This window comes from Macrosteles quadrilineatus, unplaced genomic scaffold (genome assembly GCF_028750875.1).
Source record: "Macrosteles quadrilineatus isolate MER2022 unplaced genomic scaffold, UCM_ALF_1.0 Scaffold_1__1_contigs__length_201487025, whole genome shotgun sequence".
Classification (NCBI taxonomy): Eukaryota; Metazoa; Arthropoda; class Insecta; order Hemiptera; family Cicadellidae; genus Macrosteles; species Macrosteles quadrilineatus.
In genome coordinates this window covers 49,431,925-49,504,013 of record NW_026542594.1, presented here as the reverse complement: position 1 = coordinate 49,504,013, position 72,089 = coordinate 49,431,925, and the positions used below count along the sequence as shown (strand labels likewise).

The window sequence follows — 72,089 nt, the reverse complement described above, 5'->3', positions numbered from 1 at the left end:
GTATCAAATATTACAACATTCTTCCCTCCTTAGGAATGAAAGTAGTCTTTCAAATAGACAGGAAGCTTCCGAGGTTTATTGCTTCTTCTAATGGGCTCGTTGTTATTTTTTAAACGTATCTCTACTATTTTATTCGGATAGTTGGACAGTAGGGCCAGAATCTTGTAAAATAGGAGCATCAGTAGTAGTTTCGTCAATCTCGTCCACATTTAGTAGGTCTTTATTTTCAATGTCTTGCTCATGAGCTTCACTCACCTCCCCGAAAGGAGCTAGATGGCGAGTTGAAACAGTAGTTTCTCTTCTATCTAGATATCTGATATGGGTGTATTCGGGATTTCCTTCTAAGAGTGTCACTTCTTCTACTAAAGGGTCAAATTTTGAAGTCCGGTTGAATTTACGTAGAAGAATAGTGCCTGGTGTTAAAAGCCAAGATGGAGTTGATAGGCCATTAGCAGAACGTCTTGAAAAACCAAACATTCTTTCATGAGGGGTGTTATTTGTAGCCGTAAACAACAATGATCGAATAGAGTGAAGAGCATTCGGTAAGACTTCTTCCCATTGAGTAATGGGTATACCAAGATCTTTGAGAGCTAGTTGAACAGTTTTCCAAATAGTACCATTATAGCAATCAACTTGTCCATTTCCTCTAGGATTGAATGGTGTCGTCCTGCTGGTTGCAATGCCCAAGGTCATGAGCCACGTTTTCAATTCTCGTGACATGAATCTAGACCCTCTATCAGAATTAATGAACGATGGAGCACCGAAAACACCAAACAGTTGTTGAAGACATGAAATAACTGAAGATGATGAAGTATCACGACAAGGAAAAACAAACGGGAAACGTGAATACTCATCTATCACAGTCAGCATATACTTATTTTGAGAACGAGATGGAAGTGGTCCTTTAAAATCAATATTAAGCCGCTCAAAAGGGGCTGAGGCTTTGATGAGAGAGCCATGGTCTTTATGGAATTTTGGCTTTACTTCAGCACAGGTACGACATGCAGATGTTATTCGACACACGTCTTCTACGGAGTAAGGAAGATTCTTGGTACGTATCCAGTGGCTAAGTCTTGAAACTCCAGGGTGACATAGTAACTTATGGAGAGAGATAAGTTTTGCATCAGTGGAAGTTACAGTAGATGATACAGAACTGACTCTAGATAGAACATCAGCTGCATGATTGTCTTTTCCCGGACGATACACGTCATATGAATTACACAATAGATCTAGTCTCCACCTTGTAATATTCTCATTCTTGATCTTACTCCCATGTTTTAAATCAAACATGAATGCAACCGATCGTTGGTCAGTGATGAGTCGAAAGTGTCTTCCTAACAAGAAGTGTTTCCAATGTCTCACAGCCTCAACTATGGCATAAGCCTCCTTTTCGACAGAGGAATGGCGTTTCTCTGAGTCTGGCAGAGTTCGGGAGAAGAATGCTACCGGTCGATTTTGTTGACTAAGAGTGGCGGCTATCGTAGTATCTGAGACATCTGTCTCCACGCAAAATGGAACCTCATTATCTATACAGTCCAGAGACGCTTTCTCTATATCATGTTTGAGATTCTGGAACGATGAAAGTGCTTCTTCAGATAACGGAAAAGAACCTGGTCTCAGGAGCTTAATCTTTTCGGAAAAGCAGGGTATGAACTTGGAGTAGTGAGAGAACATGCCTTTTCTTATAATGTGATCCAAGGTTCTTTGAAAAGCAGCAACACCGTTTGTTGTACCAAAAGAGATTCTGGTAAACTGGTAGAGTTCCCCAGCAGCCTCAAAAGCATTGTATAGTCGGTCTTTTTCAGGAATAGGGACTTGATGATAGGCACTTCTCAAATCTATCGTACTAAAGACTTTGTAACGAGCAACTTTAGAGATTATTTCATTAATGGAAGGGATTGGGTAGGCATCCAATTCTGTGAAGTGGTTTATTGTTCTAGGAGAATCTATAACCATCCTTTTCCTGTGATTTTGTGAAGAAGTAACAAGCACTTGGGCACGCCATCGTGAATTGCTCTTTTCAATGATTCCATCATTTAACAGCTTATTCACTTCTGCTTTAATGAACTGAGAATCGTTGAGTGAATGGCGAATCGATTTGATAGCTATAGGTTTACAATCAGAAGTTAGGTTGGTAAATAGATTAGCAGGTTCAACGTTTGCAGCAGTAAGAGCACTTTCAACTAGAGGATCCTTATCCCCTCCAAACTCAAAGTGAACTGATGAATGAAGTTGCAGTAAATCTCGTCCTACAATTATGTCTGAAGAGAGGTTAGACATAACAGAAAGTTTGGTATGAGGGTATTTATGACTAAGCATCTCAAAGAGTTACGTTGCAATTGCCAGTGATTTTTACTTTATGATTATTGGATGCTAATCCCACCTCTTTGTTCATCTTGTGAATTTTCATATTTAGTTGACGGGCTTACTTTGTCATCAATCAAGCTTAAGTCACTTCCAGAATCAAGCATACCTTTAACCTTGAAACCGTTAATAGTGACAATGGTTTTAACTTTGGACTGGTGTGAGATAGAACAAGAAATTTCACACACAGAGTTTTGAATAGCAGAAGTAGTTTTCTTTGATTATGACCGGTAAACTTTCTGAAAATGTCCGGTCTTTCCACAACTATTACAAGTTTGGTCCTTTGCTGGACAGTTTATGGGAGGATGTCTAAATCCACCACAAAAGTAGCATTTGGAACGCACAGCTCCTACAGCAGGGTCGTGACTAACACTAGTGGTTTTATCAGTAGCAGAGTCCTTAGTCAATAAGTCATTTGAAACAGCATTTATTGTTGCACAAGGTGTCATACTGCAAGGAATGTAGTTGAGCCATCTCCAAAGCACGAGCTTGAGCATGAGCATCCGCCAAAGTCAAATTTTCATTTTCGAGTAGGCGTTGTCGTATTACAGGACTTAGAAGACCTCTAATAAATGAGTCACGAATACAGTATCACGATTGCTTTCCGCTGTAACTGCTTTGAATTGGCAGTCGCGACTGTATTCATTGACTAAGTAGTCTTAATTATTCTAAATACCGGTCATTTGTTTCTTGACGGCGAGTAAAGAGTTTATGTCTAGCAAAAACCTCGTTTACAGGTTTAACAAATACATTTTTGAGGACAGTTAAAGCTTCATTGTAAGAATGGCATTGACTTACGTATTCATATATGGTAGGTGATATATAATTGATAAGAAGATGAAATTTCTCTTCCTCATTAGCATTTGTAATTCTAATAAAATTTTGGAATCTGTGTTGCCAGTGATTCCAAACTGTAGATGAATTGTTTGATTCTGGATTCAACTCTAGTATATTTGGACATAGAAGACGATTCATTCTTCTTGATCTAATTAATTTAAATTGTAATAGAAATGAAATTAGTTACCTGAACAGAACAAGGCTTTAATATACTTAGGAATGATACTTGAACATGTTAGAGGATTGTGTATAAACATCCAATTAACAAAAACATAAATAACATATGATTTAACAATTTAGACATAAAGTAAAGAAGGAAAGGCAGAGTACCTATCAAATATTACATAATAGACACGGTAAGAGCACAATAAAACTCTTCTGCAGATGAATTTTCTGTTGGAGAAATATAAGCCGAATTATAAATTTCACAATGCGTGTTAGAGCATTTTGTAATTGGGCAAGTTAAATACATTTTTTAGGCTAATGTTCAGTGCTCATCAACAATATATATTTTAGAGATAAATTAAATGGCATTTTGTTGCTGAGTAACGCTAGTAAACATACACAACCCTTTTCGTTACTCTAATAACATTCAAAGGCTCTCTAAGAGTTTAAGTTCTTATTTGTATACTTATCTATATTATGTTTTCACTAAGCTGAATGAATACATCGAAGTAACCTCTCTGAAAGGTCTGTGGTATATTGCAGTTTTCCAGCTTGATGACTTACTAAACCATGCACTTATTTCTACATAAATATTGTAAAAATTAATTTAACAAAATATGGACACAACTCAAATGGGCACCGTGCCTTTCTGCACTTGCATTTTTTTGTATTGTATTACACAATCGAAGATTTGTCCAATGATTGAAAACTCGTATGACAATAATCTTATGAACCGATGATGATTAGTCTAGAATAATATGATAAAATATAGGGAAAGGTGTGAAAAAGGCAGACGCTAACCCGTAAAATAGATATAAGATAGTTCTATAAGAAGTAATTGTAAGAGTTACTGTGAATAAAGGATTTTCCACTGAAATGTTTGTTGTTTAAAATACAATTTTAAAATCAACAGCTGTTTCATTAACAAGTATTATCCATATGGCAAAAATGTAAACAAATCTGTGGAGGGATCTTTAAAGGCTTCTTGGGCAGAGCTCTATAGGAATTTACTTCGTTTTTCTTTTGATAACTCATCTACAGACCAAGACCTTTCTTTGGACACCTCTACCAAGTTTTTACGCCAAGTCGTTCTCTTAAATTAGTGGTGACAAAGTTTCCAATTAAATATTTAGATTCCCCCATGTTAATCATATGGGAGAAAACCCAACTTTGATGGAAGATTTAGCCCGAACTGATCAGGGCCGTTCTTTTGACACTTTAATCATCAAAATCGGTCCAAAAATGAGGGAGGAGTTCTGTTCACAGAATTCGGCTTAGCGTATTATATACAGGGTGAGTTTTAAATGAGTCCCCCCCTTACTTTTTTCTACATTTCTTAAGATATCAACTCCGGACCACGTCAGATCATTGTAGAGTAGTAAGTACTTCATTTTGACTGGGCATACATTTTTGGCCGCCATCTTGGATTCACCATATTGGATACAAAGTTTTATTTTTTCAAATGTAAAGGTAGGGTTGTGACCCATTATTTCAAACTAGAATTTTACGATGATTACAATGTCACAATTAGTTTAAAAAATCTTTATCCGTTCTAAAGTGATAAGGACTTTTGATAACATTATCTTTAGCCCATTTTAACATTGTGCGTTTACACACTAAGACCAAAATCTCAAAATAGTATTAGATGAAGTAAGTATACACCACCATTCATTGTCGACCTATTTTTACTTGGTTATGACGGGTGTATTTTTTCGGCCACCATCTTGGATGTGCCATTTTGAAATGTGACAAATTAATTTAAATATGAAAGTGGTTTTGTGACCCATCATTTTTAACTACCTTTTTATGCTGAACTCAATGCCGCAATCCGTTTTTCATTTTCATATTTGGTTTTTGAAAAATTTAAATTTTAAATAAGATAATTTTAATATTTCATCAAGAAAGCTTGATAACAAAAAACGGATTGCGGCATTGAGTTCAACATAAAAAAGTAGTTAAAAATAATGGGTCACTAAACGTCGGACTTGTACATCTGTGCGTAATCAGGATCATGACCTTCCTTGAGGAATTATAAGACCTACTCAGTGGTAAACCTTGTCATGGATCTTTAAATTGTAGATCTCCTCTGTGTGATCCTGTTACCAAAATTAGCCTCAGAGCTGACCATGGCAAAGGCGAAATTGAATAGACGAATTTCATCCAAATAATTTCTGTAATTAAGTCTCACAGCCTCGTTTACAGGTTGGTTGTTTCCAATAGGTTTCTGAAAGTATGGCGAATTCCGCAAATGAGCTAAAACGAACCTTTCATTTATGTCAATAAAGAGTAAAAATTGAACTTTTTCGGCCAGTCTTTTCTTGCTTAAAATGTAAGCCATAAGCCACCTCAATGTAAACATTTAATGTTCATTTGTCTGAGGTTGGATGTACAGTACATCACCATGTACATCACCAATGCAGTACTGCCACTCTTTATTCGTCAAATGATCAATTGGGTGGTTGATGTCACGTTCACGTTCCCTCCAGCTACTCATAGTTCTTCGTTTTACTCACTGGTAATATTTAATTTTAAATTTAGATAAAATAGTAAATTTAGCCAAACAACAGAAAACACTACAAAGGCATTTTGATACACATTGTAAATTACATGATAATATGGCAATGTAACGGGTAAATGCACTGTGAATAATCACTTTCAAACATTTACATCATCACACTAAGCTGTAACCAAAACTACATGATAATTATTCGGTTAAATACGATGTAAGGTAAATAAATTCAAATATTCCAAACAATTTGTTGTCAAGTCTTGCTAGGAAACTCTTTATTTATGAACAAGAATTAGTTAACATATGTTTAAATGAAAATATAAATTACTGCTTAGCTCTGGAAGAATAAGTCCTGCAGTCTGTGGTTACTTAAAAACTATTTCAAACTACGTCCATATGTTTAGTTATAAACAAACGGAATTATACCTTCCGCAAAGATTCGTGGCGGCTGAGGGATTAGGACGTTCGGTCGGTGTCCCAACCCCTAAATTAGCCCTCGCTCGGCTGCTCTGGGTATAAGTTGTATCTAATGTTAACATATAGCGCCACAGTCCCCAAATGTTAAAGTGACGCCTTTTCTTTATATTCTGAGACGTATTTGCACATCTACGGGAAAATAACTTTAATTTGACACCTCAAACGTTAAAATCCGTCAAGCCGTTATCGAGTTATGACTGTGAAGAGAAAACTGCTTGCCTATTATTATATAGATTATTCAAATGTCATAAACAGCTGGTCTAGAAAATTATTATAAGGCATTTTGGACGAATAGTCAGGTAGATATAGGCACTTGAGATGGAACAAATTCTAACAAAAGGTTTTTCAACGGTTTTCGGTAGTACCAGGTGTAGTAAGTGCCAGAAAAAGGTCTACCATGATCGAACAACCGGAGGTCAGGGTTTTTCAAGATGGCCGCCGTGAGGCCCTCAAATCTATAAGATAACTGCAATTTCGTCAATTTATAGTTCAGCATTCGAAAATTATGTAAGGGTAAACAAACGTAAAACTATATTTCCAACCTTGAATATGAACACCAGACAGGCAACGTAACCCAAAGATGGATTTTTGGGGTGTTATGTGCAAAGAAAATGAGTTTTTTTCCTCAAATATATTATTATTTTTTTTTTTCAAATATGTTGTACAAAGTTGATTATGATTTCAAATTTAGTGTTTATCAATTTTCGTGCAAATCGGTGAATCCTGAACCATAAATCGACGAAATTGCAATTATCTTGTAGATTTCAGGACCTTACGGTGGCCATCTTGGACAAACCCGACCCAGTTTTCCTATTTTAGTAGACTTTTTTCTGGCACTCACTAGACCTGTTACTTCCAAAAACCGTCGAAAAGACTTTTTTTTATAATTTGTTCCATTTTAGAGGTTTTTAGGCTAAATCTACCCGTCTAAACGGAATGTGTCCAGCATATAAAACTCCATTGTTGGCCAACTGACTATGCCACAACACAAGTCACTGAGAAGAAAACATAGGTAACTTACAACCCCTGTAGGTGACCAACTAAAAGTATTGGCATACACTACACTACTTTATTTAGTTTCATTATATGCATTCCTATAAGATCGTATTGAAGTATGAAGTATATGTGTACTGAGATAAAATATTTGTAAAACCATATTAACCTTAGCATCAATATTGCATTTCTGAGCGTTACCAAACAATACATAGATTAAATAATAATCCTTTGTAGTTATTCTACTTTTGACAACTATATTGCTTCCCAAAATTTAATATAACGTGATTGTTTGATTATTAAATAATAGGCCTACAGAAGAGAAAAATCCTTCAGTACTTATCAATACGATAGCTAATCAATATTAAATTCATCGTTCATTAAGTTCACTTTATTGGATTTCCTCCAATGTGAGATAATACGATCTCTCAACAATCAGATATACGGTTGTATAAAAAATAGAAAGTATCAAGTCTATCAATGAACTACATTATTATATGGTCTTAATAAAATTTTATTTCCAATCGTTAAGGTAATACTCGAACTGATGTTACTTATGACAAGCGTAAAATAAATTACTCTATTGGTTCTAATAAATACCACCATTCATAAATATACAACAGTTCAGTTAAACTGTTATTCCTTTACATGATGTTTACAAGTTATTATCTCCACCCCCCGTACATATTATGGACAAAAATATTGTTTCGTCAAAATGTTAGAGTTCGTGTTTTGGATTGATATATCCTTGGTGTGGATTTGTTCGAAACTAACGTTTTTATGCAGATTTTCCCATACAAACCCATGAAATAACGGAAATACCCCTGCTGCAGCAAACATGCAGACTAAGCTAATTTCCATTTACCTTGCTGTATTCCTACTTAGTAGACTAAAAAGGCAAGTGCCAACCCCTACAATAAAAGCTAATCCCATAAGGAATGACAATCCATTCCTTTGATATTTATATGTTCTACTGATTTTATGATATAACATTTTTTTTTAATTCATTCAAGCATAGGCTTTTGAACAAAAAGTTTTTAATTGTATCATAAATTCATTATTTTGTTCAAACTATAAAAAAACCTACTCTGCAATGGAAAATCTATATATATAATACGCTAAGCCGATTTTTGTGAACAGAACTCCTCCCTCATTTTTGAACCGATTTTTATTAATAAAGTGTAAAAAAATTGCCCTGATCTGTAGTTTTGCAAAGTTTTTTTTTTTTTTTTTTTTTTTTTTTTTTTTCATATCTTTATTAGTTTGGGCAGGGTTGTATATGTTTACTAGCGCTATTTAGCAACAAAAACCATTTCATTTATGTCTAAAATATACATTCTTAAAGTGCACTGAGCAGCAGCCTAAACAAAATCTATGTTACTTACCCATATAGTTACAAAATGCTCAAACTCGCATTGTGACAGCGTAAAAGAATTACCGTGGAAATAAAATATGAATAAAATAATACAGTTAGAACTACAAAACGATTTGTCATTATAATATATATTTCAAACATTAATCAGTGATGCGACACCTCCTTAGTAAAAGTGGTTGTTAGTAATGGGAGAAATAATACCAAAAACTGCTGTAATTTGTGAATATTTTAACATATAGCCATAGTAACTATTTTCAATTTTCCATTCCAGGGAGCCATTGTGGGGTATCACACGAGAAAGGTTCTTTACTTTGGTGTAAAGAATAAGTACTGTTGTATGTGTGCTCGGTACACTGGGAAACTTATGGACCCACCGCCTCATGCCTGTTTCAAAAATTGGAACAAAAGTTCTAGTAGTATGGAGGCGGCAGCAATTGTGGAGGGCTTCCTTTGTAGTGTTGATATGCATGGCGTCAAGTATAAAAAAATAGTAGCGGATGGAGACAGCAGCGTTTACCAGCGGATTTTGGAAGTGCGACCTTATGACAACATGCAAGTCGAAAAGATCGAATGTAGGAATCATTTGCTGCGCAACTTTTGCAATAAGATAAAGGAAATAGCTACAACAACTGACAGAGATCAAAACACCGACAAAGCGACCCATTGCAAACAAAGGAAAACCATCAATTCATCAGTCATGAGATTAAGAACTGCTGTTACCAAAGCTATTGCATACAGGAAGAAAGGAATCTACACTATAGAAGAAAAGGCTAAACTGTTGAGAGAAGACATAATCAATGGGCCTAGCCATGTTTTTGGTGAACACCGTCGTTGTAGTGAACTCAATTACTTTTGCAAAAAGACTGTTCCTGATGAAATAAATCACGTTCCTGTTATGAGGCAGTGTGGACTATACCAGAAAGTAATGGCTGCCGTTGATGCGCTTGCCGATCAGAGCAGGCATCTTATTCAAGATATTGACAGCAATGTTGTAGAACACTATAATGCTGCGGTAGCCCGATCTGTAGGAGGGAAAAGGGTAAACTTTTGCTTGAAAGGTTCTTACCAAGCTAGATGTGCTGCAGCAGTGGTACGTCACAACTCAGGACGCTCCTACTATAGCCTATACAAAACCATGTTTAAGAAAAGCCCGGGAAAGTTTAGCAAACAATCTGAGGAACGAGCTAGAAGATGCGTTCTTTTGGCAAGATTAAGGAGAGCTCAAAAACCTAAAGCTCGGCGTTCTTTAATCACAAACACGCGTGATAACAAAGATGAACATTATGGACCCCTGTGTAAAAAGCCAGACTTAGATGCAGATGTGTATGAACGAAAGGTTGCAGATCATATGAAAAGCCTCCAGTTACCTGAAGAAGGTCGACGTAGACTAGAAGAAAACACGAGGGATCAGTGTAACAGTGAGCTGTGGCGAGAAGAGCGGAGAATCCGTCTTACAGCGTCCATCTTTGGAAAGGTGTGCAACAGGAAAGTGTACTCAAACTCTGCCCCTGTTGTGTCTGAGATTTTATACAATTTCCCCAAAGACTGCCCAGCCACTAGGTATGGCAGAGATATGGAACAGGAAGCCAGGAGGGAACTATCGCTTGAATTGGGAAAGCCCGTAGATCCTTGCGGGTTTTTCGTAGATGAAAATCTTCCCTTTTTAGGGGCAACGCCTGATGGCCTTATAGGTGATGATGGCATTGTTGAAATTAAGTGCCCTTATGCAGGAAAGGACCTATCACCCGATGATGTAATTAGTAAAAAAGTAGGGGAAGTAGGTAAAATGTTTGTAATGGACAAGCATTCCAAAAGCTTAGTGGTAAAACCAAAGCACAAATACCATTACCAAGTGCAAGGACAATTACATATTACGAAAAGAGATTTCTGCGTATTTGTGTTATGGACACCTGTAGGTATGAAAAGATTCATAATTAACCGGGATGACGACTTCTGGCGAGTTGAAATGGAATCTAAGTTGACAGATTTCTACATGAACTGCCTTTTACCCGAATTAGTGGACCCAAGAAAACGTAGGAGTATGCCCCTAAGAGAGCCTTTGTATATTTTGGAAGCGCAAAAGTCAAGGGAGGAAAAGAAAGAGCTCGCAAAACCACTGCCATGCCTGTAGAGTCTGTAGTATTTTGTAAATAACCCCACATGAACCATTTTACAGTATTGCAACGTTATTTGTGATTTTTGTATTGTAATAATGAGTTATTTGTTTTGTAAAACTTTGTATATCTGTATGAATAGGGGTTTTATACAGATGTTTTTCAATTTTTATACTTTATTTAATACTTGACTTGTTGTTTGTTGAGCGTCTGAAAATCACCCCATGATTATTGATGAAGTTTTAAGAGCGTTTCATATTTCTCATTCCACAATTTTGGTCACTTGAACTATTTTACATAATTATAGATTTCATTTTCCAACATGTATAGCCTCCGGATTACCAACATACAATATAAGTGGTTTAAATACTTGTACAGTAATCCAAATGTTAATTTGGTTAATGCAAGTAAGTTTACACTTACGTGAAGCTTCATTTATTTATGTAGCCCTTTTGTGTATAGTTGTTAATTATTTGACAGTAATTTTAAATATTATGTTTCCTGTAAATAATAGTGTAACGATCTATATTTCATTTTAATTTATTACAAAATGTCACAGTGTATATTAATATGCTTACCGCATTATAATAAACATAAAAGGCCAAACAATGTTTTTCAAATATACAAATTATTTAACCAACAGTTCGAAAAATAATGCTTTAAGCTGTAGAGCTGAAATAGGGTAGCCCTTACTGTATATCATGTTTCTGTAAGACTAAATGGGAAAATATATTATTTTGAAAACTTTTTGCTATGTATTGATTGATTTACATAATAGGCCCACATCATAATTATTTGTATCTTGTATTGTATTATTTACGCAAATATGATGACTAATAAAATGTAAATACAAAAGTTAGCTGTTCGTCAGACAGTAAACATGAGTGGAAAGTGAGCCATTATTACATAATATCATTGACTATATATACCTACAGTAGGTATATATAGTCAATGATAATATTTGAGACCATTTTATGTTTGAAGTATGAGCTTTATCGAGCACTTTAAATAAGGCCGAGAATATTTTTAGACCTTTTTTCACTCGCTCTTTGAACGTTACTTTTCGCTACAATACATAAATACTAAAGATTTTTAATAACAATACCCCCGCCGCAGCAAACCTGCCGACTAAGCGAATTTCCATTTGTCTGAATTGATTTTCAGTTAAATATATTTTAATAACATTAGGTTTAACAAGTACCTAGGTTTGCTGCTACAAGGAAACTAATAAAGTGTGTTTTTGAGTAAAATATTGATAGCTTAGTACAAAATAAATAAATTTGCCAAGTTTGATCAAAATATATTCATAAACAAGCAAACTACAACATTTGACAATATTCTCCATAAGAATAACATGGGAATTTTAAATTTACAATTTTTTTAATTTTCTCCGTTACTAATAATCGAACAAAAATACTTTTATATACTAAATTATTTGCTTTTTTAATCTCTTTAAAAAGGTCTAAAGAGAAATTGGGAAATTTTGTGTTTTGAGGGTCAAAAGTGAGAAAAACCAATTTTTACCCCATAAAACCCCCCGTAAAGCCCCGTTCCCATGGTCCGATCGTGCTGATTCGCGAACTCATTCAAGTTTATCCCGCTTTACACCTTTAAACCAAATTTCATCAAAATCGGACAAAAATTACTCAAGTTATCGCGTTCACGGACGTATATATATATATATATATATAAGTCTATATATATATATATATATACATATATAAAAATTTTAACGAATAGTGTTTTTGGCCTCTGGGGACATCAAAATGAAAAAGTAAATCGGTCCCGGGTCTAGGTCTTACCGTGCCACCTACGGTAATAGCTACTTCCCTATAGGGAAATTCGCTAAAAACCAGAGCACAAAAGAAAGAACTCAATTAAATAGCTGTTTATACAGTTAATAGGTACATTAAAAACCGCATTGAATTTTTTAGGTTATGACTTCAATTTGAAGTTGATATATTCTTTGGTTGTACAGTTTTGGTTGTTAAAAATTGAAATAGTTGACTAGTTGACAAAACAATAACAAGTTTTTGTTAGTTTACGTTCGAAAAAATCAAAAAAGGAATAACAATACTTTTGCATCGTACTAAATTTTGTTTGACTGCAGCTGGAACACCTAAACATAAGTGAGAGTTGAGAGAGGAACACAGCAACACAGCAACAGTTCAGTTACAAAGGTTGTACTGTTGCTGTACCGAGAATGTGTGAGTCACTACCATCAGTTTCCCTTCCCACAGGTTCCGCTCGACAACTATTCTGCGTTTAGCGCAATCGCCGCGCGTCTACGTAGTTCTCTAGACGGCTAAGAGAAAGCGCCACCGCCGCGTGTAGTTCTCTAGTTGACCGTGTGACAGCACCTAAGTCGATCTCGCTGGCTGGGCTAGGCTCCAACGACTCTTAATAATTAGCCTTATCTTTCTCCAACAGATAATTCGTCTGTAAAAGAATTTTATTATGCTCTACCGTGTCTAATAACATCCAAACACAAAAACCTTGCCTAAAATGGTACCTATCTTGACAATTTATTTGCAGTGGCCTTTATTACGGACCGTCGCCCACTGGGTTGGTAATATTATTTAAAATAACATGACATTTTGGCACAAAACATGGCCCAATGAGTAAATATTATTTAAGCAGCTACTGTCATGACAGAAAGGTCATATTCCTTTTAAACTAGATCACATCATCATACGTTGATTAACAATGCATATAAACGTCAATATTTACGTAACAGCCAATTTAAATATTTTTTTGCCTTTTAGAAATGCACATTGCTATGTCATTTGCATTATTTGTTGCCAATCAAGCCGCACAACCATATAAATGAGGAAGCCCCTAACAGTTCAAGAATGAACGCCAACTTCACTTCAAGTATATTCCACTACCCCTAACATTCCGTAGAGAGATTATATTGACAACTTTATGTAATTTATAAAGCTGAGACAACTAACTGACATCTCCCATATCAAGAAATTCCATCTTTAACAGTAACCCCACAACTAATTTCTCAAAACTGTGCTAGAGGCACAGAAGTACGATATGAACTGACGTGACGTGACGAAGGAAAAATCAAACTTACACTGTAACGGATATATACACCCCTACATATGACATACTTACAATGTAACCCTTTGAAGTTAGAACGTGTCTTCCCAACAGACATATATATATATTTATATATATATATTTATATATATATATTTATATATATATATTTATACATATATATATATATGTATATATATATATATATATATATATTAAATAAAATCATAGATTAATCTGCATTAACACTGATGAAATCACGGAAGTGTTTAACTAAAAAAGATCCACCTATACGATTTTAAAACTATTTAAAGGTTATTCCAAAGTAAGAGATACCAGATAACATACTAATAATAATTCAGATCACGTACAGTAGGGGATATATTTTATTCATTGAATGATCAACCATGTTTGGTAACTAACGCAATTAATGTAATTATTCTTTTTACGCTTATTACTGTTTAAACACTGCTAAATGCTCAAAATTCAACAACAAACTCCTTTAAGCTGGGTTTTTCTAGGCGCGGAAGCGAAGAGCGGAGAGAGGAACGCGGAGAGCGGAATTGAAATTAACATGGCATTCCGCTCCGCTTCTAGGATAACAGTAACAAGACAAAGTGGAGTCTGCTCTCCGCGTTCCTCTCTCCGCTGGCCGATTCCGCGCCTAGGAAAACCCAGCTTAAGATGATATTTGGGACAACTTAATTTTTAGGAACGTAGACTGATTTTATTCACAATAACTATCTTGCTAGGACACATTACTGAACTTTATTTCTCAACAGATATTGCGTATTTACTTCAGTGTAATTCATTACATGATGAGTCACTTTGATTGGTTAATTGTTCATGAGGTTTAAGCCATTTTACAGGTTTGATAGTTAAAACTAATAGTAATGTTGTAGTTTCAGTTCGTCACACTTTTTAAATTGATCGATTATTTTTATCAGAAATTTATTACAGTTTTTTAGAGGGTCAAAATGTAAACTTGAACTATAATGTCCAGTATATAAATATTATATATTCACATTGATTAACAACCATTTATAATAAAAAATTTATATACTATTTTATAATAGTTTTATAATAGATGTGTATAGAAGGGAGAAATTTTAAATTCTTAAATTATTGCAAGTATGTTGATATTTATTTTACCTGTTATACCCTTATGATGCCATATAGCCATACACTAATTAATATATAACGTAAGCCATAAGTAAGCGTAATACATAGCGATTCCCTATTTATTGCGAAGCAACGTGATGTGAAACAATATTCCTTGCCTTGAATGGGGTTTATTTGTGACAAATAAGTCTATCTTTGGTTTATTTATTTTATTTAACTAAGTTTGGCTGTAAACTATTACCATCACATATTGAGTATTCAATTCTTCATGTTGTTAACCTCCGAATCACTGGTATAGAAATAAATAATGGTTTAAATACCTTTATCTCTAGTAGTCTGTAGGCTACTGCAGTCACAAGCCTAGACTTGCCCTCCGTGCGTATCGTGTTTCCGGCGCTGGGCTTTTGTAATGTTTATTTATTGTGTTCATCCGTTTGTCTGTGATTTGTTTAAATGCGTCACAACAATGGGTTTAAGCTTTGACTTCTTCCTCTAGAAAGAAATTTGATGTCCCTCACAGCCTGTAGAAGTTCCCCTTTGGAACCTAACTGCAGTAGCCTACAGACTACTAAGGATCACTTTGACAGTATAAGGTATTTAAACCATTATTTATTACTTAATTCTGAACATCATACATATTCATTTTGAAAAATAAAATTAATTGTTCCTTACTTATATTACATACTTACAATGTAAAAGAAGGTATACAGTTTTTCCTGTAGTAAAAAGACTGCATGATATATTTCAATATAATAAAACAAACTAATGTACTCTTTATACCATATCCCCTTCACAAACATTTGTGAAAGAATACATTAGCAAACTTTGTATGGTACAGACACAGTTTCAAATTTAGACTAAAATAAAACATACCTCGTCTTGCAGTTCAAATAGTGTGTTTTTTAATCCACTTCATGTTTTGCCATGTTGGAATTTTCAAGTGGTACACAGAAACATTGAAACGTTATACTTGATTATACTATCCGAATTGGACTTGTCAAGTTGTAGAAATTTACATTTACACATAAAACTGTATATACATTTAACACGCACGAACAAAACATTTTCATGTAGGCTACATCACTTATTGCAACCCGATCACGGCACTGACAGAGACAGAACTGGCAGGAAAACTAAGAAATCTCGGCTCCTCTGTTATCCGGGGTACACAGGTTGACTTGCTTGTAGTCCAGGAGCTGGGGGGGGTTTGAGCATGCATGAAAGTAGTACGCAATGTTATTGCTGATTATTGTAATATGGACTGTGGTGATCAAAATTACGTATGTCGCCTATTTCAAAAGTGGTCGATAAGGTGGGGGGGAGGGGCAAACATGGCGGTTTGTGCTATGCGTTAAAACGCTGATATTTCGAAAACGGTAAAAGATAGAATATCGGTTAAAACGTCGTTGTAATTCTAAAAATGTGGACTACAATAATGGTTATCTAGTCCGAGGTCGTATCTCTATAAATAAACAAGTTATTGTATAAAATATGTAAAAATGGACTTTTCGTGTAGTTTTTTTTACCGAAAGTAGAATTAATTTGTGTGTGTCGCAAAAAAGTAATATGAAATATCTTTGCTGATAGTTGTAATATGGACTGTGGTGATAAAAATACGCATGTTGCCTACTTTTCAAGTGGTCGAGAACTTGGGGGGAGGGGGGCAAAGATGGTGGAACGTGCTATGCATTGAAACGGCTGTAGCTCGATAACGGCGGAGGTGGGACATCGGTTAAAACGTAGTTTTAATCCGAAGAATATGGCCAATAGAAGAGGTTATTGGGTAAAAAGTTGTATCTTAACTAATAAAAAAGTTATAACAATAATACGTTTAACAAAATCTACATTATACAGCTATTTTCTTCAAAAATCATATGGATTGTTACACTCAAGTTATTGAATTGTGATTTACATCTCAATAAAAAAGGCTAGGATCAGTAGTTATATTATAGGCCTACATGATGAAATTCCAATAACTTCATCAATGCCACCGTGACGAGGAACCTCCATTCAACTGAGACAGATGCCACTTATATTGAGCATTTCTTCAAATAAGCCCTCGGTGATTTTACTTTTTATTTTTGGCACACGTGTTTAAAATCAGCTGAATATGTGTTTTGTGTCTTTAGAATTCGATTTATTTCACATTATACTGTGTTTCTCTTTATAATCTTTGTTATATCATAATTCATAAGTAATTTATTTCGGTATAGAAGGGAACTAAAGCACACTGTAGAAATTTACCTGCAGTTTTTTTTGCATTAGTATCTTTTCAAAATCGTATTTATTTCTAACAGCTATGACACTAACAATAAACTTGGATGGAATTTCTCTGTTAAAGTAATATCTTCCTGATTTTCTTAGTTAAGTAGTAAGTTATACATTTGACTGCACAGGTCACTGTAGTATACCAATTGATTAATATTTTGATGTTTTGACTATCATACGGAATCGTATTAGCATATATTTCATAGTTATAATATTATTTTTAATTTTTGGTACACGTGTTTTATTTTAGCCATATATGCTGTATTGAGTCACTATAATGTACTTAAGTACATTACACACCTCAACTGTAGTAGCAGTTCTACTATAATCATTTCATATACATATCGTTTTGCACCCAGTTTATTTCGTTTAACTGACAATAACCTTGAAGATTTGACTTATGCCGATACATGAGCCCAATTATTTCATTGGCACATAGGTGTGCTTGGTTCATGAATTGGTTAAATGTAAATATTGTATAGTTTAATAGTTATTTTATTAAGACACTCTGTATTTTTTATGTATATTGACTCAGCCCTCATTAATGTAAATCTGGCAAAATAAATTACTTATGACTTGCAGGAAAATTTAGTATATTTGTTTATTCTGATCGCATGAATTCGTAGAATTTGTTTTATAGTTAGAATCATATTTCAATTGCATCGCAATTAGATTAGGCACTTAAAATAATTGAGAATATGCCGATGACATCATAGATGTCAAAATAAAGCAAAAACGACAATGATTATTTTTTTTTTAGAAATAGACAAGCATAAACTATTAAGCTATATGTAATAGTTTTTCAGGTCTTATTTTTTGGAATCATCGAGTAAATTGCATTAAAACCTAGTCATAAAATACAGTTGTTCAATATCAGGCATCTTGTTTAAGAGGAGTTGGTACTTTTTGAGGGCCAAAAAAGGCAATTTTTGTTATTATTCTCTATTTTGCTCTATTAGGGATATATATACCCCTCTATATGAAAGATACAATCTTCGACATAATAAAATAGCATAGGTGAAACAATATTTACGACACTATTTTGCAGTATGGATTTCGACATACCCATGATTTTAGAGCTAAATATTTTTGCAACAATACCCCCGCGACAGCAAACCTGCAGACTAAGCGAATTTCCATTTACGTGGTTGTATTTCTACAAAAATATCTCTTTAAAACTGTCAGATTTTTATTTTCTATCTAAACAATATTAGTTTTTGATGAGTACTTAGGTTTGCTTCTACAGGAAAAGTAATGAGATGTGTTTTTTTTTTTTTTTTTTTTTTTTTTTTTTTTGTATTGAAATGTTGATATAATAGTATAAAATAAACAAAATTGCCAAATTTAGTGAAATGTATACATAAACAAGCAAACTACAAAAGTTTGTTTATTCTACATAAGAACTAGTGTACCTGTTGCTCGAATTCGAGCAATTGCGAAGCATTACAGGCGTTATTTTAAAACGAATAACGGTCATAATTTCCGATGACTTTATAAAAGTCGACTCAAAAATTATGGAAATACTCACGATGTACACAACAGTTAGATATAATCAAAATTGTTTGTAAATATCTTATCTTTTTTCAAAAGCTGATCTTGTTTTTTAGAGTTTTCTACAAATGTTTCCCACTCATAGCCGCATTAGGTTCTCTATAATAACGATTATAAATAAAAAAAAAACATTATTTCTATTTCTTCTAATTCAGTTTTATTTTTAGTAGGCCTATATCAAATTGTCCAGGATTTCTTGCTTTTTTCCATTGTAATAATTACACCAACCCAAGTATCAACTACAGATACAATACACCAAAGAATATCATCTACGTGCAACATGCCTACCAACCAATAAGTGGTAAAAAAGGCAGAAGCCAACCCATACAATAGACATAAGTTAACTCCATAAGAAATAATTTTAAGGGTTACTGTGATATTAGGATTTTCCACTGATTTTGAACGCACATTATAACATTACTCTTCGGGTCGCTTTGGTCCTTGGTAGCGTGGTAGTGTTCACATGCTGGTGGCCTTGGGTCTTGAAGATAGCCGTGGGGTTGTTGTGTCCTCGTGGTCTCGAGTCTGTTCGGGATCTAAACAGGCGCTTCAGACTATCCCGTTAAGTCACTGTCCCTACTCGATCCGGGACTCCCGACGGTTTCTTCTTTGAAGTTCTACTTCTTCAGACCTCTCCAAGACTGATTAACACTTTTCGTCCCCAAGACCTCCTTTCCTCCTTCGATGTTTGGTTCTTCCCCCGATGTCTTCGGGAAACGCCTACCCTCCAATCATCGGTGGAATATCTCCAATCATCGTCCTCATTGGCTTCTCCCCTCATGTCCAGCCTCCAGAGGGCGTGGTGCTGACTGTAAGTAAAATTTATTTCTTTATGCATGTATAATTTCTTGGAATCGATGGGAACAATATTGTTTCTCGTCGATTGTTCCCATCGGTTTTAATTTCTTCTACGATGCATTCCAGATCGAAATTCAATCTATGCCTGGCTTGTTCTCAGCCAGGTCTTTGCCCATGAGAACGTGACTTGAACCTGAGATCTTGCGATCATCTTTACTTTTTATTTATATGAGGGGTCAGCGAACGTTTTCTATTGTTCATGAGTTCGTAAAGAAAAAAAAATTTAATATATTAATTTAAAATTTCCATATGTTAAAGTCTACAAAATGGCTCGGAAAGAATTGTAACATTTTATGTTTTTAGGGTCAAAAATAAGAAAAACCGATGTTTACCCTATAGCCTACAACCCCCCATAGACCCCCTTTCCCAAAGTTCGATCATACTGGTTCGCGAGCTCATTCAAGTTTAATCCTGCCCTACACCTTCAAGGCAAATTTCATCCAAATTAGACAAAAATTACTCAATTTATGCTACATGGAAACTAAAAAAGTGTGTTTTTTAGTAAAATATTAATACCGGAGTAGCTAAGTATAAAATAAATAAATTTGTCAAGTTTGATCAAAAAATATCCATAAACAAGCAAACTACTACATTAAACAATATTCTCCATTTGAATATGTGAATATTCAATTTAAAATATTTTGAATTTTCTCCGTTACCAAAAACCATACAAATACGCTTTGAAATGCTAAATTATTTGTTTTTTAAGTTCTTTAAAGAGGTCTAGAGAGAAAAAGAAGAAATTTTGTGTTTTGAGGGTCAAAATGAGAAAAACCATTTTTTACCCCATAAACCCCCCCCCACCCCCCCGTAAAACCCCGTTTCCATGGTCCGATCATGCTGGTTCGCAAACTCATTCACGTTTATCCCACCTTTAAACCAAATTTCATCCAAATCGGATAAAAATTACTCAAGTTATCACGTTCTCGGACGTACATATTTTAAAATTTGAACGAATTGTGTGTTTGGCCTCTGGGATCATCACAATAAAAAGTAAATCGGTACCGGGTTAGGTCTTACCATGCCGCCTACGGTAATAGCTACTATTTTTCTATAGGGAAATTCGCTAATTAAGACCGGTAGTTAAATTTATATTTTAGTTGTGAATGTTGTACGCATTGTTTATATGTAGCTGGACTAATATTTAGGCGTTTTTATTGGATGAAATCTACACCCTCCACTTTTATTATATTTAATGTATTTTGTATAAAATACATAATCAACCTAATCAGATGTTGAGCTATTATTTTAAAGGTTGATTATAATATGTTAAGAGGAGAAGTAGATTTCTTTCCCTAAAACCACCTAAATATTTTGAACGAAGTATAATCTTGATAGAAAATAATAATTTTATCCAAACAAACGTTTCGCATGTAACGCTCATAAAAAATTCTACAACGGAATCTTATCAAAGTTTTGTTTTATTATTCATGTACATTTTAATAGTTTTATCAATTCAGTCAAAGTTGGAAACCCAACAGATGTATGTGAACATTTCACTGTCAGTCTTATCAGAGAAATAAATCGTGATAGATATTGCCAACGTCGCTGATGCACCATTCTTTAATTCTTTGCAGCAAACACATGTCTTCATATGATCATGGATGAATTTAATTCACACACAAAATCTAATAATACACCTATATATATATATATATGTGTTTGTCCGTGAACGCGGTAACTTGAGTAATTTTTTCCCGATTTTGATGAAATTTGGTTTAAAGGTGTAAGGCGAGATAAACTTGAATGAGTTCGCGAACCAGCATGATCGGACCATTGGAACGGGGTTTCCCGGTGGGTTTTATGGGGTAAAAATTAGGTTTTCTCATTTTTGACTCCCAAAACACAAAATTTCCCAATTTATCTCTAGACCATATTAAAGAGCTTAAAAAAACAAATAATTTAGTATATCAAAGTGTTTTTGTACAGTTATTGGTAACGGAGAAAATTCAAAAAATTTTAAATTAAAAATTCCCATGTTATTTTTTTGGAGAATATTGAAAATGTTGTAGTTTGTTTGTTTATGGATATATTTTGATCAAACTAGGCAAATTTATTTATTTTATACTAAGCTATTAATATTTTACTAAAACATACTTTATTTGTTTCAGTTTCCTTGTAGCAGCAAACCTAGGTACTCGTTAAACCTAAATAGATTCAATTGAAAATCATTCAGAGAAATGGAAAGTTTGCTGCGGCGGGGGTATTTAATATTGTCAGTATAGTTTGTCGACGCCGTTTTTGAGGTTCGAGGTTTTTGGCCCAACTCCCCGCCCCATGCCTAATTGCTAGTACATCTAACATTCCCCTTTCCAGTTGTTTGATATGTTGATATATTATATTTCTGTCTTATCATTCTCAAAATCATGTGTGGTTTGCAAGTGAACTCGGACCCGCTCTCGGCTCATGGCGCGCTCCTGGTCGCGGGCAAGCTCCCAACCCATGGTCGGGCTTGACCTTCTCGTCTCTAGTGGCGGGACGGTGAAATGGCAGATGCAGAAATCCATGAATTCTGGCTACTTGGGAATCCAAGCCATTTGACATACAATAAGTCACTATTTCTCCTAATTACCTTTTTTACCAAATACATGTCTTTATACTTGGTCTTTAACAACTCCTCTGTATAGAATCCTCCCCTGATTATATTGCCATTTTCATCTTTCAAGATATAAGTCACAGGCTTTGTATTCTTAACTTCTGCTACTGTAAATAGCTCCCCTGTCCAATTTGGGGTATATCCTTTACTAAATACATGTTTATACTTGGAAATCCTTACACTATCACCCACCTTATATCTTGGCTTTTTAACTTGCACTACTTTAGAAGTCAACCTCTCAAGCACATATTTACTATTCTTAATACTCATTTGGTTAGGTTTCATTCCTATAGATCCTATAGATCTATGCACCTTATTATTATATTTCCGAATAAACTTTGGAAGTTAATCCAACCATTTATAACTCCCATGAGCACTAAATTCCCTATACAACCAATTCTTTAAAGTTCTCTGAAACCTCTCCACAATTGCAGCCTAAGTTGTAGAAAAAGTGTGATAGTGATTAATATTTAATTTTTTCGTTAGTTTACTAAAATATTGATTAAAACCCCATTGTCAGATTGAAGGTTATTAACCCCCTTTGGTAGTATGGTTTAATGGCTTCTGTAACCACCATCCCTGTCTTATTCTTTAGTGGAGCAGCATAAGCTTTTTTAGAAAATGTATCTATTAAAGTTAAAATATATTTATTGACGGATTTTTAACCATTTTGCCATATCTAAAATAGTTTTCGAGATATAAGTATTTTAAAACAATATTATGGACTTAAAAAATGTCAAGGTGTGCAAAAATGTCAAAAAGTCTGGACTTTGAAAATTTTCGTGATAACTGTTATTTGTACCCATATAAAATAATGTTAAATTTTTTGGGGAATTTTTGATTTTTTTATGTTGTAATATTGTTTATAATCAAAAGTTGACACCCAATATGTGTGCCTAATTCCAAAAACCTCGAACCTCAAAAACGGCGGCGACAAACTATACTGACAATATTAAACAACTCATACAACTAATGTATATAACAGAAATATAGACTACAACATATCAAACAACTGGAAAGGGGAATGGTAGATGTATTAGCAATTAGGCATGGGGCGGGGAGTTGGCCCAAAAACCCCGCTCCCCAAATACCCCCGCCGCAGCAAACCTGCAGACTAAGCGAATTTCCATTTGACTGATAGGATTTACACTGAAATGTCTACTTAAAAATATAACATTTATTCCCGATTTAAATAGAATTAGTTTAACAAGTACTTAGGTTTGCTGCATCAGGGAGGGTAAAACAGTTTTTTTTTTAATGTTAATGGTTAGTAAGAAATAAAAACATTTTCCAAATTTGATCAAAATATGTTCATAAACAAGCAAACTACAACAGTTTACTTATTCTCCATAAGAATAACATGGGAATTTTAAATTGACAGTTTTTTGAAATTTTCTCCGTAACCGTTAGGCGCATAATAACGCTTCAATATACTAAATTATTTGTTTTTTTTTAGCTCTACAAAATGGTTTGGAAATAAATTTCAAAATTTTAAGTTTTTTGGGTCAAAAATGGGAAAAACCTATTTTTACCCCATAAAACCCCCCGTAAACACCCGTTCCAATGGTCCGATCATGCTGGATCGCGAACTCGTTCGAATAAACGTAGGTTTACACGTTTGTACCAAATTTCATCAAAATCGGATCATTTTTGTTTGAGTTATCGTGCTGACGGACACATATATATATATAAATATATAAATATATATATATATATATATATATATATATGAATTTGAACGGATGGTGTTTTTGGCCTCTAGGGACCTCAAAACGAAAAAAAATCGGTCCCGCGCCCAGGTCTTACCATGAGTACTACGGTAATAGCTTATTCCCTATATGGGAAATTCGCTAAAAACGGCAGCGACAAACTATACTACTGACGTTCTTTTATAAATTAATATAACTCTCGAGCACAGCTTGAATAGTAGGCCTACTGTTTAGTTATTGACTACAGTAAAATGTTTTATGATTCGTGTAACTTCTCATTATCATCCCAGTGTTTGATATAGTGTTTTCAGTGATAACGCCTGGAGTTTGAAAGGGGGGGGGGGTGGCTTGTTTGATGTGAAAATAGAAAATGTATTGCTGTTTTCACAAATAGTTTTAAAAGGCTGAGCTAACTAACCTTTACAGTTGTTTAATTAAAGGTTTGTACATGTAATGCACTAGACAGAACTAAAGGGTAAATATTGTCTACAAGCCAGCTACATGCACCTATCCTCTTCCTACATGCAATATTTTAAAAGCCGTGATCAAAGTAGTTATATAATTCGTTGTCACCAATGACTATTTGTTCAACCAACCTCGATACCAATAATTAGGTAGGATTATTGGTATTTGGAGTTGTATAACCTGACAAATGGTTTAAACCTGCAGCGTCTGTCTGAGTGACTAGCTGACTGTCAACTCGCTCACTAGTGAAGACTGGTCCGTGGACTGCTGTATTTATACCCAATTTGGTTGCTATGGAGACCATGGAATGATCTAGAACTTTAAACCCAGATGTTTCCAACAAAAATTAACTTTCTTTTTCCGGCAGCCTGACGTCATCGCTGCCCACTTGATCGTCGTTGATCCATCAGCTGTTGTCGGCTGGAGCTCGAGCTGTCGGAGAAGCTATTGTAGACTAATAATAACCAAACATTTAAACAAATGCTATAAATAAATATGTTTTAATTATTTTGTTAGTTGTTATATTTACATGTTTATCCCTTTGTGAAATAAAATGGTAATGTTAAAACTGGTAATGTGTTGCTGAAATATTTACAATGGATAACCTAACCTAAATACGGTAAGTGGGTAAGCTAACCTAGGTACGGTAAGTGGGTAGAAATATTCTTGGTTACCACTATTTACAAAATAAACTATTAGAAACATTATTACACTAGTAATTTGTAGAACATTAAGCAATATTTAAAACATTAAAATGTTAAATAGGCCTTCTTTTATTACAATTTATCTAACAAAAACCTAACCTAGCCTATTAACAACAAATGGTTAAGCTAAATTGTAACATTACATAGTATTATTTTATATCATAAACCTATTACCAAACTTCAATAGGATTATTATATAAAATTATATACAAATAATAGGATTATTCGGTACCAATTACGACTTATGACTTGGTTGCTAATTAAAAACCAAACGAACTGTAATAAGTAAAATATGGTTCCGAAAAGTAAAATTATTACGGTACAATGAGTAGCCTACTGTCGATCCGGGCTTTAGTTGGCAGTACAGGCCAACTAAAGCCTGTAGTAGTTATTGGTTGTGCGCTGTGCCTCACCGCAGCAATAAGGTTAGGTTAGGTTAGGCTTACTATGCCCACGGTTGTAAGTCGCACGCATAGTTCCTCCTATGTGTAATCGGAACCAGCGTAGTTGAGCGTACGCTATAGTTATGTCTCACTTTTTGTGATCTTAATAGTTGAGTTTTGGTCGCTCATTATCGTAGCAGTAGGGTCACATTGCCCGGGCTCACTCAACTTTACAAATGGGACAGACAGGAGGCTAAATTAGGGTTTTACTAGCTTATATTAACGCTCCTTTTTTTCTTTTTGATCTCATTTATGGCATTGTTACACTTAGTGCAGAGTTTGCCTTTCATCGCCTTATAAGTCCTTCAGTCTAACAAAACATACCTTATTGTCAAACTACCGTACATTGGTCAAATCACAAGTACGTGTAATGTTAATTGCATGCATAAGCATAAGTTCATTATGTACTTCAAAGTTTAAATTTTGAATAAGCCCATGTTTTATCCCATGAGTCATAGGATAAACGATTTCTTGGTAAAACGTTTCTATAATGTAAATAACGGATGTGGTAATTGCCAGGAAAGCTTTTTGGTAATATACTCCTAAATTTTTCATAATTATTTGGATTTTTAGAGTATTAAATTGGTGCCATCTGATTATATCCTTTGAAACGTTTTTGAAATAGTATTCTAACTTAATATGTATGCATGATTAACCTACACAAAGAATGAATTGATTAGTAGCCTATAGTTGGATGTGTGAATGGTTAAAATGTTTTAGTCGGTGATTCAATGTTGTGTTACATTAACAATAAAATTCATCTACAAAAACATTTGTTTACTTAAATGTACACGCAAACACAGTAACAAGAGCGGATAGCCATAACTCACACCTCTGAATGTCGGTGTCAAACACGGCAATCTGGTAACGTGTTTTCGCCGCATCATAAATCTCAGTGATTGAGTCTGAAACATTTCACTCCCATGTAGTGCTCATAAAATAGTTAATGGATAAGTTGCTGCGTTATCTCCTTCCCTCCCCTACCTCGGACAACTTTGTTGGCCAAAGTCACAACACGAGATTTACTATGTAAGCCCAAATTTTTTATTTAATTAATTTGAGTTTCCAATTATCTAAAACCGAAAAAAATTAAATATGGCTGAATATTTTATGACGTCTCCAAAACATAAGTTTCTCCGAAGAGTTTAATTAGTAAACACAACATCTGCTCTAATGGTTTTACTTAGCATTGACGAGTGTTATAGCATTGATTACCTTACTCTACCATGAAGAATTAATATACCATTACCTATTGAGAACACGCTTGTTATTAGCTATTGATTTATGAAGTCTTCAAAGAACACAACCTTAGATAGCATCTATATGACCTTTTTACATATCAATCATAATATATATTAATAAATTTTTATAACTGTCTTAGCATTGCCTTCGTTATTTGTAAATAATTAGACTGAATAAAATCGGTAATTAAGACAGTTCGAATGAATTTAAACAATATTACCCCCGCCCCAGCAAACCTGCAGACTAAGCGAATTTCAACTTGTCCAATTAAATCTTTACTAAAATATTACCATAAATAAGATATATTTATTCCCAATTGAAATAACATTAGATTTAACGAGTGCTTAGTTTTGCTGCTACGGGAAGGGTAAAAAGTGTTTTTGACCATACGTCAATACTATAGAGACAGATTTGTTTCAAGACTTAATAAAACTGTAAGAAAGTTACAGTAATTTTTAGTTTGGCAATTCTCCATTCAGGTTTGAACTGGGTAACCTGGAAGGCCACTGGTTCCTGCCTTTGAGTTAAGGTTTGGAATGGTCTGGAGAAGCTGCTGGAACATTTCCCCCAGCTTTTAAGACCATTCCGAACAAATTCGGATCACAACTTTTGGAGAAATTAGCAAGAATACATGAGTTGTAGCGTTAGGCCTAAATTTTTTGTATGAAACGTTTTTTGTCATTTTTAAAGTAGTTTTCTGTGGTTAAGTGTTTTTTGTTCTCTGTTAACTTGTTCTTCTGGCCACTTTGGACCAGACTATTTACATTTTTTCTCTCTATTGGTAAAATTTACCACTGTCACATACCCGTCTGGCCTGCTGACACTTTTACCGCAAATATTAATGTTACCGATCTTGTACTGTTCACCTGTTAATTGTTTTATTTAAATTTTTATTACATTTTTATTTCTGTTTAAAATGTTATATATTGTTAAAGAGCTGTTAAAGAGAAACAAACCTTTTAAAAATTTAGAATTTTTATTGAAAAGATATGTTAGGCCTAATCTGTGGATTTTTGGAAGTCAGTGAGAGACAATTAAATGTGTGACAGTGAACCTTGCGGTAATGAACTCAGACTGTTACTACTGTTTCCTGGGTTTTGTCACTCAGGGTCCAGGAGGACTACCGTCAACCCAGGACGTGGAGCATCAACCTGAGGCGGAGACCATTTACCACCCTATGGCCTCCATTTGGATTCTGTATGGCCTCCTCTCCGCCCAGCTTCACCAGCCCTCTAGCGACCTGGATCTGTGCCGCCTAGTATAGAACTGTTACCGCCGTACCGCAAGTTACCTGTTTCTTGTTAATTAATGTTTAGATTTTTATGTACTGTTAAAGATTTTTAAAGCCTATTTATTGTTATTTTTTGAGAAAACTTTATTCTATAGTTTTTAGTAATTCATTTATAAAAAAAAGAAATTTTCAAGAGCATTTATTTTTGGGGCCCCCTAAATGTTAAATTGTTACCAGTTATTTAAAGGAAGAGATTTTTATATATTCATTGTTGCAATTTTACAAATTTTATTTTATTAAGGTTAAAACTGATTAAATTTACTTTGACTGAATTTAGCCTATTTTGAATTTTAAAAATTAACGTTTGTAAGTTAGTAGGCCAAATTGGTAACAAAAATTTATTTAAACTTTTATTGAGAGTATTTAATTCATGTATTGTTGTTGTGTTTATTCATATGGTTAATTACAGCTCGTTTCTCTCAAATGGCGTGTTGTTCTTGAACCTCCATCCATGGTTCTCATTTTGTTAAGTAAAGTTTTGTGAGCCGCCCCTCGGGCCTGCGCATGGATCACGCTTCCTTTTCGTTAGTCTGGGTGCAGGCACGAGGGCATGGTTCATCTAGTAGCAGAGCGTGGTTGAGCCGCTCAGTTTGGATGAGGAACTGGAGGCATGTAAAGAGAGGATGGAAGAGCTAAGTGGGGAAATTGCTAGTTGGAGTAGTTTGCCTATGGGCTCAGCTAAGGGTTCGGCCATCACACAGCTGACGCACTGGCGTAAGCGTCTACTCTTGGTTTCAGGGCAACCTGAAATCCAGGATGAAGACAAGAGTTGGGTGGAGGCCAGAATCCTTGAGCTGGAAGGTATTTTGGAGAGTATTAAGGCAGGAAAGTCTGTCAAAGAGAAAGTTGAAATTTTCGAAGACAACTGTTCTTCGGAAATTTCAAACGAAGTTCCGGCAAAGTCAGTTGATGATGTGGCTCCAGTGGGTACCCCCCTGGCTCCGCCTACGCCAAGTACACTGCTCCAGTTGCCTGCAAATGTTCAAATGTCAAATGCAAATGTCACACCATCCCCCTCTCATACGTCCACCTTGGCTGCGGCTACGCTGAATGTCCAGTCCCCATCTCCCTTTCCTTCTCAAGTCCATAGTTCCCCTTCCATCTCTAACTCCTTTGGCAAACTTCCCCATCCCCTTGCTTCTGTCCTGAGTGGTTTCCAGCCGGTGGACGGGTTACATGTGAATGGTCTTTGTTTTTTTTCTGGAGAGTGTTTTGCGCATGCGTGAATACCCTGGCATGTCAGACGCAACCTTGATGGAACTCATTGCTCCATACTGTCTGAAACCGTTGGGGGACAGATTGCTAACTAATCTGTTAGAGTACGAGATTCGTCTGACAGATACCCGTCCCGTTCGTTCTCACCCAATCACTCAATCAAACGCTCATCGTTCTCACTCAATCAAACGCAGAATGCAAATCGGGGAGAGGCACAGAGTCGATTTCAATTTGCGCATTCAATTTAAGATAGTCCAGAACCATTCGGGACTTGCCATTGGGTTTTGGGACGAGAAAAGCTGGACTAGCGTAGCTCGAACGGGAAGGTTCAATGACACCATTTTCCAGAAGTTCGTCAATGATTTTTCTGAGTGTTTCCATTTTGGGTGGAGCTAATTTGTATGGGTGAGAACGAACGGGACGGGTATCTGTCAGACGAATCTCGTACTCTAACAGGTTAGTGACTCCAAGCTTTGGCGTCAGCACATCTGGGAAACGAGAACACAAGGTTCTGATGGCTTCAGCCTCGCAAGTAGTCAGATGCCCTAACGGATCAATTGTTGGCTTGCTGGGTATCTCAGGCTCAACTACCGCAGTACCACCACCAATTTCATCAGCAAAAGATATCAATACCCGTCTCGCAAATCGGAAAAAACACTGACCTCTGCCTAAATCCAAAATTAGGCCAGTGTGCTTGATAAAATCCGCTCCCAAAATGACAGGGAAACAAAGGTCCTTTGCCACTCAAAAACTCCAAACCCAAGAAAAATGTTTAATTTTGAACTTGAAACGGGCTTCATAGATGATGGGAAGGGGTGAATTTGACGCAGTCCAGCAGATAGGGGTTTTTCGCTCAACTTGCTTGATAAGCCCAGACGATTCAAGTTTTTCAAAAAGGGACAGGGAAATGAGGCAACGGGCTGACCCAGAATCCACTAGGGCCTTCTGCACCGTGGAACCTATGAAGATGTTGAGACGTGGGCAAGTTGAGCGCGCCGCTTTCACGCCCATGGAAGCAAGGCCCGCAATCCCCCGCAGCAGAGGCTCAGTCACAGGCACAACACTCCCAGAAGGGGAGGCAACAGAAACATTAATAGGCTTTAACTTTGACTTACTTGAAAGAACTTTCAAATTATTGCCCTTTACTTTAACACCAACAACCTCACAGGAAGGATTGGGCAGAATTTTCCTCCTGTGAGCAAACTAGTTTTTTGGACCACGTCCAAAATTTCCACCTTGACGGCAATGCCGCCGAATGTGACCTGGTTGCCCACAACCAAAAAAAACAACGGGCTGCCTCTGCCACTGCGGCGGTTCGGGACCCAACCCCACGGGTGCTACGACAGCATGATGACCAGCTAGGGGAAGATGCAAGCAATCAAGCAATCTGTCCCCCAACGGTTTCAGACAGTATGGAGCAATGAGTTCCATCAAGGTTGCGTCTGACATGCCAGGGTATTCACGCATGCGCAAAACACTCTCCAGAAAAAAACAAAGACCATTCACATGTTACCCGTCCACCGGCTGGAAACCACTCAGGACAGAAGCAAGGGGATGGGGAAGTTTGCCAAAGGAGTTAGAGATGGAAGGGGAACTATGGACTTGAGAAGGAAAGGGAGATGGGGACTGGACATTCAGCGTAGCCGCAGCCAAGGTGGACGTATGAGAGGGGGATGGTGTGACATTTGCATTTGACATTTGAACATTTGCAGGCAACTGGAGCAGTGTACTTGGCGTAGGCGGAGCCAGGGGGGTACCCACTGGAGCCACATCATCAACTGACTTTGCCGGAACTTCGTTTGAAATTTCCGAAGAACGGTTGTCTTCGAAAATTTCAACTTTCTCTTTGACAGACTTTCCTGCCTTAATACTCTCCAAAATACCTTCCAGCTCAAGGATTCTGGCCTCCACCCAACTCTTGTCTTCATCCTGGATTTCAGGTTGCCCTGAAACCAAGAGTAGACGCTTACGCCAGTGCGTCAGCTGTGTGATGGCCGAACCCTTAGCTGAGCCCATAGGCAAACTACTCCAACTAGCAATTTCCCCACTTAGCTCTTCCATCCTCTCTTTACATGCCTCCAGTTCCTCATCCAAACTGAGCGACTCAACCCAAGCTTGAGGCATGCTAGCAATTTGTCTGAACTGAGTACGCAAAGTGCGTACATCAGTTCTAGGAGTCTCCCCCTGGGACCGCACCTCGTACACCAGCTCCGGCTTCCTCAAATATTCCGGCACAATTGACGCCATACCGAGTCTCAACCAGTACTTGACTCAAAACAACAGACAACAAAATTTTTTCACAAAACAAAACACAGAAATTTACTTTAAAAATTACAAAAAACGTTTCATACAAAAAATTTAGGCCTAACGCTACAACTCATGTATTCTTGCTAATTTCTCCAAAAGTTGTGATCCGAATTTGTTCGGAATGGTCTTAAAAGCTGGGGGAAATGTTCCAGCAGCTTCTCCAGACCATTCCAAACCTTAACTCAAAGGCAGGATCCAGTGGCCTTCCAGGTTACCCAGTTCAAACCTGAATGGAGAATTGCCAAACTAAAAATTACTGTAACTTTCTTAAAACTTGATTAAAATGACTCAAACTTTCTGGGGAGCTTTAAGAGCAGTTAATTCAAATTAATTTAACTAGTTTGGCAAGAACAAAGCAAAATAAAAGACTTTAACCTTACTTGACTGGGTAACACAAACTGAACATTTTACAAGAAAAACCACACTAAAAATTTTACGGGACACAGAACAAAGGGCTACAAAAAGTAGTAGCCTAAGACATTTACATTTAATGAGCAAAATTGTAGGCCTAGGCCTACCACAAACAGTCAAAAGGACAAAAAACTGACTTGGCAGTCTCTCTCAAATAGCGGCCTTCCAACAAACATTTCTCAGTCAATTCTAGGCCTAGCATTTCGGACAAAGCCCTGAATTATACAAAACAACAGGGAAAAGGGAAACTAACTATCAAAAGGGTTCCACGACCCCAAGACTAGGTTCCAAACCTAGTGCAACATGTGTCTAACCTAACTTTAGAAAAATGTGAAAAACTCACCCAAAAGGCGCGCAAGGCGTACTAAAATTTAATCCATGGTCGACGTTAATAACACCCTGAATAAAATAGAGGCAAACTGCAATTTACACATGCCACAAAATAAAGATGTAAAAGGATGAATTATCAACTAGTTGTCGACAGGAGCAATGTCTCGGAGCCTCTGACACTAGGCGGTCCGAGTAAGAATAACAAGACTCACAGCCTTGTTCGGGGTCGTGGAAGTAACAAACGAAACACACTAAACTAGCCTACTATAAAAAAAAAAAAAACACTTTGACCATTGATCATGAGTCGTGACATTCGCCCGGTGGAATTAGTCACGGCTCATTACACACTGTATATGAATTTGAACGGATGGTGTTTTTGGTCTCTAGGGACCTCAAAACGAAAAATTAAATTGGTCCAGGGTCCAGGTCTTACCATGAGTACTACTTTAATAGCTTTCCAATTCCTATATGGGAAATACGCTAATAAGAGTTTCGGCAATAATAATGAATGTTACTCGTCCTAGTTGTCCAAAGGTGTTTTACTTAAATGTTTGATATATTTATGCATATTCTACATAAATCAGTAATTTCTATCAGTGCACTCCAATACTGGCTCAATCCAAGTTCATCCATATTGATTCTAAAACCTTGCAACAACTTCAACATGGACATGATTTACCTATCTGGTTTTATCCATAGGCAAATATGCCACTTTACCAGTTCCACAGTAAAAAGCATCTACCACTATTACCATACGAGTAGATTAAAGAAACAAAATATAGGTTTCACATCCGCCATTGTTTTAGGAAACAAAAGTAAACCGAGAGTAACATAACATTCTCTTTGGGGGTTTTAAGTAGCAATGAAGAAAAAAAAAACTAAGTAATTGTATTAATTACAGAAAGTTGTGATCAAGTGTATTTTTAAGTTACGATTTAATATTTTTGCAATACCATCAGGACACTCAATCGTAACCATGCATGAAACACAGGTTAAAAAGGCTTTAGATTCGACAACAGGAAGTGTAGACCATTTCCTATTACTGTAGTTCCTATTTGTAGTATTTGAATAGTATTCAAGTCTATTTTAGTAAAACCACCAGGATTTGTGGTTTTATTTTAAAATTGCTATGTAATATATATATTGATATAACATAGGTAGAATACAATAGGTAGATCAAATCATTATCGTTTGAAGTAGTTTTACTTTTGATAGCTAAAATTACAGTACTTCCCTAATTCAATATGACTACATAGTTGAATTAATAAAAAAAAAATACAGAAGCGATCAATATTCCTGTCATTGCTGATGCGACAAACCAATATTCAATTCATCGCACCTACAAGTTCATACTATCGAATTGTCTCCAAAGAGAGATTACAATCGGTCACCCATGATGCAGTCGATTGTATATTGAAAATGGAAGTATCAAGTGTAAACAAATAAATCAATAAATCATTAGGTATTTTGTTTCAATTATGAAGTATTAATTCACTCCAACGATATAATATTTAAGGAATGGAACTTTCTAAAAAAACAACTTGATTAACAAAGTCGACATATATTTTCATAAACAAATTTATCGGTACGAAAAGTTAACTCCCGTGTTAGTGCGGTAGACAGTACGAGCCACGGCGGGGGCTGCCGAGAACTTGACTCCTAGTAGAGCCGCTGAGGAGGCAAGGCTCTCGGGCTGACGTAGCCTTTGTGATCCAGGCTGCTGTTGCTGCTGGTATTGTGGTTGTTGCTGGTACTGTTGTTCCTGCTGGTATTGTGGTTGCTGCTGGTACTGTTGTTCCTGCTGGTATTGTGTTTGCTGCTGGTACTGTTGTTTCTGCTGGTATTGTGGTTGCTGCTGGTACGGTTCTTGCTGCTGGTATTGTTGTTGCTCCTGGTACGGTTGGTGCTGCTGGTATTGTTGTTGCTGCTGGTAGGTTTGTAGCTGTTGCTGTTGTTGAGGGAACTGCACCCGTTGCTGCTGAACATTTCCCAAATACTGCTGTTTCTGGGCCAACAGTTGGGCGTACACCTGCTGCTGCTGTACAGCTGCTTGTTGCTGTTGCTGTTGATATTGTTGTTCGTCTGACGTTTCCTCAGTGACAGGTGTGGCTCCACGACCCTGCTGTCTGTAGCCTGTGTCTACCGGATATCCGGCTATCTGTCTAGGTCCTGCATCACCAGATTTTCCAACCACTCCGTTGATCGCAATAAAAACCAACATCAACACAATCATCTGTAACAGAAATTGATATATAAAATCTATAACAGAAAGCTACAGATAATTTGTGCGGTATGATATTTATTATTCTCGTATATCCACGCTATCTTAAAAGATAAGTATAATTGGCTACAACAATAATTTTAAGTTTCTGATAGAATGATCGACTATTTCTGGTCTAATGAAACCTGCTGATTAGTCTCACCTTGTATTATTTTATCGATATTATATAATTTAGTAAATAATGTTAACTCTAGAAGTTGTTGATACCATTAGCTCTAATTGTTTGAAAAATAGTTTCGATGTTTATTTTTAGGTTTTCACTATTACTACCGATTCCTAACATATTTCTGTGCTACAAGTATTCTTTTGGAAAAGACGGGAAATATTAATATGAGTTCAATCAAATTGAGTGGAAGCTGGCACGTGAACAAGGGAAACACAAAAGTTGAGTCGACCACGAGCTGTCAAAAGTTTGTCCATTAGCTCCTTCCTCACTCACTCCTCACTGGCCAAACTGATGTGAGGGCCAAGTAGTCGAGCCACAACTCGCATTTACCTGAAATGAGCTAGAAACCTCCCCAACAACTCTACTTCTACTACTGTAAGGTCATTATTTAAAGTTTTTATTTTTCAGTAATAAATTTAAAAAACTACCCAGCCTAAAACAAAGGTTATTTTTTAATCAGTACTATCATAAATAAAATGATACAGTATAGTTATTGCATATAAAAAGTGACCAAATGACTTAAACTTTAGTGGCTCTAAAACATAAGCAAAATATTGTTAACTTTCTCAGTGGTGATAACTATGTACGATCAGGTACATTATGCAACCTAGTATACCTTTGCACATATGACAAATTTTAAGTATTATCAACTCCGTTTTAATAATGATCCGCTGCAGCAACACTGCAGACTAAGGGAACTCCCATTTCCTTGTTGGATTTGTAAAAAAATGAATTCCCCAAACTTGTCAAATGTATTCCATTTTAATATAGCTTTAGGTTTAACGAGTACTGTTTGCTATTACAAGGAGGGTAAAAAAGTGCATTTTGTAGTGAAATTCAAAAGAGTGTAATCTATAATATTATAAAGAAAATGTGGTGTCTGTGTGTCTGTCCGTATGTCTGTTTGTACAAGGTACTGTAAACGTAAAAACTACTAAACCGATTGTACTTAAATTTCACAAATATACAGCTACAGTACCTAGGATCAGTTTAGAGCTATTACCGTTTCTATACTGACTTAGGGCTCTGACTTGTGGGCTTTTTAAAGTTCTGAGGTGAGGCTTTTAAAAGTAAATATTGATTAGTTTCCATGGAAACAACAAGCAAACTTGACAATTTCAACAAAATGTAAACAAGCAGAATCGTAAAATGCTTTAAATTTCACAATTCCACATAATAGCTGATTCAAATATATAAGCACTGTAATAATAAGTCAATTCAAAGGGAATAATTCATTGACAAAACAAATAATTCAATACCGGGTGATTGATATAAGTGTGCCAGCTGTTTTATTCGAAAACTATAAGAGATATCGAAAAAAGAAATTAAAACTTTAGTCCAGTCGAAAAAAATCTTTCAGCCTCCATTTTCCCAATATGGCCGCCAACTTTGATTTTTCTTAAGGAACACCCTGTATTTTATGATGTGTTCCGGTAGAAAATGTATTTTTAAGACAATTTCACTCTTGTGTTTTATTTTTCTTAAACCTAACCGTTTCAAAGATAATAATGGTTAAAGTTGTGAAATTTCAAAAATAGGTTTCGAATAAAACAGCTGGCATGCTTGCTCAGGCCTTTATCAAAACTCTTTCTCATGCCAAAATTTCAAAACTGTAACCATTATTATCTTCGAAACGGTTATGTTTATGAAAACAAAACACAAGAGTAAAATTGTCTTAAAATTACATTTTCTACCGGAATACATTATAAAATACAGGGTGTTCCATAAGAAAACTCATATTTTTAACATATTTTAAAAATACATTTAACATATTTTGATATCTCTTATAGTTTTCGAATAAAACAGCTGGCACACTTATATCAATCACCCTGTATAGGAAATGAAGAAAATTCTATAACCGTTGCCGTGTCATCCTAGGCTCTTATCCTGAGTTTTTTTAATGATTTTGGACTGCGACAGGCAGACGTCTTGTCTTAACAACTACACCTTTAAGGTTATGTGAAGTAATGTTTAGAGGAATCAGTAAAAATTAAAAAGTTTGTGCTGTAAAAGTATAAATTAAAATGCTAAAAAAATAATAAAAGCTTAAAAAGTATAGATAAAAAAGAACTATATCTTCTAAATAAATAAAATTAGAGTTTTGTCTGTACATTGCGTGGAATCATAAATGTTAATGTTATTTTTTCATTTCATACGGAAGGGAAGCCGAAACGCGTGTTATCTTAAATACTGTATGTCTGTCTGTCTGTATTTATGTCTGTCTGTAACACTCAAGATGGCATTTTACGCTCTCTTCTCCAGGAAAACGAAAAAATAGATTATGATGAAACTATTACGATGTACTCTCTACATGCATAAGAAGGTTTTTCTGGGGAGCGAGCTGGTGTAGTGGTTAGAGCGCGGGACTTCGGTTCCAGAGGTCCTCTGGACTTCGGTTCAAATCCCGCCAAATCACCAATAGATTTTATCTATGTGATAATGCCGCAACCCCTGGTCTAGCCTGAAGTAATATGAAAAACAATTCCGGGCTCGTGCCTAGCGTCCTTGGACAAAAAAGAAGGTTTTTTATTACTTGAAACATATCTACGTCAATTGGTAATAAAATAACGAACACTCAAAACCCCAACATGTTTTAAAATTATAATATATACAATTTTACATTTTATCCCACCATAATGGATTAACGTCCTTAAAGAAGTTGCTATTCTCAGTAAAGACAGGATTATTTCTAACAGAAAATATACAATTCGTATAGTATTTGACAATTTGAAGAGAATAAGCACAAAGCTATTTAAAGCTAAATAAAATGCAAATAATGCCATTGACTATAGAACGGGTCACGTGTTACGTAATGTAATGAAATAGAGTTTCGGGTGTTTGCGGTTTGTTATATACAAACATTGATGAAACTGATATTGTATTTCAAAATTGGGGTTATGTTAATGTTAAATTAATTATAAGTAGTGCGAGTTTTGATTTATTTGTCATACAGGGCACAACAAAACAAAAAACAATAAAAATATTGTTATTTATTATTTCAATTGTTATTTATTATTTTAACGCCTAAATTGAATGTACATTATAAGAAAAGAGGCCTGACTTATGTTTTAAGAGAAACGTGAAACATTTTGTTGGTATTGTAATTTCAATACTTTTTCATTTCAATATTTTTATTCAATAATTGTACATTTGCTATACCAGCTGATCATTATTTTAATATGACTGTTTATGTTTTGATTTTACAGTTTTGTTTTTCTGTTTACATCTTAATAAAATTAGTTCATTAAGTTATTCAAATCTATTCTTTATTTAAAACACAACAAATGGCGACGAGTGATGAAAGAAATGATATCAGAAGACTGAAACATAAAAGAGGAGCACTAAAAGGCCAGATTACAAGAACTCTACACCTATTAAAAAGCAAGGGTTCATCAGTCAATGATGCTCCTGGCAAATTAAATGTAGCAGAGGAAGCTTGGCATAAATTCATCTCACTACACGAAGATATTTTACAAATAGAAGATGAAGATGATTTTGAACAAGAAGAAGATTACAGGGCTGATGTAGAAGAGGTATATTTAGAGATAAGAGCATTGTTACAGCCATTCTTTATACCGAACAAATCTACAGATGAACACACAACTTCTATATCACTTGCACACGATAGCCATGTACCTAACATTAACTTTACACCTTACACAGAGAACGAGACATTTAAAAACTTTTTGATGAGACTTGAAAACTATTTTCAGTTATAGAAAATTACAGATGAAAAGACCAAGACATGTTTGTTTGTCAGTACACTTTCTCCAGAGATGCACCAAACATTGTGTGATACATTAGCTCCTGAGTTACCAGGTGACAAAACCTTCAATGAACTCACAGAATCTTTGAAAAATTGTCTTGAGCCTTCACCTAGCATACTAGCTAACCAACATAAATTTGTTTGCAAGGTTCAAGAACCTGGAGAGAACATAGCCGTATATGCCAGAGAACTTAAACGTTTAGCAACGGACTGTGATTTTTATTGTTATAACTGTGAAAGTACGGTAAGTGATATGTTCTTAAAAATGCAGTTCATACGGGGGTTACAAGACAATGAAATTAGAATTAGACTTCTTCAAGAAAAAGATGGTAAAATTTCTTACAACGAAGTGGTACAAACTGCGATTTCCATAGAACAATCTAAATCTGAAAGTTATGAGATTAACCGGAGAGATGGAAATACAATGCTAAAAGAAACTGCAAACATTAACCGCCTACAATCTGGATACAAAGACAAAGTCAATTTAAGGGAAACAAACCCATAGTTTCATTTGAAGATTTAAGAGGCAAGTGTTACAGGTGTGGCAGTGAACAGCACAAGGCTAATTTATGCAGATTTAAGAACGAATTCTGTAGGAAATGTAATAAGATTGGACATATTTCAAGGGTTTGCTTATCTAGAAGTGGAACTGATGTAAGAACTGGGAAAAACAAGGAATTGAAATCAAACTTAATTGATATTGAGGACAACCATTCATCGATCCACGAGGTTTATACAACGGGATCAACTTCATCTGGAAGTGATAAGTTTTTAATAGATGTGGACATTGAGGGAAAGAAGCTGAAGATGGAACTTGATACAGGAGCAGCTCAATATCTTACAGCGATTTTCAATCACTACATGTAAATAAACGTCTTTTCAAAACCGTTGTTGAAATGAAAACATATACTGGTGAAATCATCAAGCCTCTTGGAGTTTGTTTTGTCGATTGTAAATACAGAGATTTTAATTTCTATGGAAAGTTGTATGTCCTGAGACAAAAGGATGAGCCAATATTTGGAAGAGAGTGGCTGAGAGAAGTAAAAATGGATTGGGCAGATATCAAAGTGGTTGAAAGTGATTGTTCAGAAAAATTGGACAAACTATTGACAGAGTTTCAAGAAATTTTCACTCCCGGAATCGGAAAAATTACATCAGAACAAGGTCACATAGAGTTAAAAGAAGGAGCTAGACCTATTTTTATCAAACCTCGACAAGTTCCTTACGCATTGAAGAAATCAGTTGAAGAAGAACTAAATAGACTGGAGAGTAATGGAATAATATCAAAAGTTGAAAATTCAAAATGGGGAACTCCTATTGTTCCAGTAAGAAAGGCAAATGGAAACGTAAGAATTTGTGCTGACTACAAAGTGACGGCAAACAAACTTATATGTGACGACAAATACCCAATCCCGCGAATTGAAGATATTTTTTCTAACATGAATAAAGGTCGATATTTCTGCACATTAGACAAAAGTAATGCTTATCTACACCTTCCGATGGACGAAGAATCTAGAGAAATACAGACCATAAGTACACATCTGGGACTTTATAGAGTAAATCGAATGATGTTTGGCATAAAAGTTGCACCAAGTATTTGGCAACGGTTTATGGATAAGGTTCTCCACGGTCTGGAAGGTACAGTTTGTTTTTTTGACGATATTTTGATACAGGGGAGCACTATTTCAGAGACATTAGATCGCCTACAGAAAGTTTTTGGAAGAATCAAACAGTTTAACTTGCGCTTGAATCGTGACAAATGTAAATTTTTCCAGAAGAGTGTCAAATATTTAGGACATGTCATAGACGAAAATGGCTTACACAAATCTGCTGATAATATCGAAGCTATAATTAAAGCCAAACGACCAAGTGATGTACACCAGCTAAGAGTATTTTTGGGTCTTGCCAACTATTACACACGTTTTGTACCAAACATGTCCAGCTTACTGGAACCACTGAATGGTTTGTTACGGCAAGGAAAACAATTTACGTGGACTCAAGAATGTGAAGATGCATTTCTGAAAGTAAAAGCAGAAATAACAAGTGATCAAACTCTAGCTCACTATGACCCAAATGAAACGTTAATCCTAGCAACAGATGCAAGTCCTACAGGGCTAGGAGCTTGCTTATCACATAGATACAAGGATGGATCTGAGAGGCCCATTGCATTTGCATCAAGATCGCTTACGAAAACAGAACGCAAATACAGTCAGATAGATAAAGAAGCTGTGGGAATTTACTGGGGCTTAAAGAAATTCTTTGCATACTGTTATGGAAGGAAGTTTGTTTTAATAACTGATCACAAACCCCTTGTAGCCATCTTTAACCCGACAAAGACCTTACCATCTATGACTGCATCAAGGATTTTTAATTATGCTCATTTCTTATCGGGTTTTGACTATACGATTGAATACCGAAGTACGACACAACATGCTAATGTGGATTATTTATCAAGATTTCCTGTTACAGAAGTATCAAATGTATGTGACGACCATGAACGGTATCTAATAAATCAAGTAGAGATGATGCCTGTATCAAGAAGACAAATTGAAGAAGAAACACAAAAGGACGAGGAACTTAAAAAGGTATACGATCATCTTATATCAGGAAAAAGCTTAAAAGAACTCAGTTTGAATGATAATGAGTTTTGTCTACAAGACGGTTGCATATTCAGAGGGCATAGAATTTGTGTACCTTCCACTTTACACAAACAAGTCTTGGAAGAATTACATGCTGGTCATATGGGCATGACAAAAATGAAATTGCTAGCTAGAAGCTACTGTTATTGGAGGAATATGGATCAAGAAATTGAAGCTATGGTGAAACATTGTCATTCATGTCAACAAAAATTGAAAAATCCACCTAAGGAGACAACTCACCCATGGGAGCTCCCGAACGGACCTTGGGAACGCATACACATTGATTTTGCTGGTCCACTGCGGGGTTGGTGGTACTTAATCGTCGTTGACGCTTACAGTAAGTGGGTAGAAATTATACCTACAAAATCTACAACCACAGCTTGGTGTGTTAAGCAATTGGATAGATTATTTACAACCTTCGGGTTTCCTCATGTCCTGGTATCAGACAATGGAACTCAGCTAACTTCAAAACCTTTCAAAGATTTTCTCACAAGGTATGGAATAATACAAAAAACCATAGCTCCATTTTGTCCTAAGTCAAATGGACAAGCTGAAAGGGTGGTCCAAACTGTGAAGAGCCTTATAATTGCAAATGGATGTGTCAAGAGCAAGATTAACACTATACTAAAACAGTTGAGAAAAACACAGCATTCCACGACTGGGAAGTCTCCCTATAGCCTCATGTTTGGGAGGAATATAAGAACAGAACTTGATCTATTAGTAGAGAAGCCTAATTTGAAAGAGACAGAGATGCAAGTAACAAAGCGACACTTTAATATAGGAGAGGGAGTGCTGGTGAGGAACTACTCCCTTAACTCAAATGACAAATGGACAGTTGGAAAAATTGAAAAACAAATAGGAAATGTTATTTATCTTGTTAAAATGGAAGAAGGAATTGTGTGTAAAAGACATGTGGACCAAATAAGAAGATTGTAAGTATATGAAGAAAAATAAAGGAGGAGGATTGCTATACCAGCTGATCATTATTTTAATATGATTGTTTATGTTTTGATTTTACAGTTTTGTTTTTCTGTTTACATCTTAATAAAATGAGTTCATTAAGTTATTCAAATCTATTCTTTATTTAAAACACAACAACATTGTACATTGAATAGAGTGTCAAATTCCTAACCTAGTAAATGCAGTTATAAGCTAAAATTACAATTTATACAATACTAAGAAACAACCAATAAAATCAGGTTAATTGAGGAAACACCTCTTTAATGGAGTAATTTTTCTATAGTAGCGATTTCTATAAGATAATTTTTTTAAATTTGTTTTAAATTTGATGTTGCCAATGGTTTTTTAGCGAATTTCCCATATAGGGAATAAGCTATTACCGTAGTACTCATGGTAAGACCTGGACGCGGGACCGATTTTTTTTTCGTTTTGAGGTCCCTAGAGGCCAAAAACACCATCCGTTCAAATTCATATATATATATATATATTTATATATATATATATATATATGTGTCCATCAGCACGATAACTCGAGCAAAAATGATCCGATTTTGATGAAATTTGGTACAAACGTGTAAACGTACGTTTATTCGAACGAGTTCGCGATCCAGCATGATCGGACCATGGGAACGGGGGTTTACGGGGGGTTTTATGGGGTAAAAATACGTTTTTCCTATTTTTGACCCAAAAAACATAAAATTTAGCAATTTCGTTCCAAACCATTTTGTAGAGCTTAAAAAAACAAATAATTTAGTATATTGAAGCGTTATTATGCGCCTAATAGTTATGGAGAAAATTCCAAAAAATTGTAAATTTAAAATTCCCATGTTATTCTTATGGAGTATAAGTAAACTGTTGTAGTTTGCTTGTTTGTGAACATATTTTGATCAAATTTGGAAAATGTTTTTATTTCTCACTACCTATTCACATTTTACAAAAAAAAAGTTTTACCCTCCCTGATGCAGCAAACCTAAGTACTTGTTAAACTAATTCTATTTAAATCAAGAATAAATGTTATATTTTTAAGTAGACATTTCAGTGTAAATCCAATCAGTCAAATGGAAATTCGCTTAGTCTGCAGGTTTGCTGCGGCGGGGGTATTAAATTATTTGGAAGAAAACGTAAAAACCTTGTTCCGGCACAGGTGAGCTTTTTATTTGAAAATAAAAGATGGTTGCGACTATTTTCTCTTAGGGCTTTTCCTCTTGTATTGTAGCATAATTGTGCGTTATCTGGTATACTTTCTCTCGCAATGAGAGCAGTTTCAAAAATATATTGGGCAAAGACAGTTATTATTTTAAAATTTTTAAATGGATTTTAACACATTCATCATTTTTTAGTCCCATCATTGTTCTAAATGCCCTTTGCTGTAATTTTAAGATTCGAGTGAGATTTTTCTTTGTTATAGTTCTATTTAAAGATATACCGTATGAAATGTGGCTATGGACAGCCACATGAAATGAATGGAATAATATTGTTTTAAAAGTACTGATATTACATAGATAAGATATCTTTTTCAATGAAAATTTCCCTGAATTTATCTTTGAGCAAACATGACCGACGTGGTCCTGCCAGGATAGGTGTTTTAATCCTAAAAATTTTTAAACCCAAAAATATATTTTTTCAGCTTGTTTGATTTCCTCAAAATCCAAAATAATCAATGGTTATATTTTGTTTCCACATTGCTTAGTTGAAAATTATATAAAATTAGTTTTACTTTTGTTTATTTTGAGATTATTAGATGGTAAGTAATTTTTAATATTTGCAAGTTCTATAAAGGTATATATTTCTATGTGTTATTCTGGTTTTCCTGTTATTTTTTAGTTAATGTCATCAGCATATAAACACATATTTACACAAAGTACACACGACAGTGCATTTGGAATCTTATCAATGTAGCAAAGGAATAAAACAGGGCCTAATATTGAACCCTGAGGGACATTAAAGTAATTAGGTTTTATTTCTGATCAGTTTTTGACCAGCCAATTATTTTTATTAGAAATTATTTCAAGGTATTGCTTTCTATCCGATAAATATGATTTGAACCACGACAAAATATGACCTCTTACTCCCATATCTTCTAGTTTGAGTATTAGAGTATGGTGACACACCCTATCAAAAGCCTTCGTAAGGTCCATTGATATTCCTATAACACTTTCGGGGCTAACAATTTAATTTATTATACTTAAAAAAAAAAAAAACTAGAAGCTGCTGTAATTGTTGATCCGCCTGAGCGAAAACCATGTTGGCCATTAAACAAAAGGTTGTTATTTTCTCAAAAAAGACACTAGCCTAATTTTCATTGCCTTTTCAAATAATTTTGAAATGACTGGCAGAAGTGATATTGGTCGATAGTTTTCTACGCACTGAGGGTCCCCCTTTTTGAAAATAGGCACAACCTTAGCAACTTTTAATAATTTTGGAAAATGGCCGGATATGAAAGATGAGTTAATTAAATGAGTAAAAATTGTTTGGTTTGTATATTTTATTACTTTAACGGGAATTTCGTCGTGCCCACTTGAAGGTTTGTTACTTAAGGTGTTTACTAATTTCTCTACTTCCTCACATGAAACAGGTTCACATCTAAATAATGTTTTAGATTTTACACAATTTGTTAGTACTGGCTGGTGATTATCTAACAACTTATTAGAGTTTACAAAACCATTCTTTCCAGATAGGCTTGATCAACGGGGAGCTGAGGAATTCCCAGGGATTCTAATGAAGGTTGGAGACGGAACATTGGAAAAATATAAATATGATAAGCCTCTCCTTCACTTGGTGTTGTCAGATAACAAGAAAAACTGATTGCCAGTGTCGTTCCAGACGTTTATGAACTACAGAACTTAGCATGGATAGTGCCTTGCTCTGTGATAATGCAATTCTAACACCTAAAAACGAGCAAGTAACGCAGATAAACAATTAGTCTCTTCCACGTTAAGAACGTACGTATAAATCAGTGAACACCGCCCTGAGAGAAGAAGATGCTGTGAACTACCCAGCATAGTTTCTCGACTCAATTATCAATTATCAATTATCAATCATTAAGGTGGGGACGCCACTTAGGTGCGAATTTCAACCCAAATATGAGTGAAGGATGATTGTAGATGGTGTGAGATAATCTGTGTAGCTTTGTTACTGAATAGTATCAGCACCCGGTTTGCCTGCCTATGAACTCACCCTGAAGGTTGGAGCTCAGTGATGCTGCTAAGAAACTTACATCCAGACAAATAAATTGTGTAATGGAACGCGTCTTCGTATTTGCAGTCTCCAGTGAAAGAGCATCATTGAAGCAGAGATTCTCACTGGTTGTGGTTCTGGGGAATTGTTATTTATCCCAATAACTCAATTAATTCCTAGCAACTACCCGTTAGAGTTCAAGCGGCTACAGTTCTCCGTCACAGTTTGCTTTGACAACACGATTAATAATAACAAGACCAGACGTTGTCTACAGCCGAGGTGGAACTGAGCGGATCAGCATGATTTTCTCACGGGTAGTTGTAAGTTGCGTGTTCCAGAGTGAGATCCAGCAAAAGCCTCTTCATTGATGCTCCGAGTGGCCATACTGGAAACGTAGTGTATGAGAAGTCGCTCAAATAAACCACACACATCCTCTTTGTCAACGAAAGAAACCTTGGGTGAAAGAATGTTTAGAAGAAGAAACCTTGTTTAGTACGATCTTCTAAATACCACCACCACCACCACCACCAGTTCTTCTAATTTAGACCACTTCTCATTTAAATGTTTTATTGATTTTTGTTGTATAAAATGTCATATTATTATCATTATGTTTAATAGTTTAGCTGTCATTATTCTCATATAGTATTTCTTTATATACACCGTACTTACTATTGTATTAGTTATAACTCTTTCTATTTATTATTACTGTAAATTAAATGCTTGAATTTATACTTGACGTAATAACATCAAGAAAAAGAAACAGTTTGCATTGAAAAAAACTTGTATGAAGTGCTGTGGTCACTTCATTGTATTGTTTGTACTGTATATTTTATTCAACCCGTACGTAGAACGGGTACACAGCTTGATTATAAACATTTGCTAAGCAACGGCGACAATAAAACAAGTCTATTGCAATGCATTTGGGTACAGCTTTTCTATTAAATATGCATTAATGTTTTAAGTAAATAATCGAACAGCTTATTTTCTGCCCTAGGGCCGCAAAAGACCTGCTTGGTCCCCAAATGTCGATGACAGCTGGCATGGACAGCAATACGTAACTTTCAGCCTCCAATAATTAACGTTTGTAAAACAGCTAAAACATCGTAGTGTGGTGAAAAAGCCATTTTGACCTGTGTTTTATACGTTCTTTCTTTCCGTGCTTTGATGTTGAATTAGTTGAAAAACTATTTACTAAACTTAACTTGGGCGTGACATGATTTTTTATACCTTGGGATTAATTTTGTGGTTGAGTAGTCTACTCGTCGACTACCAAACCAGTTCCTGATTTCCCAATCGATCAACCCGATTCCCATCAAGCGATGAGCATGGTTCATAAACTCGTTCAAATAAACGTGGGTTTACACGTTTATAACAAATTTCATCAAAATTGGACGAATTGTCTATGAGCTATCGTGCTAATGGACATAATTATTTGAATTTGAACTTATAGTATTTTGTCTCGAGGCATCAAACAAAAAACTTAAGGTCACGAGTCTAGGTCTTACAGTAAGAACTACAGTAATAACTTATTCCCTATACGCTAACATATTAGTGGAATATACAGATATGAAACTGTCTTATTACGAAACAATTAATTGTTCCTACTTGATGACGTTATGAATATCTTTGTAAAGCCTAGAGATCTCTACCGCGACACCGTAGAGTAGCCTGGTTGTTTGTAGCCTGTGTTGTAAGCTAGTGTGATGCACCTATTGTATCACCACTTTCTCTGAGCGTCTGCCAAGTGACATAGGGCGAGGTATACACTGTAGCCTACGTAACACCAACATGTCCTTTCCGTGATGGACTAATTTATATCTGTGGCCACACTTAAGATTGCCTCTATCACAATTCCGGTTAAACTCAGTTTGTTGTGTATGAGTTCTTAAAATTAAACTGTAATGGTATTTTTTAAGCTTTCTCCAAAGCTACGCAGGCCTATATATGTAGGTAGAATATAGTTATATAGATTATAATGGGTTTTATTTGCACGGATATCGAATGTAACAATTAATAAATTATTTTAACACTACAGAAGAGTCCAGGTGTTTCTTGGTATGAAGTGAATTGTTTTAGCTTTTATTATCATATAGTTTTAGAGAGGAAGCTACTTATTAAATTATAGATTGTAAAGTCAGAATAGTACAGTAAAAAAGATTTCAAAACTTGACCAAGAAAAGAACTATTTGTTTAATGATTGCACTCTAGCTACTATATTAAATCATTAAATGTAATATTAACAGAACCTATTTTTATCCAACGATGTTTTTATCTAGCTACTATAATAAACATAGTGTTTACTACCTTTTAGTTTATCGAAATTTACCTTTTAACCCATACTGCCTATCGGTTATTCATATTCAGACTTTTTAATGGGACTTTACTTGTAAGAAATAAATATACAGTGTGATTGATGTCCCGGAACGGAGTAATATATTTTTTACCTTTATAAATAAAGTAATAACATTTGTTATATCAATAATAACCATAAATGTCTAATCTTTCAAGCTACAATTAAATGTTTACCTCTTAAGGGGGTTGGACCACGAAGAGTAAGACGAAATTCTAAAATAACAGCATATATGTCAAGTTTGGTATCAAATTAAAGGTCTTATTTAGTAAAACACAATACCACAAATCCTAACCCAAACGGACAACCAAGAAAAAATGGCAGCCGTTCAAATAATTCTTTAATCTTCAATCTATGAACGGCTGTCATTTTTTAACAAGCTGTTATTTTAAAACTATAAACTGTGTTAAAACTTTAAAGCTGTGTGAAAAACTTACGAAATTTTCGAATAAAAATTTTACATCCATGATTTACCTTTATCTCCCTTATTTACATATCTTTTTTAATTCGTTTTTTGACATTTTAAATTTTAATCTTAAATTTCTAAAATACTAATTAATTGAGTGGAGCGAGCGAAGCTCTTATACTTCGACTCTTGTGCATTTCGCAATACGCAAACTCCTCCTAGACGGCTGAATCAATCGTTTTCAAATTTTGCATGGTGATAAAGACCATATCGGTGAGTGCCAACATCTATATGACGTTAAAAAAGTCTCTCAGGAATCCGCCCCACTGGGTCTCAAAGTCTCAATGTAATCCTTATGGAAGCAGTATTTGAGTCATAAACAAAGAAATATGATCAGCTGTTGACTTTTGAATGCAAAAGATAAAGAAATAGCTGATAGCATTATTACACAGATATTATAACAGAAACGGTATGGATCATAAATATAATCAAATGACGACACTAGCTTAAGGTCCGTGACGTAGGAAGTGGTAAAGGAAGTAGTAAAGGTGAGCAGTCTGGAGTGTGGAAACTGTTTATGACGATTAGATTAAGGTAACTGCATTCCTAAAATTCTACGGGAAGAGAGGTAAACAGGTCCGCGACGAAGAAAGTGGTGAAGGAAGTAGTCAGGGCGAGCTGTCCGGAGTATGGAAACTGTTTATGACGATTATATTAAGGTATCTGCAATTTTAAAATGCTATTGGAAGGGAATGAAACAGGTCCGCGACGTAGGAAGTGGTGAAGGAAGTAGTAAAGGCGAGCTGTTCGGGGTATGGGATCTGTTTATGACCATTAGATTAAGGTATTTGCAATCCTATGATGCTATGGGAAGGGAGGGAAACAGGTCCGTGACGTAGGAAATGGTAAAGGAAGTAGTAAAGGCAAGCAGTCCGGAGTGTGGGAACTGTTTGTGACGATTAAATTAAGGTATCTGCCATCCTAAAATGCTATTGGAAGGGAGGAAAACAGGTCCGCGACGTAGGAAGTGGTGAAGAAAATAGTCAAGGCAAGCTGTCCAGAGTGTGGAAACTGTTTATGACGATTAGATTAAGGTATCTACAATCTTAAAATGCTATGGGAAGAGAGGTAAACAGGTCCGCGACGTAGGAAGAGGTGAAGGAAGTAGTAAGGTGAGCAGTGTGGAGTGTGGGAACTGGAAACTATTTGTAGCAGTTAGATAATTGTATATGCAATGCTGAAATGCTATAAGAAGGGATGGAAGCATGCCCACGACATAGGAAATGGTGAAAGAAGTAGTAAAGGCTAGCAGTGCGGAGTGTGGGGAATGTTTGTGGCAATTAGATTAACGTATCTAAAATACTAAAATGCTATGGAAAGTGATGAAAACAGGTCCACGGAAGTGACTTAGGAAATAGTAAAGTATGAGCATAGTGTGAGAACCGTCTGTGGCAGTTAGATTAATGTATCTTCAATCCTAAAATGCTATGAGAAGAGAAGGAAACAAGCCCCACGACGTAGGAAGTGGTGAAGGAAGTATTAATTAAAGGCTGGTAGTGCAGAGTGGGGGAACCGTTTGGGCAGTTCGATAAATGTATCTGTAATACTTAAACGCTATGAGAAGGGTAGGGAACAGGTCTATGACGTAGGAAACGGTAAAGGAAGTAGTAAGGCTAGCAGTGCAGGGTGTGGGAACTGTCTTTGGCAGTTACATAAAAAAATCTGCAATCCTAAAATGCTATGGGAAGAGAGGGAAACAGGTCCACGACGTAGGGGGTGGTGAAGGAAGTAGTAAAGGTGAGTAGTGTTGAATGTGGGAATGGATTAACGTATCTGCAATGTTAAAATGCTATGGGACGAGACTGTAAATTAGTATATAGATGTAACTGAGTTGACAACAGCTGATTTTTACTCCATAGAAGATAAAAACGATTTTTACTCCCTAAAGATAAAAAATGCTACTTAAGACCCGCAATGCATGCATTAAAAACGACTGTTTTTACTGCAGTATGACAAAAACAATATAATATGAACCCTTGATGACTCCGCTCAATTTTGTGGATGCCTCTGCGAAAGCTACCTAGTCAAATTAAAATGAACAATTTTTTAGGTCAATCTTCTCAAATGAAATAAAACATCCTTACATTTTAATCACATTAGCAACACATTAGAAATATTGTTTTGCCTTATCAATATAATAGTCTTTTTAAATATTAAAGAAACGATATCTTAACTATTAAGAGTTGTAAATTATTAATTAAGCTCGTATGAGTAGTAATGCTAATAAGTATTTATTTGAAATTATAAAGAAAACTTTGTTCTTTATATCTCCAGTACATATTATTCAATTTACAAACTAAATTGAGCATTTTTACCGTTTATAATTAAATATAGTTACTTATATAACATAAATTTTAGAACACAGAAGTTAAAGGCGTACAACGTAGTTATTTACGATATTCTCTTCTGTTCAATTTAAGTATAGTTGTAGTAAAACATAATAACTAAATTTACCTATATGTAAAAAAGTCTAGCTTACCTATATGTTCACATTATCTCAAGTTAATTCAACACATGTTAAGCAGTTCGAATTTAAAAAAACACCAAACTCACACAAAACATAGATTCTTGTAATTTGCATAGTTCCTACATGAAAATGTATCATCAATAGCATTATTTTCATAACTTAAAACATAAAAAAAAATCTGAGCCTGGGTTGATACAGCAACGGTTATAGAATCTTGTTTTATTTCCACACTGGTAATTATTGACATAGTTTTAGAATTTAATAATCTATGATAAAGTTTTAGATTGAATAAACCTACTACATAGCTGGTTAAAATATTATATTTAATTTCTTTGGATGAGCTGTCTGAAATCGTAAATTTGCAATTTGGCAGTTCCTCTTGTTTATATTGAAATGTCAAAGCAAATAGAAACATTGTGAATGTTCTCATTGCAGCCATGGAGACCAATCAATATTTACTTTTGAAATCCTCACTTCAGAACGTTCAGAACTTTTAAAGCCAAACAACAAAGCCAGTATCAAAGTGTGAAAAGTCTTATGACCATCCTTGGTATAGTAGTTATATTTTTGTAAAGTTTAAGCTCAGTCAGCTCAGTAGTTTTTACATTAAATAGACATTAAATAGATTATTTTTCATATTTATTTTCCTATCAAACGACACTTAGGTTAAAAAGACCAAATGAAAAATAACTAAAACATATATGATCTTATCCTAAACAGTGATCCTTTATCCGCATAAAAATATCCCAAACAATTTGTCAAACCCGTGTTCCTAAGTGTAGGTCATATTAAATTATTACTTCTATTACATTAATTGAGGGTTGGTGGCTGGAACAGCAACACACTAAAGTTAAACATATTTTTTTATACAATATGTTACTTTTTTTGTTACTGATCTCATGTACAAATGCTTACGACATTATTGTTAATACATTTTTTTAAACTTATATTTTGAGCAACCTATATTACCTCAGCAAGTATATCTTACCTGTAAATCTGTAGTCATTTTGTCGACTGAGTCCAAGAGTGAAGCGAGAGCGTGTATATATGTGCCAAGACCTTTCAGTAACTTTCGTTGGAGGTTTATGCCAAACACGTTTTCGCGATGACTCGCAACAACGTACAAAAACGACAAGCGGAAGTCCTCTCGACTATATTGTGCTAATTACAATATCCTTTGTCTACAGAAAACTCAAATAAACAGCACAATCCGGTGGAAAATAGAGGATATCCTTGTAAAAACAAGATAGTGATTGAATCTAGGTAAACTCCAAGTATAAAAAAATACCCCCAACGCGGCAAATCTGCAGACTTAGCGAGTTTCCATTTGCCTGATTTGATTTTCAATTAAATCTATTTCAATAACATTAGGTATCATGATTACCTAGGTTTGCTGCTACAGGGATAGTAATAAAGTGTGTTTTTTTAGTAAAGCATTAATAGTTTTTGTAAATTATAAAATAAATATATTTACCAGGTTTGATCAAAATATATACATAAACAAGCAAACTCCAAGAGTTTACTTATTCTCTATAAGAATAACATAGGAATTTTAAATTGACATTTTTTTGCATTTTATTCAATACCAATAACTATACAAAAACACTGTAATATACTAACTTATTTGTTTTTTAAGTTCTTTGAAATGGTTTAGAGAAATTGGTAAATTTTATGTTATGAGGGTGAAAAACGATAAAACCCAATTTTTACCCAGTAAAACCCCGTTCCCATGGTCCGATCTTGCTGGTTTGCAAAATCTTTCGACTAAACGTAGGTTTACACGTTTGTACCAAATTTAATGGAAAACAGTTTATTTTTGCTCGAGTTATCGTGCTGACGGACACGCACACATGTATATATAGAGTTGATTAATGGAACTGCTGCATGAAATAATAACACATCCATAATATATTTTACAATCAAAATTTAATTTTATCACTTTGTTGTATTCTTTTTATACGGACAAGGGTTTAAATTCCTAGGCTACCTACTATCACGGACAAAGCATAGTGTTGGTTAGTCTAGGCTAGTATAAGTGGTGATGATGCGTTTGTATAAATACTTCAAAAATATGATTTAATTTTAAATCATACGGTGATCACTGAATTTTGTACATATTTCAATCTCCTACCTATATTTGAAGTGAATAAACCAAAAGGTTTCTAACATCATACCGTAGTGTAGCAATAAAATCGATTACTTGCTACTAAAATCGAGACGTGTTGCCTCAATTCTTTGTTTTGAGCCAGTAGTTTTCACGTAAATCTCAATGTGGCATACTCAAAACCTTAAAACTTTCAAATTTATATTATATTATAGTGAGATAAGAAAATATTTTAATGATAAATTCAAACTGGTTCTTATGTGTACCTGTGTTTAACATTTAAGTGTAATTAAATGTATAATAAACTAGTTGGCCCGAAAGACGTCGTCCTGTCCTAATGTGGCGTTATGTCAAATGCTCGTTCATTTTCAAGATAAGCTCGTTCACATCGCTAAATCACGTCCTGGTTGAAGTTCGTTTGCTACGCTAACTCACCTTTAGGTTGGAGCTCGTTCGCTATGCTCACTCACCTTTTCGTTGAAAATCAGCTGTTGTCATAAATTAAAAAAAATAATAGTGCTGCACCCTGTTGGTAAACCTATTAACTTTTAATGCTGTTGAACATCACAGAATCAAATTGTTTAGTTGAACCAGCTGTTAAGATTCTTTACTTCCATTTAAATATAAGTACTCATAAGGTTAACATGGGGAAACTCCAGAGCCACTGGGGTGGAGCCGATTGGACGGATCACGAAATTGATAGTGTATAAACCTATTCCACGAAATTCTACACGTATGTACCAAGTTTCGTGGCAATCGGTCCAACGATGTGCAAGCTCATAACGTTCAAACATACAAACTTCCTCTTTTATAAATATAGAAGATTACATTTATTTCTGAGTACAAACATTGTCTACACATTGTGAAAATATTGTCTTGCTATCTATTCGAAATATATGAAAACTTAGAAAATTCCCACACAACACTTTTCACCCGATAAACCATCCATGGCGATTCAGCCATTAATCTTGCACACAACACTAATGTTGCTATTCTGTTATAGGAATTTTTCCTGTTGATTGACTTTCACCGCCATAAATTATGACGAATCGACCACTAAATATTCCCGATTTAATAATGAACAAACGTCAGTAAATAGCGAAATTTGTAAACGCGATGGGGAGAAAAGCACTACAGTTGTTTTTTATTGTAACACTAATAATTAATGTTAAAATATAATTATTACCCTTACGGAAATTCTCGCTATGTTCTCATTATACTATTTATACTACGTTGCAGCACAAAATGTGTTTTTATCCTTTGAATGGACTGTATTAAGAACAATACAAGTAGGCCAATTATAAACACATTGGTTTTCCTCGAGTTATTTTTAAATAACATTCGGTTCGAAATATTAATTAAATGTAGTTTTTTGTACTTCCTACCTTTAGCGAATTTCCCATATAGGTAATAAACTATTACCGTAGGTCTCATTGTAAGACCAGGACCCGAGACCGATTTACTTTTTCGTTTAAGGTCCCCTGAGGCCAAAAATACCATCCGTTCAAATTCCTATACATCCTATATATATATTTATTTATACATGTGTCCATTGGCCGGTGTTGGTGAGTTGCGGCCCAAATCTCTTTTTGCGTATGAGTTGCGGCCCAGACTGAAAAAAGTGTTGTACGACTTGCGGCCCGAGTATAAACAGGTAAATTGCGGCCAAGGATATGGTTGGTTTAATGGTACATAAAATAACCGTACATAATTTAAGAAATCAGTTTATTGTGTTAGTTTGGTTTGTACTCAATTGTACATAAGTTTATTGGTTTGGCTCAACATCTATGAAAACTTCTTTCGGGGAGCAGGTAAAACTAATAGAAGCACATTCACTAGCTAAACATTTCAGTGCCAAAGAGTATGTTTTGTTTAGAGCAACTCTTTCAAGTTCCATCCATGTACACCTTTTCCACCTTTTCAAAAACTTTATTTATTTAGCTTTTGTCTATTCAGAACGGTATCGTCACATCGGTCATGATTGTGGTCAGTTTGGGCCGCAACTCACCTGTCTCTCTTGGAGAGATTAGTTTCCTGGCCGCAACTAACCTTTAAGGCGGTTTCACACTGCCATCCACGGACGATTTCTTCGTCCGCGGACGGATGCGAAAATAAATCGCTGCCCATGTTATCAGATGGGACCGTTCACACCGCCCATTGAAACGTAGCGTCCATCCGCGGATGCAGAAATTCGTCCGTGGACGATTTGGCGGAATCGCTCTGGGAGCGATTTTTCTAAAACGTCCGCGGACGATCACGCCCTCGCGCATGCGCAGACAGAGCACCAAACCAGAAACCACGTGTAGCTCTCAGCGAGGCATGTGTCACTCGCATCACAGTGTTTAGTAGTTTGTGTTTACAGTCATAGTGTTCATCTAGTTGTTGTTTTGTGTACTCCCTTGTTGTTTGTTATGGCTGAATTAATTGAGGCTGTCCGTGCCTACCCAGTTATCTGGGATACCACTATAGAAATTTATAAAGATCAACAAGAGAAAGATACAATTTGGTTGGAAATTGCGACTACACTCCAAAGAGATTACAAAGAGAATAAAGTATCCTAACCAATAACCATGTATACTTATACGAATTACTGTACAGTAAATCATTATTACAATGATTTGCATTACTATGATTATTTGCATTATTACAATGATTCACCAAATCGCTGCCGCTTACTGTTAATCGGATGAACCCACTTTCTCCTTTTTGATAATGAGTACAAAAGTACAACCTCGTCGTCACTATTATCACTACTTGAATCAAGCCACAGAACAGAAAATCCGGGTTGACACCATGGGACAGAAGGCTCAGACATTTTGCACACCTCCACTGAGTTGTAAGAGGAAGTATGTTTAATCTACGATTGTAGTAGGAATTGCCAACTTCCCTATGCACATGCGCGAATGAGTGGACGCTTGAAACGTAGCTCGCAATGTGAAGGGGGCGCATAGCATCCATCCGAATCATTTCATCCGTCCGCGGACGCCAGTGTGAAACCGCCTTTAGCCCCATTGGCACGATAACTCGAGTAAAAAAAATTGGTATAAACGTATAAACCTAAATTTGTTCAAACGAGTTCGCAAACCAGCATGATCAGACTGTGGGGACAGGGGTTTATGGGGTAAAAATGGGGTTTTCCTATTTTTCAACCTGTAAACATAAGATTTTGCAATTTCTTTCCAAAAATTTTGTAGAACTTAAAAAATAAAATAATTTAGTATATTGAAGCGTTGTTGTATGCCGGTATTTGTTGTATGTAACGGTTACGGAAAAATGCCAAAAAAGTGTAAATTAAAAATTACCATGTTATTCTTAAGGAGAATATAAACTGTTGTCGCTTGCTTGTCTATGGACATATTTTAATGCAATTTTGAAATTTTGTTTACTTCATACTAAGCTATCAATATTTTAATAAAAAAACCTATTTTTATCCCTGTAGCAGCAAACCTAAGTACTCATTAAAATTACTAATATTTAAATACAAAATAAATCTGCCAATTTTAAGGGAATAATTTAGTGGAAATCCAGCCAGACAGATGGTAATTCCCTTAGTCGGCAGGTTTGCTGCGGCGGGGTATTTTCTATATTCGATAGCTATTGTAAAGTTTAAAAGGTCCAAAAATTGCACAGATTTGTATCCTTTTAACATCATATTGCAATAGAAACCATGACGGAGACTAAGAATTAAAAAACAAGGATCTAGAAATTCGAACATTTTACCTCGTATCTGTAATTACATATTGCTTAGTATATTCGTCGGTGGTTTAGTTTCAGTACAATGGTAGGTTTAGTTTTAGCGAATTTCCCATATAGGGAATAAGCTATTACCGTATTACTCATGGTAAAACCTGGACCCGGGACCGATTTACTTTTTCGTTTTGAGGTCCCTAGAGACCAAAAACACCATCCGTTCAAATTCATATATATATATGTGTCCGTTAGCACGATAACTCGAGCAAAAATCATCCGATTTTGATGAAATTTGGTACAAACGTGTAAACCTACGTTTATTCGAACGAATTCGCGAACCAGCGTGATCGGACTATGGGAACAGGGGTTTATGGGGGGTTTTATGGGGCAAAAATTGGTTTTTCCCATTTTTGACCCTAAAAACTTAAAATTTAGCATTTTCTTTCCAAACCATTTTGTAGAGCTTAAAAAAACAAATAATTTAGTATATTAAGCGTTATTATGCGCCTAGTGGTTACGGAGAAAATTCCTAAAAACTGTAAATTTAAAATTGCCATCTTATTCTTATGGAGAATAAGTAAACTGTTGTAGTTTTCTTGTTTATGATCATATTTTGATCAAAATTAGAAAATGCATTCATTTCATACTGAACTATTAACATTTAAAAAAACACCTTTTTACCCTCCCTGTTGTAGCAAACCTAAGTACTCGTTAAACTAATGTTATTTAAATAGGGAATAAATATGATATTTTTAAGGAGACATTTTAGTGTGAATCCAATCAGGCAAATGAAAATTCGCTTAGTCTGCAGGTTTGCTGCGGCGGGGGTACTTTGTTATCACTTACTTATTACCACATTACTTTATATTCATTAGATTCAAATATGTTTTTCAATTATCCATGTAACCATTTAACAAATACTGTGAGCATGGCTCTCAAATCAAGATTGTGCACTAAAATTTTCGTTTCAGCGCTATATCAACTTTTTCATATTGAATAAGGCTGACTTAATTCAATATTGGTTCATCGTTATAGTAATTTACGCAACGATCGCGTAAAGATAGTGTTAACGACACGAGTAGAAAATTTAAGGTACGATACTTGGCGAGTGCCTTAAACACTTTTACGAGTGTAATTAACACTATTTACACGATCTGCGTACACTACTTTACCTAAATCGGGTTTTAATTACTAATAATCACTAATCAAAATTTCTTAGAGAGGTTATGTTTTCGTGTATAACCTCTCATTTCCGCTGACATTGGGCGCGTTCTGGGAACATGTACCGGTGCACCGGTGCAGATTAACCGGTGACTTACTCACCGGTACCGCCCCAGGGCAAGAGTCTTAGTATCCCAGAACGGTTATTCACCGGTTTACGGTGCACATCGGATTATAATTTACACATCCACCTACTATTTGCTTTATAATATTTAAATCAAACAAACAGACTTGCCCTCACGGAATAAATTATTTGAAATTTATTATTTATTATTTATTACGTTATATAACCCTCTCATTGAACAAATTTTCACTCATTACGCAACATAACCTATAAAACTAATGAACTTTATTCGGCGGACCCGCCATCTTGCCGTAGCTGCATGCTGTTGTCAAAGAAACTGACCAATCAGAGGCCGCCGGTGTATTATGCACCGTACAATTTCTCCGGTGTATAAATCTTGCCCCGGTGGAGAAAAAAGAGGAAATAGCTGTCTGCTGGGTTAACTCCCCGGTCTCCCAGAACGACACATTTTTTGCACTGGTGCACGGTACATGTTCCCATAACGCGCTCATTGATTCAACGACTCATTGTTCCAATGACGAATTGCACCAATCGTTTACAATTAAATTGCTAAACAGCTGATTAGCTAAAGTTCGAAGCATTGCAATTTTACGTCTTCTCTCTCAAACCTTGAACCTCATTGGTCCGTTACCCGTGTTGTTAAAAAAAATTATGGTGTTATGTAAGTAAACTAAACTATGCTGTTATGTGAAACCTTTCAATTTTAAGAACTGTACTGAAACGACTACTTTAAAAAACGGTCGTAGGTAATAGTAGTTTACGCAACGATTGCGTTGAGTCTTTACGACACGAGTAGAAAATTTAAGGCACGAGCCTTGGCGAGTGCCTTAAAAACTTCTACGAGTGTCGTAAAGACTATTAACGTGAGTTGCGTACACTACTTTACCTACGACCGTTTTTTAATTACTATCAATCTGGATTTAATTACTAACAATCACTACTGATAACTTTTTAGAGAGGTTATGATTTCGTGTATTGTCATTGCCACTGAAAGTGATGCAACGACTTGTTGTATAATCAGCTGATTTCCTGTAATTACGTGTTTGTTAAACTTCGTTAAATATTACATTGCTAGCAGCATTCTTACCATAAATAATATTGTATAAGGTACAATTCGGCAAATATTTCATTTATTTTTGGACTTCCACCAACTTAATTAAGAATACGCGAGTATCAACATGAACAAGTCGGATCAACAATTAAATTGGTCAACTGATCAGATGATCAGCTGATTAGTTGACGTTCGAAGCATTATAATTTTAATTCTTTTCTCTCAATACTTGAACCTCATTGGTCCGTTACCTGTGTGGATATGAGAAAACTATGCGGATATGAAATGAAACTATGCGGATATGAAAGTAAACAGCTGTAAAGTGAAACTTTTCAATTCTAAGAACTGGACTGAAATGGCTACTTTAAAAAACGGTCGTAGGTAAAACCTTTTTACTCTCTCTATTTACGTTTTCCACACAAACACATAACTCTGATGGAGGTAGTATTATTGATTACAGTACTTCAGAGGTTTCTTTTGATGGAATTCCTTGTGTTTAGAAGGAATGTGGACTAACGATAAATATCTGTTGGGCCACCAGGCGGAACATACATGAAACGCAGTAACATTGTTAGCATAGTAAGATAGTTGGAAAGTTAAAAAAGGGGTTTTGACAGTGTTTTCAAAAAGTTTACTAAGTTATTTATTCATGGCCATTTGTCACCGTATATGGGCACTGGGTTAACACATTTAAATATTTAAAGTAAAATATATAATATCTTATTTGCAAGTCAACATTACTTAAAAACTAGCCCATTCCCCCAGGGTTCAATGTATTTATGAAGGGGTGACTTAAAAATCTTAATTTTACTAACGGGGTTTTAATTATATAGGGTGTTTTTTTTAAAAACTTGCATCTTTATTTATGTAAAAACCGCAATAGATAGAAATATGCAGTTTGCGGGAATCATCTATTGACGTAGGGACCCCAATTTTTTTGAATTCAACGTTACATTCACGTTCCCCACTTCCCCCCCTGCCACCAACTTATTTTTTTTAAACAGCAAGGTACCCTTTGTGACATATCAAATGAAAGAGCATGAAAAAAGAAAATGTTTGATGAAAAAAAATTTAAAATCGGTTCATAAATTTGTGAGATATCCCCCCCCCATCTCCCCGGAACTTAATTTTTTTTAATAGCAAGGTACCCCTTGTGACATATCAAATGAAAGAGCATGAAAAAAGAAAATGTTTGGGGAAATTTATTTTTCATTTGATATGTCACAAGGGGCTCCTTGCTATTAAAAAAAAGTTCCGAGGAGGGGAAAAGGGGGGATTATCTCACAAATTCATGAGCCGATTTTCAACCTTTTTTCGCCAAACATCTTCTTTTGTCATGCTCTTTCATTTGATATGTCACAAGGGGTACTTTGCTATTTAAAAAAAAATGAGTTCCGGGGAGGGAGTGGGGGAATATCTTACAAATTTATGAACGGATTTTCAATTTTTTTCATCAAACATTTTCTTTTTTTATGCTCTTTCATTTGATATGTCACAAAGGGTACCTTGCTATTTAAAAAAATTTAGTTGGTGTAAGGGGGGAAAGGGGGGGAATGTGAATATAACGTTGAATTCAAAAACATTGGGCCCCCTACGTCAATAGATGATTCCCGCAAACTGCATATTTCTATCTATTGCGGTTTTTACATAAATAAAGATGCAAGTTTAAAAAAAAACACCCTGTATATCTAATTTTTATCATTCAACTAAAATTAAAAATTTAACTTATTAAATTCCTACTCTACGCCAACTAGAACATTCTTCTCCGTGTAACCGTTGCTATCTAGAATTCGGTTAATATCTTTATTTCATTGTTTAAATGTTTCAAATAAAAACAATCTAAGTTTATCGGAGTTCCTCGTTACAGCTAATCTAAATACGCAATAATTCAATGATATTTATATTCACAATTTATCTCAATGTAAATAGCCTTTTATTTTGAACCAATATGAATTATGAACCGAACAAAGCAGGTAGGTAGTAGTAATATTAATACCTACTGTATTTAATAACTTATTTATCTACAAAATAAAAGGCTATTAACATTTAGATCAATTCTGAATATAAATATCATTAAATTCACGCGTATTTAGATTAGCTGTTACAAGGAACACCTATAAATTTGGATGTTTTTCATTTGAAACAATTACAACGAAATAAAGATGTTCTTGATAAGCATTGTACGAGCTATTAAATTTACGTAAAGTAAATAAAAATACGTCTAATAACACTTGAAACATTATTTTGACGAGGTTATTTTACAGTACATTAGCTGCCCACTAAACCTGTGTGTAGAAATGTATGCTTGGGTATGAAAGACAACTAGACATTGTAAACAAGCTGATACTTCAAATTAATTGGAACCATAAGTTAATTGTATAGTGTTCGGGTAAAGTCATTTTGTAAGTAGCAACTAATAGATATACATAAACTAGGATTGCTTTCATATCAATCCTAAAGCAATCCATTAGCAAATTAGCAATCCATTTGGCTTTTTTGAAAGCCAGTTGAGCGTAGCTATCATGTTTCATGGTTTTTAATAAAGCAATAAATGAAAAAAAATTATAGGTATAATACAAAATACAAATGTTTCCACATTCTGCACTGCTAGCCTTTACGACTTCCTTCACCACGTCCTACGTCGTGGACCTGTTCCTCTTCCTTCCCATAGTGTTTCAGTATTTTAGATACGTTAATCTAATTGCCCTAAAGCGTTCCCACACTCCACACTGCTAGCCTTTACTTCTTCTTCACAACTTCCTACGACGTGCACCTGCTCTCCTTCCTTCCCATAGTATTTTAATATTTTAGATACATTAATCTAAATGCCCCAAACCGTTCTCACACTCTGCACTCCTAGCCTTTACTACTTCCCTCACCCCTTTCCTACGTCGTGAACCTGTTCCCTCCCTTCCCATAGGATTTAATATTTTAGATACATTAATCTAACTGTCCCAAACCGTTCCCACACTCTTCACTGCTAGCCTTTACTACTTTCTTCTTCACTACGTCTTGTCGTGGACCTGTTTCCCTTCCTTCCCATAGCATTTTAATAATTCAGATACATTAATCTAACTGACCCAAAGTGTTCCCACACTCTGCATGGCTAGCATTTACTACTTCCTTCACCACTTCCTACGTCGTGGACCTGTTTACCTCCCTTCCCATCACATTTTAGGATTGCAAATACATCAATCTAACAGCCAAAGACGGTTATTACACTCCGGACTGTTCACTTCTCGCTACTACTTCCTACGTCGTAGACCTGTTTAATTAAGTTTGCCATTTATGACATAAATCCATGAATGTGATTCAACCTACAAATTGTTTAAGATAAAATGTTATTTTAATAACGTTACTTATTTAATAACGTAAATTAAATATGTTAAATACTGAACCTAAGAAAGAATATGTTTTATCTATGACTGTACCTATTCGATCAGGGGTCGTTTCCAAATCGTGACTTAAATGTAAACCTAAGACTTTCTCTGTATTATTTGATCATTTTTCATCATCCACTTTTTTTCCTTTTACTATACTTTTACTTTCATTTTACTTTATTTGTACTGTGTTTAGGTCGTGGCTTGATTTGAACATATGCTATGATTCTTTTTCGTTTTCATTTACGTTGTTATTTTGTAACCATCATGGCAACCCTTAAGACTAATGTTAGCATTTCAAAACTTTGAGTTACTTTAAAACTATATAGGCATTATCAAAAAATGAAATTGGTTACGTCTAAACCATCCAAACATATGACAAAGCAACCTTGGTAAGTTTGGCTAAAATATGTTCAGCCGTTATTGAGATTAAGTGTTATAAAGAATGCATTGAAGTTGATCCCAAAGAGCTTCGCTTCCCTCCGCTCAATAAAATAAGCAAGAGTAGCAAGTATGTTTAATTGTTCTGTACTGTACACAGTATTTACTTTAAAACAATTTGCTTTTTTCAGTTCTCCTAAACTGCTAATGTCCTAATAGGAATTTAACAAAGTTAACTACTAAAGTATACAAATAATTTTGTTAAATATTCTGTGCAATTTGCCAATATAAATGACACAAGGATTTGGTTTATCTAAATGATATTGAGGGGAATTAATACCGGAGATTAATGACATTATTGAGCTCCTGTCCAAACGTTAGGATTTTGTTATTTTTAAACAAAACCTTTGGCTCCTAAACTTTGTTATCCATGTGTTGTAATAAATACCCCCATCACAGCAAACCTTCAGACTAAGTGAATTTCCATTTGACTGAATTGATATACAATTAAATCTACTTAAATAACATTAGGTTAAACAAGTACCTAGGTTTGCTGCTACAGGGAGGCTAAGAAAGTGTGTTTTTTAGTAAAATAATAATAGCTTAGTATAAACAAATACATTTGTCAAGTTTGGTCAAAATATATCCATAAACAAGCAAACTACAAGATTTTACAATATTCACCATAAGAATAACATAAGAACTTTAAACTAGTAGTACTGCTTATTCTGCGCGTAACGGGATGAGTGAACATGAGCGCAGTAATGAAAGAGTCCACCCACACCTAGCCTACTTACCGGTGTCACTGGTTAACACAATGTTATTTGTATGGGCAAATCAACCAAATCTTAGTCAACAACAATCCTAACTTCTCGTCCATTAATTAACCAAAGTCATTGGTAATATACGTAATGGATTTCCAACAGTTATCGATAGGAGGTAAATCCATCGTTCCTGTACAACATGTCTTTTGATTAAATGAAGCATATTTCCATATTTGTTATGAGGCCTATCATAAACAAAACAAAGCCAAACTGAACTAATCTAACTTAACCTAATTGCCAAATCACGATGTAAGGAATCTCCTAAAAAATATCGTATGGCTTACAATGATGATTTAAAACGATATCGTAATTATATCTTCTAAAATGATTAAAAATCCAATATATGTTTATCTAACTAATAAAGGGTTCTCACACTCCAGACTGCTCGCCTCAACTACTTCCGGCACCACTTCCTACGTCGTAAACATCTTTCCCTCCCTTCCTATGGCATTTTAGTATTGCAGGTACATTAACCTAACTGTCACAAAGGGTCCCCATACTGCGGACTGCTCGCCTCAACTACTTCCATCACCACTTCCTACGTCGTAAACATGTTTTCCTCCCTTCCTATGGCATTTTAGTATTGCAGGTACATTAACCTAACTGTCACAAAGGGTCCCGACACTCCGGACTGTTTGCCTCAACTACTTCCATCACCACTTCCTACGTCGTAAACAAGTTTCCCTCCCTTCCTATGGCATTATAGTATTGCAGGTACATTAACCTAACTTTCACAAAGGGTCCCCACACTCCGGACTGCTCGCCTTGACTACTTCCTTCACCACTTCCTACGTCGTGGACCTGTTCCCCTCCCTTCCTTTAGAATTTTTTTTTATTGCAGATCCATTAATCTAACTGTCACAACGGGTTCCCACACTCCGGACTGCTTGCCTCAACTACTTCCATCACCACTCTCTACGTCGTAAACATGTTTTCCTCCCTTCCTATGGCATTTTAGTATTGCAGGTACATTAACCTAACTGTCACAAAGGGTCCCGACACTCCGGACTGTTTGCCTCAACTACTTCCATCACCACTTCCTACGTCGTAAACATGTTTCCCTCCCTTCCTATGGCATTTTAGTATTGCAGGTACATTAACCTAACTGTCACAAAGGGTCCCCATACTGCGGACTGCTCGCCTTGACTACTTCCTTCACCACTTCCTACGTCGTAAACATGTTTCCCTCCCTTCCAATGGCATTTTAGTATTGCAGGTACATTAACCTAACTGTCACAAAGGGTCCCCATACTCCGGACTGCTCGCCTTGACTACTTCCTTCACCACTTCCTACGTCGTGGACCTGTTTCCCTCCCTTCCTTTAGATTTTTTTTTATTGCAGATCCATTAATCTAACTGTCACAACGGGTTCCCACACTCCGGACTGCTCGCCTTGACTACTTCCTTCACCACTTCCTACGTCGTGGACCTGTTTCCCTCCCTTCCCCTAGCATGTTTTTATTACAGATCCATTAATCTAACTGTCACAACGGGTTCCCACACTCCAGACTGCTCGCCTTGACTACTTCCATCACCACTTCCTACGTCGTGGACCTGTTTCCATCCCTTCCTTTAGCATTTTTTTTATTGCAAATCCATTAATTTAACTGCCAAAACGGGTTCCCACACTCCGGACTGCTCACCTTGACTACTTCCTTCACCACTTCCTACGTCGTGGACCTGTTTCCCTCCCTTCATTTAGAATTTTTTATTACAGATACATTAATCTAACTGTCACAACGGGATCCCACACTCCTGACTGCTCGCCTTGACTACTTCCTTCACCACTTCCTACGTCGTAGACCTGTTTCCCTTCCTTCCTTTAGCATTTTATTATTGCAGATACATTAATCTAACTGTCACAAAGGGTTCCCACACTCTGGACTGCTCGCCTTGACTACTTCCTTCACCACTTCCTACGTCGTAGACCTGTTTCCCTCCCTTCCTTCAGCATTTTATTATTGCAGATCCATTAAGCTAAATGTCACAAAGGGTTCCCTCACTCCGGACCGCTCGCCTTGACTACTTCCTTCACCACTTCCTACGTCGTGGACCTGTTTCCCTCCCTTCATTTAGCATTTTATTATTGCAGATCCATTAATCTAAATGTCACAAAGGGTTCCCACACTCCGGACTGCTCGCCTTGACTACTTCCTTCACCACTTCCTACGTCGTGGACCTGTTTCTCTCCCTTTCCATAGCATTTTTAGAATTGCAGATACATTATTCTAACTGTCACAAAGGGTTCCCACGCTCCGGAATGGTCGCCTCGACTACTTCTTTCACCACTTCCTACGTCTTGGACCTGTTTCTCTCCCTTCCCAAAGGTTTTTAGAATTGTAGATATTTATTAATATAACTGTCACAAAAGCTTTCCACACTCCGAAGCGTTCGCCTTGACTACTTCCTTTACTACTACTTCCTACATCGTAGACCTGTTTCCCTCTCTTTCCATAGCATTTAGGTATTACAGATATATTAATTTAACAGTCACAAAGTATTTCCACACTCCGCAGTGCTCACCTTTCCGCTTCCTTTACCACTCTCTACGTCGTGGACCTGTTTCCCCACCCCTCGCATAGCATTTTAGTATTACTAACATCTTTGAATATTTAATATTCAATGCCAACATTAAATTGAATAATGTAAAAATCTGCTTCGTTCTAAATATATACATATATATTTTTAGTTTAAAGGTGAATTTTAATACTGAACATAAACGGTGTATAACTGCCGATTAATATTGTAAAGTTCAATTTATTATTCAGAAAGTTGTGAAATTTAATAAACTTGAACAACATTATTCTGAAACCTGTGAAATTATAATGATATATATTTATAGACGCCAAACTGTTTACTCCATGAATGAAAGAGCTTAGAGTAAATGTCGTTCTCTCTGTCTTAAGTAGACAACAAAATTGTTGGTCGCAAAACGTAAACAAATAAAAAGAAGAAGAAGGTAGCTCCTAATGTTATTCTTATGGGACAAATTTAAAAATGTTTTTTAAGGGTTTTATAATTACTACTGAGCAGAATCGTCTAGAATTTTAATGAGGTCTTCCCACTGGTGTCATAATTATTTGTGCAAAATTTGAACGCTATAAGTGCGACAGTTCTTGAGTTTTTGGTACGAACACACAGACACACTCACAGACAAGCGGACAACTTTTCTCCGACTCCGCTATACACGATACATAGATTCGTTCACTTCGTTCACTAATCTATTAAAATTATTTGAATTTTCTCCGTAACTAATAACCGCACAAAAACACTTCAATATACAAAATTATTCGTCTTTTTTTAATCTATTTAATATAGTCTAGAGATAAATCGGGATTTTTTTTATGGTCAAAAATGAGAAAACCCAATTTTTACTCCCATAAAACCCTCGTAACACCATGTTTCCATCGTCTGATCATGCCGTTTCACGACCTCATTCAAGCTTATCCCACCTTACAACTTCAACCCAAATTTCATCATAATCGAACAAAAACTACTCAAGTTATCGCGTTCACGGACACCCGCACACAAATATATATATACAGGGTTAGTAAAAAGAGTGCAGACCCCTGTTATTTTTTTAACGACCCATACTAGAAAAACTAAACTCGGCACACCTTTATGGCATGTTATGAAGTACTTTTTGGGCATAACCATCACTTGGTGTTCATCCCCAAAATGGGGGATTTTGGGGGAAACTCAAAAATTTCAAATACAAAGACCTATCGAGTGACCCCTCATTTTGAAGGTCCTGGTAAAAGAAAACCAACAACGCAAACTAGAGGTCTTTATCTCAATCCAGTAAAAAATGGCAGCCAATTGAAATTCTCAGAAGTTGAATTTAACTTGCAGCTTTCCAAGTCTGGAGACCCCCTGTAAATTTTGTAGCGGCTCACACTAGGAAAACTAAACTCTACACATCTTTTTGGCCTGTTATGATGTACCTTTTAAGCCTACACTTGCTTACCAAATCCAAAATGGGTGATTTTGGGGGAAACTCAAAAGTTTTAAATAATAAGCCCCATCAAGTGACCCATCATTTTGAAGGTCCTGGTAAAAGAAAACTAACAACGCAAACTAGAGGTTTCTATCTCAATCCAGTAAAAATGGAAGCTGATTGAAATCTTTAGAAATCGTAAATAACTTGCAATTTTATATTCAATTGGCTGCCATATTTTACTGTGTTAAAATAGAGACCTATAGTTTGCGTTGTTAGTTTTTATTATGACCTTCAAAATGAGGGGTCACTTAATGGGGCTTATCATTTAAAATTTTTGAGTTTCCCCCAAAATCCCCCATTTTGGGTTTGGGAACTTATGAGAATTTCAATTGGCTGCCATTTTGTACTGGACTGAGATAGAGACCTCTAGTTTGCGTTGCTGGTTTTCTTTTACCAGGACCTTCAAAATGAGGGGTCACTCGATGGGTCTTTGTATTTGAAATTTTTTTGTTTCCCCCAAAATCCCCCATTTTGGGGATGAACAGCAAGTGGCGGTTATATCCAAAAAGTACTTCATAACATGCCATAATGGTGTGCCGAGTTTAGTTTTTCTAGTATGGGCCGTTAAAAAAATAACAGGGGGTCTCCACACTTTTTACTAACCCTGTATATATACTATATAGATAGATATATACTATATAGATATATATACTATATGGATATATATACTATATAGATATATACTATATATATTAAAAATCAAAATTATTATTATTGATTATTATTATATTAGTAGCCCTAAAAATGCGAGAAAATAATATATATATATATACAATTTTGAACGAATGGTGTTTTTGGCCTCTGGGGACATCAAAATGAAAAAGTAAATCGGGCCCCGGTTTAGGTCTTACTATGAGACCTACGGTAATAGCTACTTCCCTATAGGGAAATTCGCTAAAACGCATAATTTCGTAGCTCAGTTGCATATCCATCCTAATTCCATTATTTATGGGTCAAATTTTGTTACGTTCCTTAAAGATATTTTATATTCATTACCAGATTTTAATCTATTCTAATTTTAACATGTTGAAAGATCTGTCTTCTTTACTTTTGTTTCGTATTCTGAATAGTTCAGCGGAGGGAGCGAAGCTCTTTGAGATCGGACTTATGCAAACTATAATTAGATAACTCAATAACGGCTGAACATATTAAAGCCAAACTTTCCAGGGTTATTTTGACAAACAGTGAGCATGTTATTACAGAAACAAATTTAAATTTGATAATGTCTGTACAAATAAGAACTAATCTAAAATGTTTAACATTGGCCTTATGGGCTATGATGGTTACCAATTATTAAAAAAACAATGTAAATGTAAATAAAAAAACATATCAGGCTCTGGTGGACCTAGGAAAGTCAGAGGTTTTTTACTTACAAGAGTCAGAGAGTTTTTTGTCAAGAGTTAGAACCATCCAGGGCTTGCTGATTGAGCCATTTTCTATAGATAGTCAAAATCGTAAAATAGATTAGTAAATAGCAAGTAAAGAAAAGGTTATAGAAAGGCCCAAGAAAACTGCTTATAACGATGGGTTAAAATCATGACGTATGTATTGATCAATAATCTTTACTCATGTTTTTATGTTGTAACCTATAATCTATACCATTATATAAAAATACAATGGTGTCTGTCTGCATGTGTATTACTAATGAGCGCAAAAACTACTGAACTACTGAACCAACTATAGGCCTGTTGCCTTGGTTCCAGCCTTTGGTAAAATCATTGAGTCAATTCTCAACGAAAAACTGGTGACTCATTTTGAAGGGAACGATATTATACTAAGTGCCCAACATGGTTTCCGCAAAGTGCGATCAACTGTATCGGCTGTGCGATCATTAGTTGGTCAGGTTATGGAGGCCTTCGAGGCTGGCGAATCTCTGGGACTGGTGTTGTGTGATCTAAGCAAAGCCTTTGACTGCGTTTCTCACGAGATACTTGTTACTAAACTCGAACATCATGGAATAACAGGGATTGCTCTTAACACCTTGCAGTCGTATCTGAGAAACAGGAAGCAGGTAGTTGAGGTTGAAGGTGCTCGCTCAGAAGAACTTAGTTTGTGACATGGGGTTCCTCAAGGGTATGTGCTTGGTCCCTTCTCTTCGTCATTCTTGTGATTTAGATCTTCAGGGCCGCTCACTTTTATATGCGGATGACACTACCCTGATGGCAAGGGGAAAAGACATAGATAAAATTCGTCTGGACTCAGACAGATTACCTGACTAGGCCAAGAATTGGTTTGTGAGCAACAAGTTGCAGCTCAACGAGGATAAAACTCAGCGACTCATTTGCACTCTGAAGACGACTGATGCTGGGAGCAACTTGAAGCTCCTTGGCGCAGGTCTGCCATAGGCTTTCTAGAGTCCTCTTTTTTCTGAGGAAATTGAAAAAAAATCTGTGCCAGTGGATTTTTGGTATCGGCCTATTACGCCCTGTTCGACAGTCACATCTCATATGGGCTGTTATTATGGGGACACTGTTCTAAGAGTCAGAAGATTCTGCGGCTTCAGAAGAAAGCAGTGAGGCTTTTGACTTCGGCAAGCCACCGAGACCACAGTAAGCCTCTGTTCTCCTCTCTTAACATTCTTACCATCTTTAGACAATATATATTTGACTCCGTCTGCTACGTTAAGTAGAACATTGGGGATTGTATACAGCGTGGTGCAGTGCATCAGCACAACAATGGAGGATATATCGGTCTGGATGTGCCAAGATGCAGACTGGCTAAGTCACTGAACAGCTTCCCAGTTATGGCAGTGAGACTTTTCAATAGACTCCCAATTGAGGTAAAGCAGGCGAACAATGCCCAGTTTAAAAGATTGGTAAGGGTGAGACTCCTGGTGGACCCCCTATTAGACGTAGACAAATTTATGAGGGAACCTTGGAGAGGAGCCATCCGCAATCTAAGATAGCCTAGACATGAATTCATTATTATTATTTTTGACAGTCTATCCAGATCATCTGGTCATCGGCGACGCAGTGGTAATTAAGGTAATTAATTAATTAAAAATTTATAAAAAACCTCATTTTCCCGACACGTTTACTTTGGTCATTACCAATTATAACGAATAAATCACCTTTATGATAAGTTACCAATTAATTGGGCTTATCCACGTTCACGATAGTTTATTCAAAATTATAAATTTAGCTTCACCCATTTTTCGAGTGGCTATGATGAGCACTTGTTAAAGGTAAGCTTAACATTGTAAGCATTATTGTTGTAATTAATATTCTGAGCCAATAAACTCGAAACGATAATTAATTAAACAACACGTTAGAGCCCTGGACTATCTCATTGTAGGCTAAGCTATCTGGACAAATTTAAGGTGTGACCTAATTTCAGGTGGGACGACTATTACGTATTCAATAATATAATTTTGTCTCTCAACCCGAAATTTCGTCATACCGTCTTTAATGCTAAATTAATAATTTACAACTTTTTATAGTATGGATATCGTTTCTTTATATTTAAAACGACTATTGATAAGGCACTACAATAATTTCAAAATTTTATAACAGCTGATGTTAGTTTTGATAATGGTTTATTGTGAGTGGAGATGGGAGGATTTGTTATTTAATTTGAACTAGTGGTCGTCCAGTGGTCGAAAAATTGACCAAAAATATGTAATGTACATGCATTGATTATTGGATACCGAAGTATACATCCCATCTATATGGACCAATTGTCACCATTTTTTATTATTAAACATGTAGTTGTGTAGGCCAGTCACACTAGAATGTGTGTCTAAAACTCTATTTTCTACATATTTCTGATGCTGTCGAAGTACATCGGTCATAACATTGAGCCTTAACAGTTGTTACAGCTCATAATACTTCATTCAAAAAGTTTTACTTGGTAAAAAGCATCGTGTATTTGACAGAAATTATTCATTTAGATCGGAGCAATCAACTACGACGAATTTAATTTTTTGCAACAAATTTATCATGGGGATGGAATGTCTAGTTGTAAGTCAAACGTACAAGCTTCTCTATTCTCACCCTACGCTGTAAATAAAACATGTGATTGTAATTTCTTATACTTTGTTTTGATTTTCTGTTTGTATTTCGTTGTTATTTCGTCACCAGTTTTGTTGTTGTTGTTTTGTTGTTATAGGCAACCCATAAAGCCCATGTTAATGTTTTAAATTTCAAATTTATTTTTTGTGCTTATATTTGAGCCTGTTTTAATTTTTAAAGGGATTCTGCGCATTTACAGGAAAATATATTTCTAACAGTATGCGTAGATTTTCCCTGCGATGCACAGGAGCTGAGAAAAAAGGGTTTTAAGAAACATGCTTGCCTATTAATATATCGAAGATAAGATTGACCTAAAAAGAATTGTTCATTTAAATTGAAGTTTTAAATGTTAAAAATTAAGAAAAAATATATTGAAGGTAGATCAAGTGAAAACGTTATTCGAACATTCAGTTTTTCTCATATTAGCAAAATGGTGATTTCCAATACTTACCAGATTTAAAAGTCATAACTTAAATGTTTCTATTAAGGCCATAAAGGTTAAATTTTGTTTCTAAACCGTTGGCTGATCTGTAACTATTTTATGCAACAGATGTATGGATCGAAATGTTTGTATTTTGTGTCCTCTTCCCGTTGCAAAGCACGGGTACAACAGATAGTATTTTTGTAAAGAAGGTTATTGGTTTATCCGCTCTATTGGCAGACATGAGGCCGCATAA

At 35.5% G+C, this 72,089-nt stretch overlaps 1 protein-coding gene across 1 annotated transcript; it reads right to left on the bottom strand.

The window, feature by feature from the left end:
• Positions 1-33,973: 33,973 nt before the first annotated feature.
• On the bottom strand, positions 33,974-51,687 carry LOC128996769 (GATA zinc finger domain-containing protein 10-like). Its single transcript, XM_054422231.1, has 2 exons — positions 51,655-51,687; positions 33,974-34,627 (listed from the first exon to the last, which is right to left on the bottom strand). The coding sequence occupies exons 1-2, from the start codon at positions 51,670-51,672 to the stop codon at positions 33,974-33,976; spliced, it is 672 nt and encodes a 223-aa protein (XP_054278206.1). The 5' UTR covers positions 51,673-51,687.
• Between the last annotated feature and the right edge of the window lie 20,402 nt (positions 51,688-72,089).